This window comes from Hemitrygon akajei, chromosome 26 (assembly GCF_048418815.1).
Source record: "Hemitrygon akajei chromosome 26, sHemAka1.3, whole genome shotgun sequence".
Taxonomy (NCBI): domain Eukaryota; kingdom Metazoa; phylum Chordata; class Chondrichthyes; order Myliobatiformes; family Dasyatidae; genus Hemitrygon; species Hemitrygon akajei.
Window position 1 is genome coordinate 40,203,340 of NC_133149.1, and position 72,089 is coordinate 40,275,428.

At 43.2% G+C, this 72,089-nt stretch overlaps 2 protein-coding genes across 4 annotated transcripts; both read left to right on the forward strand.

Annotated features, from left to right (window-relative positions):
• Positions 1-3,155: 3,155 nt before the first annotated feature.
• On the forward strand, positions 3,156-7,917 carry ttc36 (tetratricopeptide repeat domain 36). Its single transcript, XM_073029960.1, has 3 exons — positions 3,156-3,319; positions 3,756-3,944; positions 5,924-7,917. Exons 1-3 carry the CDS (start codon positions 3,214-3,216, stop codon positions 6,193-6,195), a joined length of 567 nt encoding a protein of 188 aa, XP_072886061.1. The 5' UTR covers positions 3,156-3,213; the 3' UTR covers positions 6,196-7,917.
• Positions 7,918-11,429: 3,512 nt separating this feature from the next.
• LOC140716896 (transmembrane protein 25) lies at positions 11,430-45,185 on the forward strand. Of its 3 annotated transcripts, none has more exons than XM_073029962.1 (9): positions 11,430-11,612; positions 15,295-15,400; positions 16,345-16,656; positions 23,708-23,998; positions 25,431-25,559; positions 28,979-29,012; positions 39,995-40,107; positions 40,837-40,926; positions 43,405-45,185. In XM_073029962.1, exons 1-9 carry the CDS (start codon positions 11,514-11,516, stop codon positions 43,476-43,478), a joined length of 1,248 nt encoding a protein of 415 aa, XP_072886063.1. In that variant the 5' UTR covers positions 11,430-11,513; the 3' UTR covers positions 43,479-45,185. The 3 variants fall into 3 exon arrangements, with proteins under 3 accessions (XP_072886063.1, XP_072886064.1, XP_072886065.1); XM_073029963.1 differs by having other exon boundaries at positions 11,430-11,561; XM_073029964.1 differs by lacking the exons at positions 28,979-29,012; positions 43,405-45,185.
• The last annotated feature ends 26,904 nt before the right edge of the window (positions 45,186-72,089 follow it).

Genomic DNA, 72,089 nt, shown 5'->3' on the forward strand with positions numbered 1-72,089 from the left:
ACCAAAGGAGTCAGCCCCTTCCTTTTACCTCTGCTATTTGCAAAAATGAAGGAGGTACTCGTGGCATGGGAATATCCGGGAACGATTGCAGGTAATGTAGTCTTGGAAGTCATCCTATCACATTTTCCCAATGTGGGGAGATTAGTTAATTTCAGAGAAAACGTCTGCATTGCGAGCATGCCTGCCTGTTGGACTGATATTTTGAGCCTGATGGATTGACTTGTATTGTGGAATCAGTACACTGCTTGTGGGATGAAATAGTCATGATGATCTAGCCTCTCCATTTTCTGCTGGCCATTTGGTGAATGTCATTAACGTGATTAGTAGTGTGTAAATAGCAGAGGCCATCAGTTCATAAATCAGCTAGGTTTTCAGTTTGATCTTGTATCTAAGGGCATAGATGCAATTTTCATTTAAGGGATTATATCTTGCTCTTAAAGTAATTGTGAAATCTTAACTTGCGTTTAGTTTCATTTTGCAGTAGTGGACTGTGGACAATTTACAATGACCAATTAACCTAACCGATACATATTTGGAATGTGGGAGGAAACCAGAGCAACCAGATGAAAGCTATGCACTCGTGGGAAGGTATACAAACTTCTTACAGTGTCACAATTGAACTCCAAACTTCAATGCTTCATGCCCTAAACAGCTATAACAGCGTTGCACTAACCGCTATACTACAATGGTGCCCCAATCTCTTGTCCTTCCTCAGGTGCAAACCTACCCGTCACTTCCAATAATTAGCCACAGTATTCGGCTTTTGAACCTTTTAACGTGATAAAAAAAAGCTGCCTTAACTAACAATAACTTACAGTTGAGTTGCTGACTAAATATTGAGGTGGCTTTATTTATTGTTTGGAGTCTGTTTATCAATGAACTTGCTGCTGATGTGACTATCTACCCTGGCACCCAATTTAAAGCATTACATGGACAAATATATTGTAACATACTTTCACGTTTATAGTGATGAACTTCAAAGTGAGAGTTGCATTGAACACATGTAGGATGCTAATGGTGTGACCGTTTTTTAAAAAACTTGTGTGTTCCACTACCCTGCTCTTTTGCACAAACTTATGATTTTACTGCATGTGGTATTTGTGCAATTTCTTTTTGAAGATATTAAATCCCCTGTGGTTTGGGAGAGAGTCTTTTAAACTTGCTGTGCAGAAAAGAAAGAACATGATCATTCCAAACAGATAGTTATTTCTCATTTTGTGTACAGCAATGTGGCAAAAACCTCCTGCTTTGACAATACCATGTCTTTTAAAAAGACATCAGTTCAGTTATTAAACTATTTGATAATATCAATGATATTAAACTTAAATTTTTGAATAGTGAGAGATTGGTCAGTTATGATGTTCAAAGAGACCTAGGGTGGTTTGTGCACCGGGATGAAATGAAATTAGTCAGAAGCTAAATGGTAAATTAATCTCTATGATGAAAGGAGGAATGTGATTGCAAATGCTGAAATCTAGAGTGAAAAAGAAAATGGTCCTGTCAAGGGTCTTGATTCAAGACATCAACCATCCCCTTGCATTTACATGTTTTGCTTGACGGAGTTCTTCTTCCAGAAGATTGTATTTGCTTTACGATGAAAAGCTTTGACTACAGGAGTAAGCAAGCAATGAATCGTTTCGGGCCTTAGTGAGATGACTTTTTTTTAGCGTGTCGCACCAGACAGTCAACTATTCTTGTCTGGCGCGTGGTGTCAGGATTGGTCTCCTTTCGGATTAACCGGATCACGATATGAACGTTCCTGACTCGACCCTCCCCCCCCCCTTTTTTTTTAGGAGGCCGAGTTGCTAGCTCGACGCTCAACCCGGCACGGATGGAAAGCGTGCTCGGGGGGTGGGGAGGGGGGAGTGGTTCGACTTGTATTCGAGCTCCGGGAACCTTCGCTCCGGAGTCCGGTGCTAATGACTGGTATACAGGCAGTTGTGGTTGTCTTACCTCGGAGAGGATGTAGCAGAAAGTGAGTACAGCAACAATTCTCTAGCCTGGTTCCAGGGCTGAATATGTGGAAGGAGCTTGAGGGGCTAAATGCAAAGACATGATTTTCTCTGACTGAGGAGCCTGAGCATAGCTTGAGAATAACGGACACGTCCTGCAGGACTGAAATGAGAAGTTTCATTCAAGGTGATGAACTTTTGGAATTCTCTGGCCTCTGTGCCAGTACAACCTCTGGCATTGGTCATTCAAAAGAACTGGCTCTGAGATCAATCACCAGCAGTAATATTGACGAAAAAGCAGAGCAAATCCATAAGCCCTGCTTCTACTTGTGTTCTTATGTCAATGTCTAGTTCGTTATGGATTTTGTGTCATTTTAACACAGATTTTCTTTCCTCATAGCCTTGCTGAGGTATGGTGACCTTATTTTGCCATTGCTCATGGTTGCTGAGGCCAGAATGATATCTACTGGTGTGGGATATCTCAGCTTTGTCTCATTCAGGGGTCAATAGACAGTAGGTGCAGGAGTAGGCCTTTTGGCCCTTCGAGCCAGCACCGCCATTCACTGTGATCATGGCTGATCATCCATAATCAGTACCCCGTTCCTGCCTTCTCCCCATATCCCTTGACTCCGCTATCTTTAAGAGCTCTATCTAATTCTTTCTTGAAAGTATCCAGAGAATTGACCTCCACTGCCTTCTGAGGCAGAGCATTCCATAGATCCTCAACTCTCTGGGTGAAAAAGTTTTTCCTCAAATCCGTTCTAAATGGCCTACCCCTTATTCTTAAACTGTGGTCTCTGGTTCTGGACTCCCCCAACATCGGGAACATGTTTCCTGCCTCCAGCGTGTCCAATCCCTTAACAATCTTATATGTTTCAATCAGATCCCCTCTCATCCTTCTAAATTCTGGTGTATACAAGCCAGTCATTCCAACCTTTCAACATATGACAGTCCCGCCATCCCGGGAATCAACCTCGTGACACTTGGGTCACACTTGGATGGGATTACTGGACAATGGTAATGAATGAGACCACTGCTTAAATCTCCCCTGTGTCATGCTTTCAGGCTGACTTGTTTTTCACAAGAACGTGCGTGCGGCTTTGTTTGTGGTTGATTCGCTGAGATTTATCGCAATCCATCGGTCAGTGCCCTGAGTCTGGACTTCCGCTCGCAATTCCATTGGCTGGAATTGAACGTGAAGAAAGCCTCTGCAATCCAAAGTCCATTGCACCAACACTCTCCTTTACGTTAACCACAAGACATGAGCAGCCTCAAAGACCAGGCTGTGCTGCAGACCATCTTCAACACCAACAACCCATTTGGCGATGATCTCCGGCTAGAAACAGAGGTCGAACTGACCGATGACGGTGAGTCTGTCTCAGTCTCAGAAGGTTAGGTACGAGAGAGGGAACATTCTCATTTTATCTTGTGGGCAGCATCAAATTCATCTGGGATAATCTCAAGGGGTTGGCTGAGGCGGCTGGGCTATTGAGAATGGTGTTTGGCAAGGCTATCTCTATAGAACCCCAGCGCTGTACAATCAGTAGTCTATTATAAAGCATGCTGAGTCCGCACCCGGGAATGAATGTGTTTCTAGGGGGTCACATTCCCCATTCTTGTCAGGCCACCCTGAACCTCACTGTCAGTCCTCTGACACAGGAAAATACTGTCCAAACCACTTGTTGAGCACTAGTTGCTCTTTCCCTACCTCCACTTGGATCCCGTGCATGGATTTCAAACTAGTATCATGTTGTAGGTATTTTGCATATTTGCTTTATTGACCCTATCCATTGTTGTGTTTAGATAGCAGGTTTGATTCGGTGCTGGTGGAACAGGCCAAGGACTTAGAACTCCGTGGAGTATCTCTGGCGGAGTCTGGGAATATTGATGCGGCCGTGGATTTATTTGATCAGGCCATCGCAATCATTCCCGAGCGAGCATCTGCTTACAACAATCGCGCACAGGCTCTCCGACTAAAGGGAGATACGACAGGTAACGCAATTATTGTATAAAATAGGAAATAAATACACAGCTTGGAGGCGAGAAATGACCCGAGTTACTTTTGCCTTTTAATCAGCAGAGGGCCTACCAGTTTGTGTATGTGTGTGTATTACAAGATATCTCAGCTAGTGTGTGTGAAGAGTGGATGACTGATGTAAGGATTGGTTGGCTGCCTTGATAGCCTACATTTGACTTCATAGGCAGACGCTTGGATAAACGGGCCAGTGGATGAACAGCTGGGGCAATCGATAAGTAGGATGAAGGTAAGTGGGTTAAGGAAGAAATGGGGTGTTAAGTACAATGATGGATAGATGAGTTATTAGATAGCTGGCATCGCGCAGTGTTTCCATCTGGCAGCTTGCTATAAATTTGCAAATGTCAGTATTTGTCAAATTATTACTGAGATTTACAGTGATAGCAACAGCCCAGTGACTGGATATTGCAACAAATATGGATTCTTTGTTTAAAATCTGTGCAGATATCACTGGATCATGTGTGCAAACTGGAGTGCATGATGGTTTCACCATGCAGAACAATCAACGGGTGCTGTACAGCCAAGACACTTGTCTTGTACTCCTTGTCCATTAGCTCTAAAATTAAAGATTCTAGATTGTTTAATGCCATCCCCAGTACACAAGTGTAAGAAGAAGGAAATAATTGTTATTCCAAATCCGATGCAGCACAAAAAAACACAATAATCATAAATACACAAGATAGCTTTTTGGTTGTATGTCCATAAAGTGACGTCAGGTGACTGATGGGAAATAATAAAGTAATGGTAGTGTTGGTCAGTCTTACTGCTTGTGGAAAGTAACTGTTTTTAGGTTTGGTGGTCCTGGCATAGATGCTATGTAGTCTCCTCTGATGGAAGTGGGACAAACAGACCATGAATAGGGTGGATGGGATACTTCATGGTGTTTCTGGTCACCTCACTACAGGAAGGATGTGGATACTATAGAGAGAGTGCAGAGGAGATTTACAAGGATGTTGCCTGGATTGGGGAGCATACCTTATGAGAATAGGTTGAGTGAACATGGCCTTTTCTCTTTAGAGCAACAGAAGATGAGAGGTGACCTGATAGAGGTGTATAAGATGATGAGAGGCATTGATCATGTGGATAGTCAGAGGCTTTTCCCCAGGACTGAAATGGCTAACATGAGAGGGCACAGTTTTAAGGTGCTTGGAAGTAGGTACTGAGGGGATGTCAAGGGTAAGTTTTTCACACACAGAATGGTGGGTGCATGGAATGTACTGCCAGCGAAAGTGGTAGAGGCGGATACAATAGGGTCTTTTAAGAGACTCTTAACTAGATACATGGAGCTTAGAAAAATAGAGGGCTGTGTGCTAGGGAAATCAGGCAGCTTCTAGAGTAGGTTACATGGTTGGCACAACATTGTGGGCCGAAGGGCCTTTAATGTGCTGTAGGTTTCCATGTTTCTATGTTTTCTGGCACCTTTCTGTAGATATGTCCGTGATGGTGGGTAGGCTGGTGCCAGTGATGCATTGGGCAGTTTTGACTACCCGTTGTAGAACCTTCCTAAACGCTGCAGTGTAATTTCCATACCATGCAGTGATGCAGTTTGTTAGGATGCTCTCTACTAGACATCTGTAGAATGACATGAGGATAGGTGTGTAAAGTCCAGCTCTCTTCAACCTCCTCAGAAAGTGAGCTTTCTTGACTGTGTAGGATATTCTTACAATTAACACAGAGCTTTAAAACTGCCAAGAAAAGTGGTAAAAGAATTGAGTCCTGATGTAGGGTCTTGGCCCGAAAAATTGACTGTTCATTTCCCTCTATAAGATGCTGACTGACCTGCTGAGTTCATCCAGCACTTTATGTGAATGTGTGTGTATGTGTTGCAGAAGCGCCTGGAGAGCGATTATCTGTCCAAATATATCCATTGGCTGATGTTCTGTGTATTGATTCATTATGAAGCGTTTGACTGACCACTGGATAATTTGTGCTCCAGGGGCTCTGAGTAGCTTGAACAAGGCAGTGGAGCTAAGTGGAGGCAAAGGGTGGACAGCCAGCCAGGCTTTGGTCCAGCGTGGACTTCTCCACAGACTCAACCAACGGGATGCAGAGGCTCTGCAGGACTTCCGACAGGCGGCCGAAATGGGTAATAAGTTCGCTAGGAAGCAAGTGACCCTCATGAACCCCTATGCAGCTCTATGCAACCGCATGCTGGCTGAGATGTTGAACCTCAGAAATCCCAAGCCCTCTCCACCACCATCTCTGTGAGGGGTCGTATTCCATTGGTAGCTGAGATGAGTGAGATTGATGCTTCTCCACATCTGTTAATTTTCTTTAAAATTATTTACATTTTTGGCCCTGTTTATTATAAACTCAGAGCACAACAACACAAAACAGGCCATTTGGTCTATCTAGTCTATGCCAAGCTATTAATCTGCCTAGTCCCATTGACCCACATTTGTACCATAGCTTTCCATATCCCTCCCTTCCGTGCATGTATCCAAACTTCCCTTAAATGTTACAATTGAACCCTCACCCACCTCTTCCACTGGCAGCTCGTTTCACACTTGTACTACCCTTTGAGTAATAGAGTTCTGCCTCAGCTTGACCCTTTTACCCTTAACCTATCATCTGTTGTGAAGCAGCCTCCCTCTTTGCTCCTGGGTGGATTCATAGTTGCCATTCCTGGGCCTTGAGACTTGATTCGAGTTGGCTCCAACTCTGGACTTGCCCCCTCCTGCCATCTCCCTCTTTTAAACTATTGGGTAACACCACTGTTTGAGAGGGAGCCATGGTCACCACCAAGCCCAGTTAGGTTCCTTGCCCATCACACTTTACCAAATCCTTTGAGGACTCTGCTGTTGGTTATTAGAGCTTGTGTGATGGAGGCTTGCACTCTTGCTTGCCAAATTATGTAGCAGTTAGCCAAGCCATCTTATTAGTTGTTAATGGACTATAAACAAGGCATGCATTTGCTACTACTAGTTACCCAATTCTTTAGAAAGGCAGTCTCATCCCTTAAACTGGTAACCCCAGACTGTGAGTCTGCAGCTATATGACTAGTTATCAAATTTAGAATGAGGGTCTATCCCTCTACATACACTATTCACCCAAGAAATAGTTACCTTTATTTATAGTTTTAGTATTTGATACCCATCAAGGATGGGGCACCACGGTAGCATACCGGTTAATATGACGTTATTACAGCTCAGGGTGTCAGAGTTCAGAGTTCAATTCTGACATCATCTGTAAGAAAGTTTGGGTGTTCTTCCTGTGTGCGCGTGTGTTTCCTCTGGATGCTCCAGTTTCCTCCCACAGTCCAAAGACGTACCGTTTAGTAGGTTAATTGATCATTGTAAATTGTGATTAGTCTAGTGTTAAATAGGTGGATTGTTGGGCAGCATGACTCGTTGGACTGCGAGGGGCTGTTTCACACAGTATAACTAAATAAATAGAAATAAAATAAATAAAAATATAGCTCCATCTTTTGATTATAAATTCAATATAATTAAGTTCAGCCTTTCTCAACAAAGGGTAGACAAGGAACACCTGGATCGACCTGTTGGGTTTACTCCTGTCAGTGAAAGCTGTGCAGTGGATGTTCCTAATAAAAGGCCTCCTCTGTTTAACATCAGCCTGGAACTGATGAGTGCATTTAGCAAGAGGGTGAGTGGCTCAGTAACTACACTCTCAATGCAAAAGATTAGGAACTGGCAGATGATCAAATGTCAGATCTCCCAACAATTAAGGAAATGAAGTACAAGATCAAATGTGTTTTACTTTGGCCTGACAGCGAAGTGAAATGCAGAGGTATAGGGTGATAAGTTTTGGAGAGTCAGGAGATTGGATTTCAGCTTCTAATGAGGGCAGATTGGACAATTGATTATCTTCCATATTTTCCAAAGACCATTATGCAGAAATGGTGAAGGGTGGATGTGTAATAGATATTTTTCTGACACTATCTGTAAAATAAAGTTTGTTTATTCACAATTTGGTCTCATTTCATTGTTCATATTTGGAGGGACTCTGTGGGGATTCACACAGCAAGAGGTTTCCGTGGTAACCTCTTTCATGGGGCACTCTATTACCAGGAAGGGTATACCACTGATCAATAGGAACAAATAAGTCTGTTTACAGAAGAGAAGCAATGATGATGAAGCCAAGAGAATACTGAGACAGAGTTCAACATTTCTAACATGACTGATATTTTTGGAACCTATTGTAAAGGTCTCTCCATCAATGCCAAAATATCTCATGGTAACACACTTTGGGGTGACAAAACATGCAAACAATGAGATATTGTTAGGGAAATTGAAAGGTCTGAAGGTAGATAAATCACCTAGACCGGATGGTTTTCACACCAGGGTTCTGAAAGAGGTGGCTGAAAAGATTGTGGAGGCATTAGTAATAATCTTTCAAAAATCAATAGATTCTGGCAGGGTTCTGGAGGACTGGAAAATTGCAAATGTCACTCCACCCTTCAAGAAGGGAGAGAGGCAGAAGAAAGGAAATTATAGGCCAGTTAATCTGACCTTGGTAGTAGGGAAGATGTTGGAGTCGATTGTTTAGCATGTGGTTTCGGGGTACTTGCAGACACATGATAACATAGGCTGGACTGAAGGGAGAATCTTGCCCTACAAATCTGTTGGATTTCTTTGAGAAAATAACAAGCAGGATGGACAAAGGAGAGTTGGTTGATGTTGTGTACTTGGATCTTCAGAAGGCCTTTGACAAGGTGTCACACGTGAGGCTGTTTAACAGGTTAAGAGCCCATGGTATTACAGGGAAGATTCTAGCATGGATAAAGCAGTGACTGGTTGGTAGGAGACAAAGAGTGGGAATGAAGGGAGCCTTTTCTGGTTGGCTGCCGGTGACTAGTGGTGTTCCACAGGGGTCTGTGTTGTGACTGATTCTTTTTTATATTATATGTCAATGATTTGGATGGCAGAATTGATGACTTTGTGGCCAAGTTTGTGAACGATACGAAGATAGGTGGAGTGGCAGGTAGTGTTGAGGAAGCAGGGAAGCTGCAGAAAGACTTGGACAGCTTGAGAGAAAGGGCAAAGAAATGGCAGATGGAACACAGTATTGGCAAGTGTATGGTCATGCACTTTAGTAGAAGAAATAAAAGTGTAGACTATTTTCTAAATGGAGAGAAAATTCAAATATCCAAGGTGCAAAGGGACTTGGGAGTTCTCACGCAGGATTCCCTAAATGTTAGCTTGCAGGTTGAGTCTGTGGTGAGGAAGGCAAATGCAATGTTAACATTCATTTCCAGAGGACTAGAATATAAAAACAAGGATGTAATGTTGAGGCTTTATAAGGCACTAGTAAGACTTCACTTGGAGTATCGTGTGCAGTTTTGGGCTTCTTATCTAAGAAAGGATTGGAGAGGGTTCAGAGAAGGTTCATGAGAATGATTCCAGGATTGAAAGGGTTACTATATGTGCAGTGATTGAAGGCGCTGGGCCTGTACTCACTGGAATTTAGAAGAATGAGGAGGGATCTCATGAAACTTATTGAATGTTGAAAGGCCTCAAAAGAGTGAATGTGGAGAGAATGTTTTGTACGGTGGGGAAGTCGAGGAACAAAGGCTACAGCCTTAGAATGGAGGGACATGCACTTTGAATGGAGATGAGGAGGAATTTCTTTAACAAGAGAGTGGTGAAACTGGAATTTATTGCACAGGGAGCTGTGAAGGCAGTCATTTTGTATATTTAAAGCAGAGGTTGATAGGTTCTTGATTAGTCAGGGCATAGAGGGTTATGGGGAAAAGGCAGGAGATGGGGCTGAGAGGGAAAATGGATCAGCCACGATGAAATGGCGGAGCAGACTCAATGTGCCAAATGGCCTAATTTTGCTCCTATATCTTATGATGTTATATTAGTAAAGATTAATATGCATTTAGGGGGAAATTGGTTTCATAAAATATAAATGCAAGAGATTCTGCAGATGCTGGATTTCCAGAGCAACACAAAATGCTGGAGAAACTCAGTAGGTCAGGCAGCATCCATGGAGAGGAATAAACAGTCCTGATGAAGGGTCTTGGCCCAAAACGTTGACTATTTATTCCTTTCCATAGATGCTGTCCGACCTGCAGAGTTCCTCCAGCATTTTGTGTGTGCTGTTCAGAAAATATCATTTCATTTGCCCCATTTAAATACTGATGCAATTTAATATGGGAGTGCAGAATCACAGCCTCCCAGCTATTCACCGCTGAAGATGGATCTGACCTCTGAATTTAAGAAATAAACGCAGGAGTGGACCATTTGGATTATTGCAATTTCTCCACAACCCCAAAAGATCATGGCTAACATAGACTTCCTCTTTAAACTCAAACCTGCTCAAACCCCACATACCTTAATATCTTAAAAATCTTTCAATCTTTATCTTGAGTTTACTGAGCCCTCTTGGCTAGTGAATTCCAAAGATTCACCATTGTCTACATGAAATTTCTTCCCATTCAGTCTCTTATTTGGAGACTGTGGCCATTGGATCTAGCCAATCCAGCCAGGGGATCACCTATTGTGCCAATCCCCTGACATAATATGTTTCTCAAGAATGAGGTCACCTCTCATGTGAATACTGGTTCAATATGCTTGATCCCTCCGCAGAGGACAAAGCCACCTTTCTGGGGTCAGGATGCTGCCTTATTGTTTTTCTCTGTTGCATGTATGTCCCTCTGCAGATAGGGAGATCAGATCTGTAAGCAACATTCTAAATGCAGTCTCACCAAGGCTCTATAAAGACTAAGACATAGGAGCAGAATTTGGCCATTTGGCCCATTAGAGTCTGCTCTACTATTTCATCATGGCTGATTTATTATCCCCCTCAATACCATTCTCCTGCCTTCTCCCCTAAATCTTTGATGCCTTTAATAATCATGAATCTATCAATCTCTGCCTTGAATATACTCAATGACTTGGCCTCCTCAGCCATCTGTGGCAATCAATTCCACAGATTCGCCACCCTCCGGCTAAAAAAAATCCTCCTCATCTCTGATTTAAACTGAGAGCACTATGTTTTCACTCTTCTAATACAGCACAGCTTCCATTTCCCTTTCTAATGTTTGTTGATCCATGTAAAAGGACACACAAGTCCCTCTTCTACCAAAGAGGATGGCTTCACATAATCAATCAACCTACATCCCCTGAAACCTTCCCACATCACGCTATTAGTGCACTTTGATATTTCGCACTTTATCCCCCACCTCCATATTGGCAGGAGCATGGCAAATGGGCTGACATGTTGGTTGAAAAGCGAACCTCAGAGTTGGCAGTCCTTCAGGAGTCGAGTATATGCTCTTTCATTTCATGATACTTTGAGAATTTAAATTGAAGGGATGCATGAGAAGGGCCTAATTTCTTAATTTCTCTAGAGGTAACTGATGGTTTGTCACATTCGTTGTGAACAAGGAATAAAAACAGAATCTGCTAAAACAAAATCATTAAATCAGTGCTTGATTGTGTGTGCCTGTCAGCTCGCCTCAGCCTGCACTGCAGCACATCACTGAGAACCAGCTGCCGTGATACTGAGAGGGCGACACAAGTAACAGTGGAAAGTGGAGGAGGTTGAAATTCCTCCTCATGCTTAAAAGGAGCCAAATTACTGCCGAGTTCCTTGCCCTCATTCAGGTAAATAAAGCTCAAAACCATCTTCCTGTCTCCCTGGAATATTATTCAGAGGTAAGCTTGTGTTGAATTTCCTTTACATTAAATTAAGCTTGCGATGGCTCAGTGTTATAATCAGTAAACAACCCAGTCTGCTCGGCCACTTATAATATGATGCAGGTTGAATCGTGCTGGACCTGCTTCCTGATTCGTTTGTGGGTACAGGGAAAGTGCTTGTAGGTTAGGGCAGTGATGGCTTCTAATCAGCTCAGCCCTAAGGTCTGACAGTAAAGATCCTTGACCATATTTACAGTGTTGTGATTTTTTCTTAACGGCATCATGTACATACCTATCTGTCTCAATGCCCCTTGCTAGGGGTGATGCCAAGATACCACAGGTTGTCTCTTTTGACCTCTGGTTGCAGAGGGCAGGTATTCCCCAGGGAATCCTAGCAGAGATAGTGGTAAGGTAGATGGAATGATGAGTGAACAACTCAGATCCCAGGAAACTGCCCCCCCCCCCCAAAATCCTACTTAGTCTAGTGGCCTAGAATTGTATGGCTTTGGGGGGGCAGGTTGAATTCAATCCCTGTTATGTCTCTTGGACATTCAAGATTTTCACTCATGGGGCAAGACCACTGAACCTCTTCTTGATGAGAAGACAGATTTCCCATTATGGCCTGAGTACTGAAGTGACAGGTGAAAGATTAGGGTGGAGCATGGCACCAAGGAAACATTAAAGAGATTCACAGGAAGATAGCAGCACTGCTGGGCTATGAATATCAGAGCACAATGAGCAGGCTGGCCATCTTTAGGTAAGTAAAGATTAAGGTGACCTAGTAGAAGGCTGAAATTTTATGAGAGCTTTTGTTTCCACGGAAGTGATCCTGTAACTAGTCATAATAAATCCAATTAGAAATTTGGTGAATCTATTTTTAACCAGAGAATGGTTAGAGTGTGGAGCTGTTTCCATGAGGGTTTGGTGAAGTCATTCTAATGGATGCATTAAAGGGGCAGTTGGATAAGGGTGAAAGTTAACAAATTTCACGTCACATGCCGGTGATAATAAACCTGATTCGGATTCTGAAGGCTGTGCTTAGTGGGTTAGGGAAGAAATTTGTACAAGACATAGACTGGTGTATGCCAATTGAGATGAGTGACTCTTCTGATGTTATGGTGTGAATATTTCTGCTGTACTAATATTACTGAATAGCAGAGCATGAATGGTTTTAATGTCTCTGTGGTGAGTCACTGTGTTCAGAGGATGCCATGTTCAAATTGAACACGGCCTTCTAGGTTTGTTCCAGAGTTGAATGATATTAGTCCACACTGCTCCCAAACTGTGTGACAGATGGGGTACGACAATTGGCTTGTACTTTGGAAAAACAAACCATGGTAGGGCACTGAGGAGTGTGGTGGTACAAAGGGATCTGGAAATACACATCCATAATCACTTGAAAGTGGTTGTAAAGAGCTTTTTGCACATTAGCCTTCATAAGTCAGAGTATTGAGTCCAGAAGTTGAGATGTTACGTTGAAGTTTTATATGATCTTGGTGAGGTCAAATTTGGAGTATTGTGTGCAGTTCTGGTCACCTAATGGCAGATAAGATATAAATAAGATTGAAAGAGTATGGATAAAATTACAAGGATGTTGCGGGATTTGAGGACCTGATTTATAGGGAAAGGTTCAATAAATTACAACTTTATTCCCTGGAGTGCAGGAGAATGATAGAGGTATAAAAAATGATGCGGTGTATAGATATGATTAATGCAAGCAGTCTTTTTCCACTGAGTTTAGAACTAGAGATCAAAAGTTGAGGGTGAAAGGTGAAATATTTAAGGGGAACTTCACTCAGAGGGTGATGTGAGAGTGGAATAGCTGCAGTGGAAATGATGGATGCGGGTTCAATTTCAACATTTAAGAGAAGTTTGGATAGGTACAGAGATGGGAGGGGTACGGAGGGCTATGGTTCAGATGCAGCTTAGTGGAACTAGGCAAAATACCAACTCAGAATGGACTAGCTGGGCCAGGGTCTGTTTCTGTGCTGTAGTGTTTTATGGCTCTGCCTCATTTAAGGGGGGAAACAATCAGCCAGAGATCCACTCTCTGAACCATCTCTGGTAAAAAAAAAAGTGAGTCTTTGAAAATCCCTAGTTGAACTTGCAGTATTTACTCAAATCCTTTATATTTCTCCTTCAAACCTACATCCTTGATCAAACTTTTGATCATGTAATTCCTCCTCCTATCATTCAGTAGTGAAATCTGTTTGTCCTGTGATTTGAAATGGTTTACTAATTAAACATGTGATATCAATTCAGTAAACTTAACCATTGAACCATGGAGAGTAACGCAGCAACGTTGGCCTTCTTTCTCAAGAGAGAATGTGCTTGCCGCAGAGGAAGTTCAGTGAAGGTAGTAGAATAGTGATATGAGGAAAGACTGCATTGACTCGGTCCGTAACCAGAGTGTTTAGAAGAATGAGGGGAGATCGCACTGAAACGAACAAAAATCTGACAGGGCACAACAGACTGGATGAAAGGAGAGTGTTTCTCCTGGCTGGAAGGTGCAGAACCAGGGCTCACAGTCTCAGGCTACGGGATAATGCAATTAGAACCAAGATGAGGAAAAGCACCTTTACTCACAGGGTGGTGAACTCATGGAATTTGCCACCACAGCCTTTGAACTTCTGACAATCATGACCTCCCATGTTCTCTGTGTAAAGTTTGTACATTCTTCCCATGACTAGGGCTTTCTATTTACTTATTTATTGAGATACAGTGTGGAGTAGGCTCTTTGAGCCTAGCAAACCACCACCCCCCCGCTGCCCAATTGAACCCTAGCCTAATCACAAGATAATTCACAATGACCAATTAACCTACTAACCAGTACATCTTTGGACTCTGGGAGGAAACTGGAGCACCCGGAGGAAACCCACGTGGTCACAGGGAGAATGTACCAACTTCTTACAGGTAGCGGTGGGAAATGAACATGGCTTGCTGGTACTGTAACCTGTTGTGCTACCACAATGCTATCGTTCATACCAACCAAGATGCTCATCTAAGCCAATCCCATTTAGCCTTGTTGGACCCATATTCCTCTAAACCTCTCCCATCCATGTACCTGACCAAGTATTTTAATGTACCTGGCAGCTCATTCCATATACTAATTCTCTGGATAAAAAACGTTGCCCCTCAAGTTCATATTAAATCTTTCCTCTCTCATCTTAAACCCATATCCCCTAGTCCTTGACACCCTAACCCTGGGGAGAAAGAACTCTGTGCATTCACTCTATCTATGCCCCTTGTGATTTTATTAATTAATTCCCCCTTATTTTCTAGTGCTGCAGGGAATGAAGTCCTAGCCTGCTTAACCTTTCTCTACAATTCAATCCCTCAAGTCCTGGCAGCATCCTCCATAAATCTTTTCTGCACTCTTTCTAGCTTAATAGCATCTATACAATAGCAGGGTGGCCAAAAATGAACACACCCTGCCTCCCACATCTCCCCTGTCCACCCTGTCAGATAGTGTCTGATCGCTGGTGTCTGGGCAGCAAACGTCACTAAAACACATTCCCATATTGTGGTTTCTCCTCTGCATTTCCTCCATTTTACTGGTAGTCACACTTCTAAAAATAATTAAAAGGCTGCAAAGTGTTTGGAGACTTTGAGATCATGAAATTATATGCTGTAAGTACAAACAAATTGCTTCCATTACTGTAGGAAGCGGTAAACTTTTTTTGTTGCATTCCATTTTCAGAGAAGATGTAATCAAAGCACGAGAGTGGCCAACATGGCACTGGCTGGCTATGATCATGTTGTTGGGGCGATCTTTCTTCTACAACTTGAGGCCTATGTTTGCTCAGGTACTTCAAGTAAATCCTTGGATTTTCATTCTTTCCATTTCCCTGTCCTTTGGTTTCAGTGTGTGTGAGGGGAGGGAGGGCTTGTCAAGATAAAGTCAGTACCAATACTAATCTTAGCCCACAGGCAAAAGCTTCAGTGGCAAGCACATCTCCCCTTCTCCTTCCTGTAGGCTGCACTACCTGGGATTTGTCCCACTAAGCAAAGTGAAGACTGAGGAATGACTTGATGAGGTCCTTGATATAGGAGTATAAGAGAGAGTGAAAAAATGTTGACATGTGGAAATTTTTATATAATAAAAGTCTTTGAAAGGTGATAACATAGGGCAAGAATAGGCCCTTCAGCCCGCAATGTCTGCTGATCACGATTCTAAATTAAATTAAAAGATTCTGATCACCTCCTCTGTTGATGCCTCTCATAATCTTATAACCTTCCATCAGGTCTACCCTACCACCCACCTCCCCCGCCTCTGAAGCCTCAAAGAAAACAATATGTTTGTCCAACCTCTCCAATAGCTAATAGTCTCCATTCCAGGCACATCTTCTGAATGAGCCTCTTCTGCAATCCTCTTCAAAGCCTCCCACTCCTCAAGGTAAGGTGAAGCATGAAGGGAGATGGCTTAGGGGAGATGAATGCTAGCATTGATTTGTTGGGCTGAATGGCTTCTGTGCTGTGAGCTGCCTGTGCCAAGTCTGCTGTGCTGGGGGTGGTGCAGTTCGTCAATGCTGAAATACTCAGTCAGGATCCCTAACCCGCACTGAATACAGGATGGAGACTCAGTGGTGATGCCCTGCACATTGAACGGCCTGTTAGGCTCATGGTTGGAGCACGGTCACTTGAGTGAGATTCAGTGGAGAGGAATATTGTCCTGGAATTACAGTCCAAGAGGTTTTTAAGGATCCCGGGGATGAGACTTTTAAACTAGTATTTTATACCTTTATTTCAGAAATCGCTGAGCCTTTTCCTCTAATCAATGGACGGCCGCGGCCTGTAGTCACTCTGGAGGAGAACGCCCCCAGGGAGTTCACCTGCAGGATGGAGGGCTGGAAATCGGTGCCCGTTGTCACCTGGTACCTGAACGGCAAGAAGCAAGAGAGCAACCAGACCATGCTCATTCCCAGCTCCAACGAGAGCAGGAACCAGAGCTACAGCACCTTTGTGATAACCACCCGCAGGAAGGACAAGGAACTCAACTGCTCGGTCACCGACCCTGTCAGCGGGAAGACGCAGAATGCCAGTGTCATCCTCAATGTGCAGTGTGAGTACTGGGAATGACTGGCAAGTCTCATGTTTGGGAGGAGGCACGTGTAATATTCCTGCTCTTGACTGGATTCATTGCAAATTTCCCAGTCTGTTTTCCCTTGTGTTCTGAATTCCCAACGTTGTTTCACGACCTGATTTTACACTCAGTGGCCAATTTATTAGGTATACCAGCTTGTGGCCACTGAATGATGTGGTCCCTTAGTGCAATAATGTTTCATAGAACATAGAACAATACAGCACAGTACAGGCCCTTCAGCCCACAATGTTGTGCCGACCCTTAAACCCTGCCTCCCATATAACCACCCACCTTAAATTCCTCCATATACCTGTCTAGTAGTCTCTTAAACTTCACTAGTGTATCTGCCTCCACCACTGACTCAGGCAGTGCATTCCACGCACCAACCACTCTCTGAGTGAAAAACCTTCCTCTAATATCCCCCTTGAACTTCCCTCCCCTTACCTTAAAGCCATGTCCTCTTGTACTGAGCAGTGGTACTCTGGAGAAGAGGTGCTAGCCCTTTCACAGGTGTGTGATGCACCATCAATAACTCTCTGAGACGTGAGGCGAAATATCGGCTTTTATTGACTGGAAGAAAGAACAAGCAGTAGTTGACCACCATACTACATCCTGGAGACTGAGGGCCGGGCTCAGGCCCCAATCGCCTTTATACCGGGGTCTGTGGGAGGAGCCACAGGAGCAGTCATCAGGAGGCGTGTCCAGACAGGTATATGTAGTTCACCACAGTGTGTCACCTGATACTGACTCCACTTCACTTGGCACAGCTGATCAAACATCGGTTAAAGAATTAAGGAGTCTTGTTCTGCTCTAGTTGTTCTGTTGCTTGTTGTGTTCTGCTGAGTAGTGTGTACATGCTGCGTTGGTGCCGGAATATGTGACAACACTTGCTGGCTGCCTCCAGCGTATTTCTAGGTTGAGTTGGTTGTTCATACAAGTGACACATTTCACTGTATTTTTTTTGATGTACATGTGATAAATCTGAATCTATAGTAGGCCATCATTAGGGAGATACTTCTACTGCTTAGAATTGGTGCAGCTAATAGTCCTGCCACCAAGAGTGAAGTCCTTAAATCATGCATACACCAAACGGCAGAATTGGAGGAGCCTGGGGCAGGTCAGGGGGATTTTTGGGGGTGGGTGCAGAGTAATGAAGCCAACAATTGCCCTGATGGGTTGTTGCAGAATGGATGTGAGAGGAGGCTATGGTGAAGGGAAGAGGAGAGCCTTTTACTTGGAGGTTTAGGGTAACTGGATGGAAGTTTATAAAGTTAATAGAGGCAAAGGGTGGGGTAAGAGGTAGGTAGTCAGTCAGGGCAGAAATATGAAATGCTGAAGGGTATAGGTTGAGTTGACGGGGGAAGGTTTAAAGGAGTTGTGTGGGAAGAGTTCTTTTACACAGGGATTGTCGGGTGTCAGGGGTTCTAGTGGAAGCAGATACAGAAATCCGGTTTAAGATGGATTTAGACAGGTACAAGGATGTGGATGATGTGCAGGCAGATGGGATTGGTTTAATTTGGCATCACAGTCTGCACAGGTATTGTGGGCCGAAGAGCCTGTGCCGTACTGTTCTATGTTCTATTACACTTTATGAGAAGGATTCAGATCAGTTGCTGCATTTCTGACCGTCATCTGGACATTAAAATAAGACAGGAAGTGGGAGTTGGAGCTGCCACAGGGGCCCTGTAGCTTACACTGCCATTTAATAAGATTTTTAACTGAGCTTTTGAATCAGCTGTGTACCCGCATCCTAGTTCCCTTCACTGTTGCTCTCAGCTTCCAGAAACCCAGGCAGTGAGCACCTACAGCCTCCTGGCACAGCGAAGGTCAAAGATTCACAAGTCTGTCAGATTCTCCTCCTCCTCAGTTTTGAACAGCTGCTCCCTTATCCAGTGCCTATCTCAGCATCTCCAGGCTGAGCCAGAATCAAAGCACTGATAGAAAACTACTGGAGAATCTCTATGGTATTGCTGCACCTGGAGAACAGTGCGATGTTTGCCCACTGACCTCACCTTACTTAATGGAACGTCTCCATAGAAATGGCAAATCTATTTGGGTCAACTGGAGGACAGTGCAATAAATGGTAACATTTAGAGGCTAATAGTTCTTAATTCCACCATGGAGGGTCCCAAGCCTAGCTGTGAAAGGAGAAGGGTTGGGCATGGGGCTAACAAACCCCACCTTATAAAGACCTAGAGCTACAGATCCAAAGATCTCATCCCTGGGAGAGGAAGGATCTTCGAAGATGGGGTACAGCTGGTGACAAGTTGAAAGACTGGCCCAGGACAGAGGATTCTGATGAGCTGCTGTTGGTGGCTTATGTCCTAGCAGGGGTGATGGGCTTACCCAACCCAACCAATGGCTCTTGATGTCTGACAACAGGCTTGCAACTGTAAATGAAGTAAGGCACTTGCAATTGGACAGCAGGGAGAATGGAATCATTGGATTAGATGTATGAATGATAAGCTTTTGGCAGAGATAAGATCAAAATCCCACATGATGTAAAATCAAGTACAGGAGGAGTCAATCTATCACTTGTGATCTGCCATTCACTGCAACAGCTTCTATCCTTTACAGTGCTAGTTTATTAGTCCCAGTTCGGAAAATTTCATCTGATTCCCAGCTTTTGTTTGTGCGTCCTGTTGTTACCCAGGAATAGCCTAGTTCACATTTTAGAGTCAGAGAGCACCACAGTACAGTCACAGGCCCTTCAGCCCATCTAGTCCATGCCAAGCTGTTATTCTGCCTAATCCCATCGACCTGCACCTGGACCAGTGCCTTCCATGTCCCCCCATCCATATATCTATCTAAACTTCTTTTAAGTCCACATCCACCAGTTCCACTGGCAGCTCGTTCCACACTTGCATCAACCTCAGGTTCCCCTTAAACATTTCACCTTTTACTCTAAACCTGTGACCTTCAGTTCTAGTCTCACCCAACCTCAGTGAATTAAAAAAAACTGCTTATTTTTACCCTATCTATACCTCTACCACATCTCCTCTCAATCTCCTATGCTGCAGGGTATAAAGTTGTAATCTTTTCCTGTAACTCAGGTCTTAAGTCCAGGCAACGTTCTTGTAAATGTTCTCTGTACTCTTTCAATCTTATATCTTTTCTATCGGTAGGTGGTCAGAACTGCACACAATTTCTACATGAAGGCCTGAGCACATTTTGCTGACTTTCCCACAGTATTCAAATAGAGAATCCTTCCTCATTGAATGACAAGGTCCCGCACAGGAGGCTGGTCAAGAGGGTTCAGTCGCTTGGCATTCAAGATGAGGTAGTAAATTGGATTCAATGTTGGTTTTGTGGGAGAAGCCAGAGAGTGGTAGTATATGGTTGCCTCTCTGACTGGAGGCCTGTGACTTATGGTGTGCTGCAGGGATCAGTGCTGGGTCTGTTGATGTTTGTCAGTTACATCAATGTACTGGATGATAATGTGGTCAACTGGATCAGCAAATTTTGCAAATGACACCAAGATTGGGGATATAGAGGACAGCGAAGAAGGCTACCATGACTTGCAGAGGGGTTTGCTTCAGTTAGAATAATGGGCTGAAAAATGCCAGATGGCATTTAATACAGACTAGTGTGAGGTGTTGCACTTTGGTAGGACCAAGCAGGGTAGGTCTTACACAGTGAGCAGTAGGGCACTGAGGAGTGTGGTAGAACAAAGGGACCCGGGAATACAGGTCCATAATTTGTTGAAAGTGGAGTCACAGGTAGATAGGGTCTGATATTTTGTTATATCTTATTATTCTTCACTATTTCCAGCAGAAGGAATAATTTCTATTTATTTTATTAAATCATTTAATTATCTTGTGCTCTAGAATTAGGCCAACCACCTCGGCCCACCCCCAAATTTCCATATTCGTAATTGATGCAGCCTAATAGATTAACTCTTTCAGCCCCTGTCTGTGTTGAATCTGTACCACAACATATCCATATCTGGTAAGTATATACGTACATGCAGTGGTGCAGAGTACATGCCTACACAAAGTTACTCTGTATTTTGGGGTGGGGGAGTGGTGCTTGTACTCTGAAGCATCGAGCCTTGCTACTGAAGCCTCTTTAGATAAAGACTCTTCATAATTTGGTTTTGTATCCCTCTGCCACTTTCATTAGTTTATTAAATGTTTTGAAATCTCTTTTTATTATTTTTTTTAATTCTACAATACAACTACAAAAAAACCATCAACAAAATGGAGATTTATATAGTGCAAAACAAACATGTCTAATATATAATTCATAACAATAAGGAAAAAGCACCCAAAATAAAATCATACTAAGTTAGTATCCTCCCCTCCCTCCCACTACAAAACTCCAGGCCAACCAATTCAACGTGTAAAAGAAAAATTAATCGGAGTGTTCGACCCCACAGAGCTGTAAATATATATATAAAAAAAGAAAATATAATGCCTACTACCAAAACTATAATGTAATTCACATTAAAAAACCGTAAAACTTACAGAAAAAAAGTTGGAAGTAAGGGATTGTAGTACAAAAAACGGATAAACCTAATCAAAAAGAGGAATTGTGAAAGTATTCAAGAAAAGGACCAAATTGAAATTTTATGTCCAAATTGAAAGGTGAATAATGAATCTTTTCAAGGTCTAAACAGGACATAATATCACTAAGCCATTGAGCATGAGTGGATGAGGCAACATCTCTCCACCCGAGAAGAACCAACCATCTGGCCAAAAGAGAGGCAAAAGATAATGCTCGACGTTTAGTCGGACTCAAATGCGTGTCTAATTCACCCAAGGTGCCAAAACGAGCAATCAGAGGGTTAGGTTCTAAGTGGCAATTGAGAATATGGGATAAAGTTAAAAAAAAAACTTCTCTCCAGAATTTCTCTAGACTAGGACAAGCCCAGTACATATGAATAAGAGAAGCCTCGCCCCCTTTACACTTGTCACAGACGGGACTAATGTCAGGATAAAACCGTGTTAGTTTTGAAATCTTGAAATCTCTTGTTTAAAAAAAAAGGCTTCTCTGTCTTGGGTGGAGCTGAGTAATGTGTGGCAGGAATGTTTAAATATACACAGTCCAATTTACTTGTTGCAGTTAAAAAGGAATAGCATGTGTTGCAGTGTCATCTGATGTAATTTGAACTTTCCACAATATTAGAGCAAACTCTAGCATTTATCAGGGTTAGCGCAGAGTGCTCCAGCATTAGCACTGCTGTCTCACAGCTCCAGCGACTCAGGTTCGATTCTGACCCCGAGTTCTGTCTGTCTGCGCATTCTCCCTGTAATCATTTGGGCTTTCCTCCCACATTCCAGAGGTGAGCTGGTGGATTACTGGACTACTGTAAATTGCTCTGAGTGTTGGGAGAATTAGGGAGGATATGTGAGAATAGGTTCCAGGAAAAAGCAGTGGAATGCGATGGAATTGTTCTGCAATTCAAAGGGTCAATGGGCCAAATGGCCTTTAATATCATAAGAAATGTGAGTATATAAATTATAATTGAGTTGTCTGGTCATTTTAATGATGCTATTGACTAAAATAACATCATCTTTCATTCGAATGAGAGCTTTAGGATTGCCTCCATGTAGGACATGTTACTGCAGCAAGAAACACCTTGGTAGATTCTAATCCAAAAAGACTTTTCTCTTTTCTCACTCTGCACAAACACTATTACAGCTCAGGTGTCGGATTTCAGAGTTCAATTCCAGTGCCCCTTTGTAAACAAGTTTGTATATTCCTTCCTCTGTGTGTGTGAGTTTCCTTCGGGTGCTCCGGTTTCCTCCCACAGTCCAACGACGTTCTGGTTAGTAGGTTGATTAGGCATTGTGAATTGTCCCATGATTAGGCTAGGGTTAAATTGCTGGTTTGCTGGATGGTGTGGTTCGAAGAGCCTGTTCTGCGCTGTATCTCTAAAATTTTAAACAAGCATTCTGATTGCTTTGAAGAGCATTATCTGATGATTCGAGATGGTAGAAAGGGACACTTGGACTGTGAAGTCAGTCCAAATGAGGTGAAGGCCAAGGACACCTTTGAACTGGATGAATCTCGCTGGCTGCAGAGTCCAATCAGCTCACAGTTCGAATCCAAGGGCATGATGATGTGGAGGAAGAAAATGAGTTTGCTGGTAAACTCAGGCATCATTTGAAGGAAAGAAACACTAGGAAGATTAATGGATTTACATTGAATGACGTGAAAAGCAAAATTACAACTAGTACTAGAAATGTGTTTCTTTTCTCAATGAAAAGAATGAATGGTATAAACTAATTTAAAAGGTATTTAGACAGAATCTAACAAACAGGAAATGGAGGGATATTGGCCATAAACAAGCAGATAGGGTTGGTTTAAATTGGCATCATGAGCAGTATAGACATTGTGGGTTAAAGGGACTGTTCCTTTGTAGTGTTCTATTCCCTCTTCTCATTGCTACCATCAGGGAGGAGGTACAGGAGCCTGAAGTTGCACACTCAATTTCAGGAATGGCTTCTTCCCCTCTGCCATCATATTTCGGAGCAAAACACAAATCTATAAACATTACCTCTCTATTTTTCTCTTTTTGCACTATTTTAAATGTTTTAATATTTCTGTTTTTATATTTACTTATTGTAACAGAGTAATTTTTTAATGTCTTGCACTGTACTGCTGCATAGCAACAAATCTCATGACATGCTGTATGTCAGTGTTAACAAACCTGATTCTGATTCTATGTTCTATGTAAATTACCAGGAAAGGTAAAAATACTGTGGTGTCAAAATGCAACTGGGAAGGGATCGACTCTGATAGTGAACTCACTTAATTTCACCCTTGATCCCCACCTTGGAAGCTTTGTACTTTTTATTGCAGGTCTCAGCAAACTCCTGGACAAAATTGTGTTATGCACAGCCATATATTCAACTGCTGAGCCCTGAACTTGGAAACTTCCTTCAAAACCTCTTCCACCAAGCTGTTCATCGCCCCTCTTAATAATTCCACTTTTGGATTCACTTCACATTTCGTTCTGTGAAGTTTTCCAGCATCAAAGGTAGAAATTGTTTTGACTCTTGTCCTCTTCTGTACCTCTTCCTAGTTAAACCAGAAGTTGTTCGGATGGATGCTGAATACAAGGAACACAACGACTCGGGGCTTTTCCTGGTCCTGTTTGTCCTCGTCCGTGCAAACCCTCCTGCCACGATCACCTGGGTCGATGAAAGTGGCAGAGTTATTGTGAACACCTCCAATTTCATGATCTTGGACACCAAGAGTTATCCATGGTTGACCAACCACACCGTTCACGTGCAGCTGACTAGCCTGGCAAAGAACTACTCCTTCAGTGCTGGCAATGAATTTGGAGTGACCAACTCTTCTATTGCTTTACCAGGTAAACAAAAAAAACGAGATAGCCGCCACTGGTTGTCTTTTGGCTCTGTTCTAATGCTCTAGATTTCCAAAGTAATCAGTTTTGTTGGTAGGGTTTGAGAGGGTCAGTGAGAGTTTCCTGCAATGATTAACAGCATGAAGGGATGGGATCATAAAGTCCATCCCACTTATTCCCTGCTGACCACCATGCAGCCATTTTATTCTTCTCAGAGTCTCATCAGTTCCTTCAGATTCTGACACTCATCTACACATGAGATACAATTTACCGTGGCCAATTAACACTATGAGATTAAAAAAAAATTAAGTTAGCATGTGTTTTTTTTGATCCCTCAAAGTGAGAATAGATCTCTCAAAGTTGCTGCACAAGTTGATTGGGTGTTTAAGAAGGAAAATGGTGTATTGAATTCAAGAGCTGTGAGGTAGTATTACAGCTCTATAAAACTCTAGTTGGACCACACTAGGAAAAGTGTGTTCAGTTCTGGTTGCCTCATTATGGGAAGGGTGTGGAAGCTTTAGAGAAGGTTCAGAGGAGGTTTACCAGGATGCTGCCTGGATTAGTGAGCATGTCTTATGAGGAAGGGTTGAGCAAGCTGGGATTTTTCTCTCTGGAGCGAAGGAGGGTGAGAAGTGACTTGATAGAGGTGTACAAGATGATAAAAGGCATAGATTGAGTGGAGAGCGGTGACATTTTCCGCAGGGCGGAAATAGCTAGTATGAGGAAGCATAATGTTAAGGTGATTGGAGGAAAGTAAAGTGGGAGATGTCAGAGGTAAGTTTTTTTACACAGATTGGTGAGTCAGGGGTGCAGGTAGAGGCAGATACATTAAAGGCATTTAAGGCAGGCACATAGATGATAGAAAAATGGAGGGCACTGTAGGAAGGAAGGGTTAGATTGATCTTAGTAGGTTAAAGGGTTGGCACAACAAGGACCTCTAGTATGCTGTACTGTTCTCTGTTCTGTGTTGTTCAGTTGCACAGTAGCTCCAAAGGAAGGAATAGCCTCTTCTTGTGCCAAGTGAGAATGAAATTTGCATAAATCAATCATTTTTAATTCTATGCCTACTTCAGTGTCTAGAACATGTCTCCCTGGTTTACTGTGCATATATCTCTGCAGGAGTGCTGCATGGTTGAAGATGCCTCCTTTGAACTGAGACTTTAAACTGAGCATTCATTTGCCTCTTCAATTAGAAATGGATGGTAATTTGATTTTATTTCAAAGAGCACGGACCTTTTCCCTGCCTTAGCCAACTTTTGTATCTTAATGAACATCGTGAAAAAGATTAATTGGCCTTGTTATCTGTGGCAATGATTATAACTCAATAACACTTCATTGGTTGTAAAGTGCTGAAGTCGGGGTATACAGGCTTTCTTTCTGATGTGTAAGTGACCTCTGTGACTTTTGAGTTGTTTGGCTCTTCACCTCTTCCTTCCAGGATTTCTCCATTCCCGCATTGAGGTTCCTGTGCTGGTGATCCTCCTCGGGGGAATCCTTGGGCTCCTCGCCATCCTGCTCCTGAACGTTATTGTACTGTGTGCTATATACCGGAGAAGGGAAAGTGCAGGTAAGACACTGAGTGGGAGGGTGCTGAATTGGAGCACATTCCTGTAATGACCTATTGCACTGGGACTGGTAGGCAGTAGCAGCTTAGAGTATCATTGGTGCAGACAAATTCGAAGGGATTCTTTTCATGTCTGTCAGTCCTCAAGGATGTCTGACACCTGAGAAGATCTACGAATCATGCGGGGGTTGTTGATCCATCCAATACTGTTTTCAGTTCTTTGCATTGTATTTTATTCTCAAGCCAAGGTTCTCCTTGATTCAGAAATTAATGAACTAACGGCAAATTCATAAAGTGAAAGATCAATACAGCTCAGAACAAGGCCATTTGGCCCATTGACTGTTCTGGCACTTTGAAAGAGAAATTCACTTAGTCCTAGTCTACTGTATATCCTGGAATTACATTTATATTATACACTTCCTTTTGTTTAAAAAAAACCCAGATTATGCTTCCATCATGCAGATGCTTTGATCCCAATTCTAAACACAAAGCATTTGCCTTGTTCTTTTGCCAACCATCTTAAACCTGCATCCTTTGACAATCAAGGTTCAAGGTACATCTATTATCAAAGTATGTATGCAGTATACAACTCTAAATGTTTGTTTTCTCCAGACAGCCATGAAACAACAAAAATCATGGAAGCTGTTCAAGGAAAAATATCAACCCCACCCCCATGCGCTAAAAAAAACAAACTGCGCAAAACGGCAACAAGAACATCAAGCACCCTCATGCGCAAAATCAATCATGCAAACAGCAATCCCCCACGCGCAGAAAAGCAAACAGATCATGCAAACAGCAACAAGAAAGAACATGCAAAAACACAGAATAGGGTCCAAGTGAGCTAGTCCAATCCATGAATACCATCCTCCGACAGCATCGTGGGAGAGAGAGAGAGAGACCATTTGAACGCAGGGACCTTCCTTCAGGAGCAGTGAACAAGAATGAGACCATCACACCCAGACAGCTTCCTCTGGCAGCAGTGAGCGCGAGGCTGGTAGACAGCGTTGAACACTCGCTCACCTTGGCATTTCAATCTTTCTTAACACTTTAAGGAGTGAGATTGGTGAGAAATGGAGTCGATCATGGGCTTCTGCCCCGTCTGTAAGCTTCTAGGCCTCGAGGCCGCTTGCATCCTGGCTCAACCCTGCTGCCATTAGAAACCATTCCTCTTCTCTTTAATTAAATCCTTCAGGATTTTAAAGACATTGCTCAGATTTCTTCAAATTCTTGTCTGTTCTGATGAGAATGACTTCAGTTTCTCAAGTCCTTCCTTCTAGAACCATTTTAATATAACTGAGGCCTGATGAAGGGTCTTAGCCCAAAACGTTGACTGTTTATCCTCTGCATGGATGCTGCCTGATTTGCTGAGATCCCCCAGCTTTTTGTGTGTGTTAATAAAACGGTTTTAGTGCCCACTCCACACCTTCTTATCCACCATAAAGTAGCACTGGATTGGATACAAAATACCAGCTGAGGCCAAGCACATTTTCTCTAGGCGTAATATAACTTAATGACTCTGCCCACCTATTAATAACTCCCAGGGTCCCAAGAGTTTCACTATGTAACAGCCAGCACAGGGATGTCATGCTGAATGGGCTCTTCTGTGCCGAAACCTTCTGTTATGGGTTGTTAAGATGTAACAAAGAGGCCTATTGCCCTTTGAGGTGGGAGCTGGTCAGAATTTGCACTGTGTGATTCAGCCCAAAACTCAAAACAAAAATCAGAAGTCAAATTTATTGTCATCTGCACAAGTCCATGTGTGCACAGGTGCAATTAAAAACTTTCTTGCTGCAGCATCACGGGCACAGAGTATTAGTTAAACGCATTCCCAAGAAAAACGTCAATTAAGGATAAATTATACACAACTTTTGCAAGAAAGAGCACAATACAAATGAAAAAGAAATCATACTCCATTTTAGTGCAAAGTGATCTCAGTGGTATTAGTTTTGTTGTACTATAATGACAAGGGTTGTACAGTCTAGACCATCTCCACAGGAGATCATTCTGAAAGCCCACCTCAGATAGATGTTGTGTGTTTCTGGGCCTTGGAGGATCGACTCACAAACACAATCTCTGCCACTGGCATCCATTTTGCAGCCAATGATATACCTTGTAAAATGCAGTTACTGATACAATATGCAAATGTGGCTCCCAATAACTCATCGATTCTCACAGTCCAAGAGAGACAGCTGCCTGCAAGGAGTTTGTGCGTTCCTCCTGTGTCTGCCTGGGTTTCCTCTGGGTGATCCGGTTTCCTCCCATGGTCCAAAGGCGTACCTGTTAGTAGGTTAATTAGTCACTGTAAATTTTCCAGTGATTAGGCAAGGGTTAAATTAGGGTTTGCTGGGCAACGTGGCTCAAAGGGCCGGAATGGCCTGTTCCTCGCTGTTTCTCAATAAAAATGATAAAACATATAGTTATTGAATTCTCTGAAGCTATGTGGTGAGATTTATTGATTCATGAATTCAGAAAACACAGAAATGCTCTGCAGCCCTCCTCCTCCACACCTCACCTAGACTAATCTGAACTTTTATTTCTCTACATTCCATCAATTCTGCCCAGATTCTTACCAATACACAAGGGGCAATTTACAATGGCCCAATAACCTACCCACCCAGGTATTTTTGTGGGAAACCAGAACAGGCGGTGGGTGGGATCCCACATGGTCATGGGGAGAGAGTGCAAACTCCATACAGAAAGCACCCAAGGCCAGGCTTGAACCTTTTGAGAGGACTAGAATGTAAGAACGAGGTGGTGATGTTGAGGTTTTATAAGGCATTTGTCAGACAGTACTTGGAGTATTGTGGACAGTTTTGGGCACCCTATCGAAAAAAGATGTGCTGAAATTGGAGAGGGTCCAGAAGGAGGTTCACGAGAATGATTCTGGGAACGAAAGGGTTAATGAATGAGGAGCATTTGATGCCTCTGGGCCTGTACCAGTGAATCTGTGGAATTCATTGTTACAGACAGCCGTGGAGGCTGAGGCACTGGGTATATTTAAAGCAAAGTTTTATAGGTTCTTGATCTGTAAGGGTGTCAAAAGTTATGAGGTGAAGGCAGAGAGTAGGGAGAGAGGAATAATAACTCGGCCATGATGGAATGGGAGAGTAGGCTTGACGGTCTGAATGGCATCACTTTGCGCCTACATCTCATGGTTTTCTGAAGCCAGGAGTACTGGAGTTGTGAGGGAGTAGCTGCTGTGCGCCACCCAGGCTGGGCATCAGGTGACACTGGGGTTTATCTGTACCACACAGAGCCAAACCTGACAAAGGGTTTTATGCTTGAAACAGCAAATCTGTTTCTCTTTTCACAGATACTACCTGACCTGCTGAGAAATTGCTGTATCCTCTGTTTTTATTTCAGATTTTCAGCATCTGCAGTTTCATCCACAGTTACTTCCCCTTTTCTTCATTCTATTTCAGATCTAAAACCCAGCAGAGACTCAGCTGTTCTCAGGTAATTAACTGAATATCTCTGAATGTTTTATTTTTGCTTTGCTTCCTCCTCTGCCCTTGTCTGGGTCGTGCCTTCACTTTACAATGATTCATGGAGTTTAACTTAGCTGAGACTGACCTATGTCCCCCACTGCCAGCTGCCTGTATCCTAATGCACACCAAGTCCCCTTCACCCCTCACTCTTGCGTTTGGTGATGTGTATTGCACCAAGTCTGGCAGTGTTTGTAGGTCTCTCCATAGTACGTTTTTATTTTACATATTTTTAACCACCTGAGATCTCTCTGCTTCTTTTAGATATCCCTGATATTAATACTGCACCAACTGCGACCATATACATTCAGTTTCCTAACACTGGGATGCCATGTCAGTCTCTCTTTACTTGTAGAATCGTACCGCGTAGAAATGACCCCTCGTCCATGCCTATTTGTGCTAATCTGGTTTGTCTGTACTAAACCCATATCCCACTCCACCTTTCCTATCCAAGTACCTGTTCAAACACTTTTAAAATGTTGTAATGATATTTGCCTCAACCACCACCTCTGGCAGCTCTTTCTGGGTATTCACCACCCTCCTTCAAGATGCTCTTTAAAACCTACCAAGTTTTGAGCACCTGTCTTGATATCTTCTGATCTGGTTTGCTGTCAAACTTGGACAGTGGACATATACATTTTATTACATAAGAGACCATAATACCATAATAGATAGGAGCAGAATTAGGCTATTTTGGCCCATTGAGTCTGCTCCAGCATTTCATCATGACTGATCCATTTCTCTCTCAACTCCAGCCTCCTGCCTTCTCACCATATCCCTTCATGCCCTGACTAATCAAGAATCTATCAACGTCTGCCTTAAATATATCCAGTGACTTGGCCTCCATAGCCGCCTGTGGCAACAAATTTAATAGATTCACCACTTTCTGGCTAAAGAAATTCCTCCTCATCTCTGTTCTAAATGGATGTCCCTCGATTCTGAGGCTGAGTCTGCTGGACCTGGACTCCCCTCTTCATAGGGAACATACTCTCCACATCCACTCTTTTGAGGCCTTTCAACATTTGGTAGGTTTCAATGAGATCCTCCCTCATTCTTCCAAATTCTAGTGAGTACAAGTCCAGAGCCATCAAACGCTCCTCATATGATAATCCTTTCATTCTTGGAATCATTCTTGTGAACCTCCTCTGAACCCTCTCCTATGTCAGCACATCTTTTCTTAGATAAGAAAACTTAGAAAATTGTTCAAAATACTCCCAAATAAGGCATTGACAGTGCTTTATAAAGCCTCAGCATTACATCCTTGCTTTTATATTCTAGTCCTCTCAAAATGAATGCTGACATTGCATTTGCCTTCTAGAGATTCTGCAGATGCTGGAAATCTTCAAAGTTCAAAGTAAAATTTATTATCAGAGTGCATACATGTCACCACATACAACCATGAGATTCTTTTTCTGTGGGCATACTCAGCAAATCTACAGAACAGTAACTGCAAACAGGGTCAATGGACAACAAACTGTGCAATATAAATAAATAGCAATAAATAACGAGAACATGAAATAACAAAATGAAGAGCCTTAAAGTGAGACCATCAGTTGTGGGAGCACCAGAAGTAGAATGAGTGTAGTTATCCCCCTTTTGTTCAAGAGCCTGATGGTTGAGGGATAGTAACTGTTCTTGAACCTGGTGGTGCGAGTCCTGAGGCACCTGTACCTTCTACCTGAAGACAGCAGTGAGAAAAGAGCATGGCCTGGGTGGTGAGGATCTTTGACAATGGATGCTGCTTTCCTACAACAGCTTTCATGTAGATGTGCTCGATGGTTGGGAGGGTTTTATCCATGATGTACTGGGCTGAATCCACTACCTTTTGTAGGATTTTCAGCGTAAAGGCACTGGTGTTCCCATACCAGGCTGTAATGTGGCCAATCAGCACAATTTCCACCAGACACCTATAGAAGTTTGCCAAGGTTTTTGATGACATGTTGAATCTCCACAGACTCTTGAGGAAGTAGAGGCACTGTCGTGCTTACTCCACAATTATATTTAAATGATGGGTCCAGGACAGGTCCTCTGAGATAGTGACACCCTGGAATTTAAAGTTTCTGACCCTCTCCACCTCTGATCCTCCGATGATTACTGGCTCATGGACCTCTGGTTTCCCTCTCCTGAAGTCTACAATCAGTTTCTTGGTCTTGTTGACATTGAGTGAGAGGTTGTTGTTATTACACCACTCAGCTATGTTTTCAATTTCTCTCCAGTATGTTGATTCATCACCCTCTTTGATAGAGCCCACAACAGTGGTGTCATCAGCAAACTTGTATATGGAGTTGGAGCTGTACTTAGCCACACGGTCATTGGTGTAAAGCGAGTAGACACGGGGGCTCCTGTGCTTATGGAGATGGTGGAGGAGATGGTTTTGCCAATCTGAACTGACTGACTGGGGTCTGCAAGTGAGGAAATCCAGGATCCATTTGCACAAGGGGATATTGAGGCCCAGGTCTTGGGAGTTTACTGGTTTGATGGGTTGATGATGTTAAATGCCAAACTGTAATCGGCAAAGAGCATCCTGATGAATGCATCTTTGCTGTCCAGATGTTCCAGGGTTGTGTGAAAAGCCAACAAGATAGCATCTGCTGTGGACCTTTTGCTTCGGTAGGTGAACTGGAGTGGATCCTAGTCACCACTCAGACAGGAGCTGATATGCTTCAACACCAGCCTCTCAAAACACTTCATCACTGATGATGTAAGTGCCATTGGGCGATAGTCATTGAGACTGGTTACCATGCTCTTCTGGGGCACCGGTACGATTGGGTGCCACACACTGCCAGAGCGAGAGTTTGAAGATATTGGTGAATACACCAGGTCTTCAGCACTCGGCCAGGTACTCGTCTGGACCAGATGCTTTCCTTTGATTCACTCTCTTGAAGGCAGCCTGCACATCATCTTCAGATACTGAGACCAAAGAATCATTGGGAGACATGGGGGTAAGCAATGGTTCCTCCCTGTTCTTGTGTCAAAGTGAGCATAGGAGGCATTGAGCTCATCTGGAAGCCAAGCTCTGCTGTCCCCCATAATCGCAGGTTTTAGCTTTGTAGGACGTTATGGTGTTCAAACCCTGGCACAGCTGTCAAGCATCCTTCATTGATTCCAGTCTAGCCCAGAATCTCCACGTTGCCCAAGAGATGGCCTTCCAGAGATCATACCTGCACCTCTTGTAGTATTCTTGATCTCCAGACTTGGAAGCCTCTGATCTGGCTCTCAACAAACTCCGGATTTCACTATGCATCCAGGGCTTCTGATTGGGGAAAACCCTGAATGACTTTGTGGGGACACGCTCATCCACAGCTGTTTTAATAAAGTCTGAGCAACACACACACAAAATACTGGAAGGACTCTGAAACTCAGACAGTATCTATGGAGGAGAATAAGCATTCGATGTTTATCCATTTCAGATGAAGGGTCTCAGCCCAAAATGTCGACTGTTTATTCCCCTCCATAGCACCTGCCTGACCTGCTCCAGCATTTTGTGCATGATGAATAAATATGGTCATCGTTTACAAGATGACATTCAGCAGTGGTGGTTTCTGTTCAGGCTGTCATGTTTCTCCCAGATAATGACCAAATCAGTATTTTTTTCTAAGAAAAACTAGCCTACTCATTTGGGAATCATAGCTGAGATCCAAGTCGTAGTATAAGGAGAAAGGAGAGGCCTTTCTGCCACTTGAGACTATTCTGGTACTTAATTGGATCACAGATAACATATCCTTCTCTTCCATTTGAATGATATCCAATTGGGTTTCCAATGCCCAGATTCTAATGATTTTTTAAAAATTTCTGCTGACTCACAGTTTCCATGAAATTTTGTACTAGAGGTTCCAGACTTCAAAAAGTTCAAAGATTCAAAGTTCAGTTATTATCAAAGTATGTAAGTAGTACAACCCTGAGATTTGTCTTCCTACAGTCACAAAACAAAGAATAAAACCATGGAACACGTTTAAAGAAAAACAGCAAATTCCCAATGCGCAAAACAAATTGCGCAAACGAATGAAAAACACAGAATATAAAACACCACTCCTTGGAAGAGTCCAGGTATATTCAATTTAGCTCAGTTCCATTCAATCTAGTGACGTGTCGTTTGTTAACTTGCGCCACAGATCCAGACCGCCCCAATCAAAATCGCACAAAAATAGCAACAAAAAAGGACCAACCGGAAAACGGAAATGCATCATAATGTGAACTACAAAGTCCAATCCACAGACTGTGTCAATTACACCTTGTTCAAGACCCAGGACTCTGGCACTTTCTCCCAGAGCGAGAGGGTAGACAGAGGGTATTCAAATGCAGGTAGACAGTGCTTGAACACCTGTCCGTCTTCCGCTCTTGTCCTTGATGATTTTCAATCCTTCTTGATGCTTTTTTCAGTGAGAAATGGGTCTATCTGTCATGGGCTCATGCCTCATCTCCAGGTTTCTTGGCCTGAAGGCCACACACTTCACTCAAAGCCTTCCCGAACTCCCTTGGAGACAGCAAAGCACCAGATCACTCCATTGGCCCAAAAACATACAACCAAAATGTAGATCACAGGCTCTAACAATAACAGAAAGGTGAAGAAAATGTAAAAGGTGAGAGAAGTAGTTTTGTGAACTGTCTAAAGGATATTGCCCTTGGTCACGTTGTTCTCTGGCACCACCATCTTCAGATATCCTGTGGTTTCATATCCAAACAGCCTTGTCTCATTCATAAACTGTGTGCTCTAGAACATAGAACAGTACAGGCCATATGGCCCATGATGTTGTGCTGACCTTTTAACCTTCTCCAAGCTCAATTTAACATTTCCTTCCCTCATATCCCTTCATTTTTCATTCATCTATGTGCCTATCTAAGAGTCTGTTAAATGTCTCTAATGTATCTGTCTCTACCATCACCTGGCCGTGTGTTCCATGCACCCATTACTCAATGTGCAAAATTCCTGCCACTGGCATCCTCTTATACTATATGTTCCTCCAATCACTTTGAAATGATCTTGTCTTAGCCATTGCCCACTGTGAAAAAGGCATTGGCTATCCAGTCTATCTATGCCTCTTATCATATACACCTCTACCAAGTCACCTCTCATCCTCCTTCACTCCAAAGCTCACTTAACCTTTTCTCAGACCCATGTTCTCTAACCCAGGCAGCATCCTGATAAATCTCCTCTGCACCACATTCTTCATATGTAATGAGGCGACCAGAACTGAACTCAATACTCCAATATCTTCTGGATTTCCCACAGCAGCAGATTATTTCCCGGCTTTAGGAAGTCCTTTAATCATTGCAAGTCCCTCAGTCAGCTTATCAGGAGCTACCTAATAAGGTGGCCACTGAGTGTAGTTCTACACGTTCATGGTCTTCTGTTGCCGCAGCCCATCCACTTCAAGGTTCGACGTGTTGTGCATTCAGAGATGTTCTTCTGCACATGACTTTTAAAGCATCTGGTTATTTGAGTTACTGTTATCTTCCTGTCAGCTTGAACCAGTCTGGCCATTCTCCCTTGACCTCTCTCATTAACAAGGTGCTTTCACCCACAGAACTGGATGGTTTTTGTTTTGTAAACTCTAGAGACTGTTCTGTGTGAAAATCCCAGGAGATCAGTTTCTGGGATTCTCAAACGACCCTGTCTGGTACCAACAATCGTTGCACAGTCAAAGTCACTTAAATCACATTTCTTCCCCATTCTGATGTTTGGTCTGAACAACAACTGAACCTCTTGACCATGTTTGTATGCTTTTATGCATTGATTTGCTGCCTCATGATTGGCTATTTAGATATTTTCATTAATGAGCAGGTGTGCCAGTCAAGGACACTGAGTGTATTTATTGTGACACAGGAGTGCATCCAATCCATCGAGTCCAGGCCTACTCCCCGTAGCCTTGCAACCTATTCTCTCCCTCATGTTCACCAACTCCCCTCCAGCTCATTTTCCATTTCCGTGCAAAAAGGGGTCATTTGCAGTAGTCAGTTAGCCCACCAAAATGTCCATGGGATGCATGAGGAAACTGCAGCACCCAGAGGAGCCCACACAGTGACAGGGAGAATGTTCCAACTCCATATGGACAGCACCTGGTACCAGGGATTGAACCTGTGTCCCTGAGATGGAGAGGCAACAGCATTTTACCACTGTGTCATAGGTGCCTCAGTTTTATAATTTTAAGGGAATATAAAGTTGAAGTAGCCAATTCCATATATTGGAGCAACGCAAAAAATCAGAAGAATTCAGTGGGTCAGGTAGCACCTGTGGAGTTTTATGTGTTTTGTTTTGTATTGGGTATACTATATTGGTGCCACACACAGAGAAAATACTGGAGGAACTCAGCAGGTCAAGCAGCATCTGTGGAAATGAATAAACAGTCAACATTTTGGGTGCAACCCTTCTTCAGGACTGGAAAGGAAAGGGGTAGGTGCCAGAATAAAAAGGTGGTGGGAGGGGAAGGAGGTCAGCTGGAAGGTGATAGGTGAAGCCAGGTGGGTGGGAAAGGTCGAGGGCTGGAGAGGAAGGAATCTGATGGGGAAAGGAGAGTGGACCATGGGAAAAAGAGGAGGAGAGGCACCAGAGGGAGGTTATAGGCAGCTGAGGAGAAGAGGTAAGAGGCCAGAGTGGGGAATAGAAGAAGAGGAATTTTTTTTAATCCAGTAGAAGAAATTGATATTCATGGCATTAAGTTGAAGGCTACCCAGATGGAATACAAGGTGTTGCTCCTCCACCCTGAGGGTGGCAACATTGTGGCGATCCCTGTGGAAATTGGAGAATAGGGTGGGAGGTAAAGATGTGTTTGGTGGTAGGATCTGGTTGAAGATGGAAGAAGTTGTGGAGAATAATGTGTTAGATCTGGAGGTTTGTGGGGTGGCAGGTGAGGACAAGAGGAACTCACTGTTAAGGCGGCCATGGACCAACATGTCAGAAAAGGAATGGGGATAGGAATTAAAATGCTTGGCTGCTGGGGAATTCCGCTTTTGGTGGATGGAACAGAGGTGCTTGACAAAGTGATCCCTCAATTTATGTTGGGTCTCACCAATGTAGAGAAGGCTGCATTGGGATCACTGGATACCATAGATGACCCCAACAGATTTGCAGATGAAGTGTGGCCTCACCTGGAGGGACTGCTTGGGGCTCTGAATGGAGGTGAAAGAGGAAGTGAGTGGGCAGGTGTAGCACTTCAGCTGCTTGCAGGGATAAGTGCTGGGAGGGAAGACTAGACAAGATAATCACAAAGGGAGTGATCCCTGCAGAAAGTGGAGAGTGGGAGGGAGGTAAAGATGTGTTTGCTGGTAGGATCCCTTTGGAGATGGTGGAAGTTGTAGAGGATGATGTGTTGGATGCTGAGGCTGATGGGTTAGTAGGTAAGGACGAGAGGAACTCTATCACTCTTAAAGCAACACATATAAAATGCTGGAGGAACTCAGCAGGCTAAGCAGCAATTATGGAAAAGAGTACACGGTCGACGTTTCGGGCCAAGACCCTTCAATGAAGTGTCTTGGCCCAAAACGCCGACTGTTTACTCTTTTGCATAATGTTCTGATGTCTCCAATGTCCCGGAAAGGAAAGCCTCATTCTGGGATCAGATGTGGCGGAGACAAAGGAACTGAGAAAATGGAATAGCAATTTTACAGGAGATGGTGGGAAGAGGTTTAGTCAAGATAGCTTTGGGGATCAGTAGTTTTATAAAAGATATTGGTCAATGGTTTGTCTCCAAAAATGGAGACAGAGAGATCAAGAAAGGGGTAGAGGTGTTAGAAATGGACCAAGTGAATTTAAGGGCAAGGTGGAAGTTGAAGGCAAAGTTGATGACATTGACAAGCTCAACATCAGTGCATGAAGCAGCACCAATGCAGTTGTCATCGTAGCGCAGGAAGAATTGGGGAGCATTACCAGGGAAGGCTTAGAACATGGACTGTTCTACATAACCAATGTAAAGGCAAGCATAGCTGGAGCCATGTGGGTTCCCAGGGCTACCTGCAAGTCTGGAGGAAGTGGGAGGAGCTGAAGGAGAAATTGTTGATGGTGAGGACCAATTCTGCCAGATGGAAGAGGTAGGTGGTGGAGGGGAACTTGTTGGGTGCCTATACCATACAGCTATAATGTAACCATATTAGTGGCGACACTTGTAGGCTGCCCCCAGCAAGCCTTCAGTTGTGCTGGTTGTTAACGTAAATGACATGTTTCACTATATGTTTCAATGTACATGTGATAACTAAATTTTAATCTTAAATCTTAGAAATGAGCAGTTGACATTTCAGCTTGAGGTCTTTCATCTGGGCTGTAAAGAAAGGAGGGAGATAACTGGTTGAACAGGTGGAGGGAAGGGGTAGACCAAGACTTGGCAGGTGATGGGCGGATCCAGGTGGGGGGGGGGGGTGGTGGTGATGGTGGACGGATGACGGATCCTTAAGATTGAGTATAACTTTGTTGATAATCTTTGGGGCTGTTTTAAAGCCATTGGGAATTCAGCAAGTCAGATCGGCTGCTTCTTTTCTCGCCATTATCTCATCAGTACAGTTAATGGTAGAAACAGGCCGTGTAGCACACCCCAGATCTGCTCCCCAATCAATAACAGCTCCTTTTTCAGTTTAATCCAATGTTCCCACCATACTCCTTGAATCATAGAAATAAGCCAAGGGTCAAAGAGCATGAAAACAGCTTTTTAACCCACACTGACCATCAGGGGCACATTTATAGTAATCTTACACTAAACTTGATTTGTTCTCTCCATATTCCCATCCACTCCCCCCAGATTCGACCCTCACCTGCATACTGGGGAATTTACAGTGTCTAATTAACAAATCAACCCACATCTTTGGGATGTGGAAGGAAGCCGGAGTACCTGGAGGAAAGTGATGCACTTGCAGGGAGAACATGCAACCTCCACACAGACAGCATTGGAGGTTAGGATAGAATCCGGGTCTCCAGAGCTGAGTGAGAGCAGTTCCACCAGCCATTTCTCTCCTTAAATCCCAAAATGACTATAGACTTGAATCTTCAATTTTAGTGACTACTGGACACCTATTGCCCATGGAATGGGGAATTCCAAGCATTTACAAATTTTTGTGAAAACAAACTGATGTTCATCTCATTTCTTATTATTTGACACCTTATTTGGAAGCCAAGGACTCTTGTTGCAATAGAAATATTCTTAGTTTTTTCTGCTGTTAAAACTTGCCAAACTTGGGAGGCTATGACAGTGAGAATCTAACCTGGAACTGTGGAGAGTGTCATAGAGTCATACAATATAGCCAGTGCATCATGGGTAAAATCCTTACCACCATTGGGCACGTCTTTGTGAAGCGCTGTAGCAGGAAAGCAGCATCCATCATCAAGGACCCCTACCATCCAGGCCATGCTCTCATATTGCTGCTGCCATCAGGAATAATGTACAGGAGCTTCAGAACTCACACCACCAGGTATTACTCCTCAACTATCAGACTCTTGAACCAGAGGGGATAACTTCACTACATTCCCCCTCCCCTCCATCATTGAACTGTTCCCACAACCTGTGGATTCACTTTCAAGGACACTTCATTTCATGTTCTCGATATTTATTGTTTATTTATTTATTATTATTGTTTTTCTTTTTGTATTTGCACACTTGGTGTCTTTTGCACGTTGGTTGTTTGTCCGTCTTGTTGAGTGCAGTTTTTCATTGTTTCTATTGTATTTTATGCACTTACTGTGAATGCCTGCAAGAAAACGAATCTCAGGGTTGTATATGGTGACATATATGTACTTTGATCAGGAAATTATTTTATTTATTTACCTTGAACTGGTCCATGATGATCAAGATGTCCCATCGAAGTTTGTCCCATTTGTCCATAACCTTCTAAACTTTTCCAATCCATATACTTGTCCAACTGCCTTTTAAAAGTTGTTCTTGTTCTTGTACCTGTCCCAACCACTTCCTCTGGTAGTGATTTCTACATTGATACCACCATTTCTGTTTTTTAAAAAAAAGGAAAAAAAGTTGCCTCTCAAATTCCTCTTAAACCTATGTCCTTTAGTTCTTGATACCCCAACCCTGAGAAAAAAAACTGTGTCCATTCACCCTATCTATGCCCCTCATGATTTTATACACTTCTGTAAAATCTCCTCTTAGTGTCTTACTCTCTAAGGAATAAAGTACTACGTTGACAATCTTCTCCATTTAACACTGTCCCTCAGATCCAGGCAGCATCCTTGTAGATCTTTTCTGCACTACAGTATTTCCAGTTTAATGACATCTTTCTGATAGCAGAGTGACCAAAACTGAACACCCATGTCTTGTATGATCCCATTGTGACCTCCCAATTTTTATACTCAACACCCTGACTTATGGAGGCCAGCATGCTAAAAGCCTGTGTCCCTGTAAATCCACTTTCAGTGACCATGTACTTGTACTCCATAGTTCCTCTTTTCTACAACACTCCCCAGGGTCGCCCTCCCATTCACTGTGAATGTCCTACCTGGCTTTGACTTTGCAAAATGCAACACCTCATAGTTATCCAAATTGAACTTCCTTTGTCCACTTATTCAACTAATCAAAATCCCCCTGTAATTTTTTTGATAACCTTCTTTATTCTTCATCCTTCATATATAACTTCACTCACTAGAACTCTGAATTGATTCTGCAATCTACAGACTCACTTTCAAGGACTCGTGACAAGTTATGTTCTCAGTATTTTTATTTGCACAGTTTGTCTTCTGTTGCACATTGGTTGGTTGTCATTCTTTATGTAGAGTTTTTTCATACATTTTATTACTTTTCTTTATTTTTCCTGCAAATGTCAGCAAAAAAAGTATCCTAAGGTTAGTATACAGTAACATATACTGTACTTTGATAATATATTTAATAAATTTAAACTTTTCATTGTTCACCATACAGCCTATAACAGGCAAACTCAGAGATTCTCTCTCCACCACCAAATAAAATGGCACAGATTCCAATTTTTTCTTCGTCCCATAAAATGCTTGTCTTTTTGTCAATGCAGCGAATCTACCAGTGTTAAATGCGATGAAGTACAGATTCCGAGGGAGAACGTCTCCCTCCAAGCAAACCTGAACCAGTATCAGAATGTTAATGATCTGAACCAACCCCCAGCAGGTAAGCCAGGGTTTGTGGGACCTCCTCTGACATGTGTTTGTCTTTTGGTTTTAAGGAGCAAGTAAAATTGGAGATGCTGCTTGGTTCTGGGCCTTGGAACGTGCTCCACACTGAGGAGCTAGTCTTTCCAGAGCAAGGGTTTAAAGAGAGCCTTGGAGGAGCAAAGAGGCTTGGAAGGAAAAACAAAAAATGCTGGAAGCACTCAGCAGGTCAGGCAGCCTCTGTGGAAAGAAAAACCGAGCTAATGTTTCTGATCAACAACACTTCAACAGAACTGGAAATGTGAGAAAATAAATATAGTTTTAAGCTGGAGAGAGTGTGAGAACATTAAGGGTAGGGCAATGGACTATCTCAGATGGGGTGAGACCAGAATATTCTGAAATACTGTTGAGTTTCAGTTAGATAGCTAAAGGAAAAGTTTCTAATGGCGGCAGAACCAGACACATTCGGACCTCTGGATGTTGTTGTTGGACCAGAGGAGGTTACATAGACAGGGAAATGTGAGAGATGAAAATAAAGACATTGAACTTGAAAGCAAAGGCAGTTTTTGATTGTTAACCAGTGTGTAGGTCAGCAAAAACTGGGAAAGGGGTGAACTGGGTTGGAAGATTTTAATATGTCGGTTTTCTCTCTTGACATATTACTGAATGAGAAACAGTGTAAATACAATTCTTAATTGGACTTCTCTGGATGGTTGCTAATTGCACTATGCTTTCAATTGTAAACTAGAGGCTGATGAAGCATCAAAGCATCTGTCTGAAAACAAGGTGGCGTGCGGTGATTTGTCCGATCAGGAAAATGCAGCCATGGACCCTAAAGGTGACTTAATGATAAATGCTAACTTTATTTGTCATAGATAGATAGATAGATAGATACTTTATTCATCCCCATGGGGAAATTCAACATTTTTTCCAATGTCCCATACACTTGTTGTAGCAAAAACTCATTACATACAATACTTAACTCAGTAATAATATGATATGCATCTAAATCACTAACTCAAAAAGCATTAATAATATCTTTAAAAAAAGTTCTTAAGTCCTGGCAGTTGAATTGTAAAGCCTAATGGCATTGGGGAGTATTGACCTCTTCATCCTGTCTGAGGAGCATTGCATCGACAGTAACCTGTCGCTGAAACTGCTTCTCTGTCTCTGGATGGTGCTATGTAGAGGATGTTCAGGGTTTTCCATAATTGACCGTAGCCTACTCAGCGCCCTTCGCTCAGCTACCGATGTTAAACTCTCCAGTACTTTGCCCACGACAGAGCCCGCCTTCCTTATCAGCTTATTAAGACGTGAGGCATCCTTCTTCTTAATGCTTCCTCCCCAACACGCCACCACAAAGAAGAGGGCGCTCTCAACAACTGACCTATAGAACATCTTCAGCATCTCACTGCAGACATTGAATGACGCCAACCTTCTAAGGAAGTACAGTCGACTCTGTGCCTTCCTGCACAAGGCATCTGTGTTGGCAGTCCAGTCTAGCTTCTCGTCTAACTGTACTCCCAGATACTTGTAGGTCTTAACCTGCTCCACACATTCTCATTCATATGTACATGCAATCATCGAAGCGTACTGTGAAATGCGTCGTTTGCATCAACGACCGACACAGTCCGAGAATGTGCTAAGGGCAGCCTGTGAGTGTCACTGTGCTTCCGGTGCCAACATAGCATGCCCACAATCTACTAACCATAACCCATGTATCTTTGCAATGTGAGATGGAACCGGAGGACCCAGGGAAACCAACGGGGTTACGGGGAGAGCGTACAAATTCCTTTCAGACGGTGGCAGAAATTGAACCACGATTGCTGATTGCTGGCGCTGCAAAGTGTTGCGCTAGCCTCTGCACTACGGTGCCGCCCCCATCCATAAGGCATGAGCCCCCTACGCCCCATGCTTCTCAGCTAATGATTAGTCTGCCAGAGATCACGCTGTCAAGAGAGCTGAGTGATCTTGATCTGTCTGTAAGAGTGTTCAGTATGGGCACCGGCCTCTCACTGCACGTTCACTGTGCAGTCAGTGTGTCAACTGAAGCTCGGTTCCAGGGATGATCCAAAGGCAGATAAACTTGTCCATAAGCCGGAATGTTTGCAGATCAGTCTCTGGGAGTGTGTTAACATTTACATAGGTTCTCTGCAGTGGTTAATATTTAAGAGGTTTCTCCAAGGGAGTATTAATATTAACAGGAGGTCACCAGGAGTGTGCTAATATTTATACACATTGCTACGTGCATTAAAAGCGGACCTTTGGTAGTACATTAATATCTGTAGAATATCTCCCTGAGTAAGTTAAAGTTACTAGGGGAAAAATTCTTGGGAATAATTACAGAGCATGAGTATAGAAGAATGAGTGGGATCTCATTCAAACTTGTCGAATATTAAAAGGTCTAGATGAGGGATTCCCAACCCTACCATTAACCGATAGGTCCGTGCACCCCAGGTTGGGAATGGATGTGGAAAGGATGTTTCCAATAGTGGGTGAATCTAGGACCAGAGGGCACAACCTCAGAATAGAGGGACATTCATTTAGACCAGAGGTGAGGAATTTCTGTAGCCAAAGGTTGAATCTGTGGAAAATGTCACTGATTGCTGTGGAAGCCAGGTCATAGAGTATATTTAAGTGGAGGTTGACAGGTTCATGGTGTGGCGTGTGGCCAAGTGGTTAAGGCGTTGGATTAGTGATCTGAAGGTTGTGAGTTTGAGCCCCAGCCGAGGCAGCGTGTTGTGTCCTTGAGCAAGGCGCTTAACCACACATTGCTCCAGTTCACCCAGCTGAAAATGGGTAACGGCAAAATGCTGGGTTTAACCTCGCGATAGACTAGCGTCCTACCCGGCGGGCGGGGGGGGGGGGGGGAGTCTCGTACTCTCAGTCGCCACGGAGACAGGCATAAGCACCAGCCTGATGAGCCTATGAGGCTCGGGACAGACTTTAACTTTTAACTGATAGGTTCATGATTAATCAGGGTGTCACATGGAGAAGGCTGGAGAATGAGGCAGAGAGGGATAATAAATCAGCCATGATGGAATAGTGGAGCAGACTCAATGGGCAAGCGGCCTAATTCTGCTGCTATGTCTAATGGTCTTATAGCATGTTTGGTAGTTTGGTGCTGTTAGCAGACTCGCTGGGATGTATTGCGGATGACTGGGAATATGTTAATATTTAAAGGGGTCAGTAGGAATGTATGTATTTATAAGGGTTTCGAGTGTTCACTTAGCACTAAAACAGATTCAGATAAAATGCAAAACATGGTGACTTGTGGTACTTGGTCACCCAGCTCTTTTCTCTTTTTTTGCTGCAGGATTCCTTCATTTCCCGATGTCTGGATATATCTACAAAGTCTCCAGTATGAGCAGTGATGAGATCTGGCTTTAAGCCCAGTTTTAATTTGATTGCGTTTTGATGGATATGAATGTGGGGGATCCAAATTACCGGCCCCAGCCAACCAGTACTCAAGAACTCGGACCGGGTGACAATGCCCAATTTTAAACACAAACTCCACCCCTCCAAATTCCTCATGGTGCCTTTGAATGACTGGAACAGTAAAAAGGTGGTTTATTAAAGCACAAGAACTCCCGGGCACAATTGAGCCAATCCAGTTATTCACTGAAGCAGCAGTAGGCAATTTGGGGTAGACTTTTCTTCTACCTGTTTTGAACAGGCATTTGGAGTTGCATAATTATGCCATTCCAATGGCCTGTGATCCTGAGATATCTCCTAGGGAGTGCTTCTCAATTAATCTCATTCACTCCTATTTTCTCTCAAAGTCTCGCTAATGTCTCTTGAACGCACCCAGCTGCCTTTTTTAAAGTTACTATTGAATCTGTCTCCACACCTCCTTTCAGGAAGTATCTCGTTGTTCACAGCTGACTGCAAAGTCAATTCCATCTCTGCCAGTCATCAATCATCCTACATCAACATGCATTGGTCACTGGTCCCTGTGTGAGTGGATGTAATTTCCTCTTATCAGCTGCACCATCCACCATCCCTGCTACCGTTTGAGTAAATCCCTTCTGTGTGTTTCCAAGGTCTAGACCAATATTGCTTTCATTTGCAGCCATTTTCAAGTTTATGTTTGAATGCACTGGTACTCTACATGAATTGGACACGGTACAAGCTGAGTTAATTGTCATATGCACAATTACGTTGAGGTACAGGTACAATGAAAAATTGCCTTAGAGCAGCGTCACAAGCACACAGGTGCAGAAAGCATACATAATATAAATTATAGATAAATTATACCATACAGTGAAAAGAAAAGTACACAGTGAACATGCAATCACTTAATGCAACAAAAAAAAATCAAGGACAGGTCTGTGGTAGTGTGAAGAAAAAGCATGGTGACTCGTGGTACTTGGTCATCTAGCTCTTTTTCAAAGCCACAATCAAGGACAGGTCTGTGATAGTGCAAAGAAGTGGTCTGTAGTGTTCCATTGCTGAGGTGGATTGGAGCAGAATTAGGCCATTCAGCCCATCCAGTCTGCTCCACCAGTTGATCGTGGCTGATTAATTTTCCCTCTCAACCCCAATCTCTTGCCTTCTCCCCATAACCTTTGATGCCCTGACTAATCAAGAACCGATCAACCTCTGCTTTAAATATAGTGACTTGGCCTCTACAGCTACCTGTGGCAATGAATTCCACAGATTCACTACCCTCTGGCTAAGGAAATTCCTCCTCATCTCTGTTCTAAAGGGATGCCCCTCTATTCTAAGTCCAATTCCTCCTCATCTCTGTTCTAAAGGGATGCCCCTCTATTCTAAGTCTGTGTTCTTTTGTCCAAAACTCTCCCACCATTGGAAACATCAGGGGTAGGGCTTAATAATGAGAGGTGATTATGCAGTGATGTTTGGGTTTCTTTCAGATCTCTGTGTGGCAAAGTGCAGTGTCCACACAGGAGCTGATTGTACTGCAAGGGCCACCTTCAAACTGCTCAGAGTTCAGACGTTAGACTGCTTCTAAATACAAGGGCATTCTCAGCAACTCGTTCATATCCCCAGTACAGGATCTAGTTTATGCTCTAAGGCTGTGTGTGAGATAAATGTCTCCCCTCTCATTAAATGTGCAAAGGAAATCAAAAGTGACATGCTGTTAAGTTCTACAACATTTATTTCCCGTCTGGTTGTTTCATTGTGGATCCTCCCCGATCTCACTCATTACAACTACTCAAGGAAAAAGAGATCACCTACCTCCCTGAAAAAGAGATCATTTTCAGTCATGTGATTTCTATATTTAGGTCCTTTGGATGGATATCAATTTGAATCTTGTTTGAAGGTACTCTTTAAAGCTGAATCATGGTCCAATACCCCAAGAATTCAGAATCTTGAAAATTCCATGTCTTCATTGCTTTCTTTAATCACCCTTGATAACAATAATTTGCATTTGTATGATGACTTTAATGAAGTAAATTATCTCAAGTTCACAAATTGTTTGAATGAAAAGCAGGTTGGTCAAAGAGGTAGGTTTTACGAAGCATCTCTGGTGAATTGGCTCTGTGGCTAGGGCACAAAGATTTGAGGCGAATAGTACCCTGCTTCACTTACTGTCTCCTGCTCAGGACCTTTCTTGCCCCAGCTCCCCACCAACTCCACCTCTTCCCCCCAAAAACTTAGTGCAAATCATGAACATCTTGTGCAGAAATACGTTTGCTTGCTGTGTAGAGTAGTAGACAGGACAGCAATATACAACACTCTAGGCCGGGGTGGCAAACCGATGCCATGCATGCCCAAGGTGACACATGCAAAAAGTTTATTGGCATTCGGCATGCAGTGCCACCCCTCGATTCTTTAAACCCCAACCATAATAAAAAGGTATATAATGATTATCTCTACTGCAAGATGAAGCAGAGATATTTTTTCTTACAACCCAGAGCAATGAGATGTTTTGATAGGAAACATCTCGTGCCAGCTTGGCGCTGGTTGCGAGAGCATGTGATGCTGGATAACGTATTTTGAAATCTTTGCAGACCTGGTGTACACGTCAGTATTTGGATAGTAAATAGTTACAATAACTACTATATAGAAATGATGTTATTTTTCAATAGTCTTTTTAAAAGATTAATATTAATAATTTTAATAGGTTTTCTAAAATGCTTCATTTATTTAAAACTGTTTTTGTTATTATTTTTGTTAATAGCAAGACAATTAATGCACATGAATAAGCAACCTTTTCCTTGAAAAAAGTCCATAATTATTGTTACTAATTAATTAATCTATGATGACCTCTACTCAAAATTATCATGGCAGGTGAAAGAATTTTTTTAGAAGATTATCACCTCTTTTGGCACATGCTCTCAAAAAGGTTCGCTACCACTGCTCTAGGCTCTCTCCTTTCTATCCTGAGTGAGAGATAAGATCTTTCTAAATCAGCCTTTCAACATTCACTGTTTTTCTTTACATTCTGTCATTGAGAAGAATGTTTTCAGTAGAGGGAAGGGAACATTTACATTTTTCTTTTATATGTTCATTCTAAAACTGAGGGTGTTTATTGTCTATCCTTAATTGCTCCAAGAAAGTGATAGGCCGGCTTCTTAGTTCACAACACTCCACGTTTAAAGCGATGAGACATGCTAAACCATTCAGGTAAGCAGTGGGAGACCCAGCACTTATTAAGCACCTCTCATAACACCATGATCTCCAAGGTGTTTGGTTGCATTTTGTTGAAAGGTGGGCATTTTCGTTGACACCTCCATGACTTTTGGAGTTGCCATGGAACTCATCATCTTTCTTCTACTTCAAGAGCTATCTGAAGTTTTGAGGAATGATGAGTGCTCTATTTGAGGGGAATTCAGGGTCCATTGGCTGAGGACACCTTGTTTATAGGCCTGTGGAAGATGGGAAACCTCACATTTGGAAGATCCTGGGAAACAGAAGACTTGATTTGGAAGCTGAGATGATGGTGTAGGAGATGCAAGACTGTGCAACTGGCTAAACCAGGGAGGTTGTGATGGTGATACTGAAGATGAGAAAGGCAGATGACTTATTCAGTCTTGGAATTGTTTAATGGATGTGTTCCAGAAGAAATCAACAATTTGCCCCTCAGGATATTGGTTACATGCCAGCAAAACACAGCCCAAGTGAAAGCACAAGGGGAAAAACATGGAGAGCTCTCGGACTTGTCTCCACTATCTGAGATGGAGCACAGAGAAGCAGACTCAGAAGAAGACAGAGAAACAGGAAAAAGAACTGAGGGACAAGAAAGGAAAATTGGAAGTCTGAGGTGGAAGGCTTTTGGGTAACAGAACAGTTGAGAGATGGGAATATTTAGGGGAGCAGTAAGAGAGCTTAGGGGACTGGAAAGGTCTTGTTTTGGGTATGGGTCGGGTAGATAGAAAGGGGAAAATTGTATTCCCTAGAATTTGTCCTCCATAACCATTTTTGCACTTTGTTCTACAGCTGGTAACGGATTTGCCAGATTTACAATGAATTTGCTGGGAATGTATGCTGCTGAACTGCATGCAATATTACAACAGGTCTGATAATGACAATGCTATTGATTGATAGATCTGCTTTAGGAGCTGCTAATTACTGTATTCATATTGTTTAACAATGCAATACTATATCTCTTTGTTTTATATATATATATCTATATATATATTGAAATAAAAATGTCATTAATCTGGTAATATTTCTTCAGTTACAATGAGATGAGTTGATGCTGAGTTCAGAGTAAGTTATTTGTATGTTTCAAATCCCTCCCATTTTTAATGGTTCAGCATCATAGGGATGGGCAAGGGCTGTAACGTTGACATCCTCCATGTGATGGGGACTGAATCAAATGCTACATCACTTAAATCTGACCTGACGTATATTTCTTACAATGTATGCCAGCAGCATATGAAGTTCTAATGTTGTCAACTTCAATGTTGACAAAAGCTTCAATCTGTACAATAGGTACGTTGTCAAGCCAAAACTGGACACCAAGACATCTAACAAGGTACTAGGGTAGATAAACAAAAGTTTATTCATAGAAGTAGGCTTTTAGAGACATTTTAAATGAGGAAATTGGGGGCAGCATGGTAGTGTAGCAGTTAGCGCGTCGCTTTACAGTGATTACGGGTTGGGTTTAATCCCTGCTGCTGTCTGTGTAAAGAGTTTGTCCATTCTCCCCATGACTGCGTGGGTTTTCTCTGGGTGCTCTGGTTTTCTCCCACATTCCAAAGATGTATGGTTAGGGTTAATGAGTTGTGGACATGCTATGTTGGTTTTGGAAGCGGACTACCCAGCACAATCCTCGCTGATTTGCATTTCACTGTATGTTTCAATGCACATGTCACAAGGGAAGCTAATCTTTCTCTTTGAAGGAGGGTAGAAAGGTTTAGGAAATCAGTTCCAGTGATTTGTATCCTGAGAACTCAAGGAATGGTTGTTAAGGAGTGGTGAAATACATGATGATGTACCACAACAGGAGGAGGATGGAAAAGGCTGGTCTGAAGAGGATTTTGAAAATTAAACAGAATTTTGTAAAATGGACACTTGTTTTACTAGGACTTGATGTATCACTGAGAACAGGGCTAATGGTGAATGGCAGTACTGTATAGAGACAGCAGAGAGTTTACCAGAGCTAGAACAAACAAATGTAATCGGTAATAAAGCAATATCAGAAATACTCGGGACAATTGGAAATCAGTTCTCTTTAACCAATCAGTTGAAAGCAAACCACGGGTTCTGGTGTAAGTTTGACCTCTTGTGTTGTTTTGACTTTGAAGCCCGTGTTCTCACAACAGCTCTACCCTTTGAACTGAAATCCACCGTGCGGTTCTTCGATGATGAACCTGTTGTACCAAATAGCACCATTAGATGACACTCTCGGCCCAAACCAACTCCAGTTGCGGAGCTTGTTTCGTAGAATATATTTACCCGGAAAACAGGACTAATTTATGTTTGTTTTGAGTTTGCAAAGCTGTTTTGCACAAGCTAGATTGTGTCAGTGATAATTTCTGGGTCGCTTATTGTCCATTTGGGATAGTGGGCATTTCTATGCACAATTGATGTCAGTCACGTTGCTATTAAAATGCTACAGGTTCACGTCACACGCGGTCCGTCGGCAGCAGCGGAAACAGGATATTTGAAATAAATTCACGGCCTTCATAACTTTTCAACAGTAAAATTAAAAGCAGATCGCTCAGGATTTGGAAATGAGACATTCATGGCAATCCAGCGCGCATGTCTCGCCGGTCAGTAACCGCTGTGTGTTTAGGTGACCGCAGCGATCACTGACCCATTGAACAGCCACCGCCCGTGTCTCGCCAGGTCACCGTGTGGTGGGCGGACACACAATAATCACTTTGTTTCCTTCACTTTCTCTGCTCCTGTGTGTCTGTGGCGACCACGGGGAAAGGGCTTTGAGCTTTGACCCTGCAGTAATCATGGCGCTAACCGGGCTGGTCCAGCTATTAATGGCCGCGATGTGCCTTCAAGCACGAATCCTTATAGTAAGCACAGGAGCGATGCTTTTCATTAATTTTGCTAATATTTCATATTATTGGAGTGGGCTTGATTTCTAATCACACTACATAAATCGATGTATAATTTGTGTTTCGTGTGCTGCCTGTGATGCTGCGGCTAGCAAGTTTTTCCTTTGTACCTATACCTCACTGTACATGACAATAAATTCGACTTGACTGTCGTTTATTTATGTGTTTATTGAGATACAGTACGGAATAGGCCCAGAAGGATTAAGCTCACCCAAAGGGAATAAAATCCAATCCTGAGTCTGAGTCCACCGGAATTGTCACTTCAGGGAAGCGCCTGTGGCTCCAGCCGCCTCCTTGTTTATCCTGCATCTCATTTCAAATGTTGATTCTGATTTTGTCTGTATCGCCCTTTCCCCCGCTGTGTTTATACCATGACAAATCCAACAGCAAATCTGCTTCTCCGAGGCAATATACGCAAAGGCACAAGAGGAACTCAGCAGGTCACGCAGTGTCTATGGGGGGGGGAATCAGAATCAGGTTTATTATCACTGGCATTTGTCCTGAGATTTTTTTATACGGCAGCAGTACATTGTAATACATAATAAAACAACTATAAATTACGGTACAACAAGAAATACATCTATAAAATTAAAACAAGTAGTACAAAAAAGAGGGGAAAAGTAGTGAAGTAGTGCACGGGAGTTAATTATCCATTCAGAAATAGGATGGCAAAGAGGAAGAAGTTTGCCCGAAAATGTTGAGTCTGTGTCTTCAGGCTCCTGTACCACCCCCTTGATGGTAGCAATGAAAAGAGGGCATATCCTCGGTAATGGTGGACCATAACGACGGATGCTGCCTTTTTGAGGAATCGCCTTTTGAATGTGTCACTGATGCTGGGGAGGCTCGTGCCCATGATGGAGCTTTGCAGCTTTTTCCGATCCTGTGCAATGGCCCCTTCACGCCAGACAGTGATGCAACCAGTTAGAATGCTCTCCACGGTACATCTGTAGAAATTTGTGAGAAATCTCCTCAAACTCCTTATGAGTTGCTGTTGTAATTGCATGAATATGTTGGGCCCAGGATAGATCATCAGAGATGTTGACACCAGGAACTTGAAAATGTTCACCCATAGACCTATTGTGGCAATAGGCAAATCACACTGGGTCCAGGTCCTTGTTGAGACAGGAGTTAATTCTAGTCATAACCAACCTCTCAAAGCATTTCAGCATCAACCTTTCATTTACCATCCATAAGCCCAAAGAAAACTGATTGTGGACATCAGGAAGGGTAAGACGACACTAGTCTTCATAGAGGGATCAGAAGTAGAAAGAATCTGGGCCCACCATAATGATGCAGTTACAAAGAAGGAGCGACAGCAGCTATTGTATTTTTCATTAGGAGTTTGAAGAGATTTAGTATGTCACCAAAAGTACTCACAAATTTCTGCAGATGTACTGTAGAGATCATTCTAACTGGATGCATCGTTTGGTATGGAGTGGGGGAGGGGGCTACTGCACAGGATTGAAATAAGCCGCAGAGAGCTTCCACCCTTTTCCCCTTCCCCTTTCCCCTCCCCCCTTTTCCCCTCCCCATCTCCCCTCCCCTTTCTCCTTCTCCCCTCTTCCCTCCCCTTTCCCCTTCTCCCCTTTTCCCCTTCCCCTTTCCCCTTTCCCCTCCCCTTCCCCTCCCCTTCCCCTCCCCTTCCCCTCCCCTTTCCCCTCCCCTTTCCCCTCCCCTTTCCCCTCCCCTTTCCCCTCCCCTTCCCCCTCCCTTCCCCTCCCCTTCCCCTTCCCCTCTCCCTTGTCCCCCTCCCCCTTGTCCCCCTCCCCCTTGTCCCCTTCCCCCTTTTCCCTTCCCCTTTTCCCTTCCCCTTTTCCCTTTCCCTTCCCCTTTTCCCTTTTCCCTTTCCCCCTTTCCCTTCCCCTTTCCCCTCCCCTCTTCCCTCTCCTTTCTTCCTCCTTCCCCTCCCCTCTTCCCTCTCCTTTCTTCCTCCTTCCCCTCCTTTCTTCCTCCTCCCCCTCCATTCCTCCTTCCCCTCCTTCCCCCTTCCCCCCTCTCCACCCCTTCTCCCCCCCCCCCCCCCCCCAACAAATATTGTCCAGGGCACTGAAGCGAATCTGTGACTTCACTCCAGTTCATCCACCAGAGGGAGCAGATGAACTTCAAGTTTGATGTCTCACCTGTAAAGCAGGACTTCAGCGCTGGATAATGTGCTCAATAGTCTGAGCCCACACCCTTCCCATTCAGAGTGAACGTGCTGCCTGTCAAGAGATTACAGCTATATGTGGCAGGACTTTGGTAGATTATTCTGGTCTGGCACCTTGTGGAGGTCTAGGGATATGAGCGAGAGCAGAGACATAAGAACTCTGAATATTGGCTGGTTTCTCTATTGCCAGAGAGTGATAGGCCTTGAGAAGGTTGTTGTTGACAGATGGATTGTACTGAATCCTTGCATCACTTTCCAGGAGGGGAGACAGATGTGTTCTTATGGAGACCAGGACTGCACAGTCGAGAATAGACAGTCCATTTTGCTTGATGTTATCTCTTGGGCTGTTTTCAATCACTTAAGGGGTGGGGGGGGGGATCAGATAGCAATTTTCCAGACTGTATTTTCCTTATTATTTCCTCTTTCTTTGTTTTTCTGACAGAAAATGGCATAGCATGGAATGGGTTAAGATGTGTCACATCACAAAATTCTGTTGGTTAAACGAATGGGGCTGTCTGGAGGAACTAGTGGTCACCCCTTCTATAAGCACCAGCGGCTGAGGAAAAACTGGCATTATCTCCGCAGCTATTAGAAACAAGGTATCGAAAACCAGAGGCCATAGAGGCCAGAGGTTTGAGACAAGAAGGTTTGGAGGGGATCTGAGGAAGAATTTTATCTTGTAGAGGGGAATTCAAACCAAGAACACAGTTTTTTTCACACATTGGATGTTTGTTGGTCTTTGTTGTATGGATTCTGTTGTGTTTCTTTGTTTCATGGCTGGCTGGATGAAGGTGAATCTCAAGGTTGTTTGTGGTATACATACTTCAGTAATAAATGAACTTTGAAGTACCTAGACCATTTGAGTCACCACTGCATTGGAGGCTATGGACTAAGTGCTGGTCAATGGGATTTTGATGGTCGCCATAGACACGCTGCGTTATATAACTCTCCCTATAAGAAGGGCCAGTCCATGAAACTGCAAGGGTAAAAAGACCCTGATGGGAGTTATATACAGGCCTCCAAGTAGTACTAGCAGTGTGCCAGAAGTGCGAGAGTGTCAGGGGGCAGAAGTGAGTGTTGATGCTATTACTAAGGAGGAAGTGCTTGGGAAGCTGAAAGGTCTGAAGGTAGATAAGTCACCTGGACCAGATGGATTCTGAAAGAGGTAACTGAAGAGACTGTGGAGGCATTAGTAATGATCTTTCAAGAATCACTAGATTCTGGCATGGTTTTGGAAAACTGGAAAATTGTAAAGGTCACCCCGTTCTTTAAGAAGGCAGAAGAAAGGAAAGTATAGGCCAGTTAGCCTGGACTCAGTGGTTGGGAAGATGTTGAAATCCATTAATAAGGATGTGGTTTTGAGGTACTTAATAAAATAGACCAAAGTCCGCATGGTTTCCTTCAAGGGAAATCTTGCCTGACAAACCTGTTGGAATTCTTTGAGGCAGAATAGACAAAGGAGGGTCAGTGGATGTTGCTTACTGGGATTTTCAGAAGGCCTTTGACAAGGTGCCACACAACAGGCCGTTTAACAAGACAAGAGCCCATGGTATTGTAGGAAAGGTACTAGCATGGATAGAGGATTGCCTGACTTGCAGGAAGCAAAAAGTGGTGAAAAAAGGGGGCCTTTTCTGGTTGGCTGCCAGTGACTAGTGGTGTTCTGCAGTGGTCGGTGTTGGAACCGCTTCTTTTTATGTTATATGTGAATGATTTAGATAACAGAATTGATAGCTTTGTGGCCATGTTTGTGGACTATACAAAGATAGGTGGAGGGGCAGGTAGTGCTGAGGAAGCAGTGAGTCTGCAGAAGGACTTAGACAGATTAGGGGAATGAGTAAAGAAGTGGCAGATGGAACATAATATAGGGAAGTGCATGCTCAGGCACTTTCCTGAATAAATGAAAGGATTGACTATTTTCTAAATGGAGAGAAAATACAAAAAACTGAGGTGCAAAGGGACTTGGGAGTCCTTGTGCAAGATTCCCTAAAGATTAACTTACAGGGTGAGTCGGTGGTAAGGAAGACAAATGCAATGTTAACATTCATTTTGAGATGACTAGAATATAAAAGCAAAGATGTGATACTAAAGCTTTATTAGGCATTTGTCAAACTGCGCTTGGAGTATTGTGAGCAGTTTTGGGCCCCTTATCTAAGAATAGACATGCTGGGATTGGTGAAGGTGCAGAGGAGGTTTACAATGATTCCAGGAATGAAAGGGTTAAGTTGCATTTGATGGCTCTGTGCCTGTATTTGCTGGGGGGGGGGGGTGGGGGGAGGGTTGGTGTGATTCATTGAAACGTATTGAATATTGAAAGGTCTGTATAGAGTGGATGTGAAAGAATGTTTCCTATAGTGGATGAGTCTCGGACCAGAGGGCCCAGCCTCATACTCTAGTTCAGGGGTTCCCAACCTGGGTTCCACAGACCCTTTGCTTAATGGTATTGGTCCATGGCATAAAAAAGGTTGGGGACCCCTGCTCTGGAGGGATGTCCATTTAGAATGGAGATGAAGAAGAATCTCTTTAGCCAGAGAGTGGTGAATCTATGGAATTCTTTGCTATAGGCGGCTGTGGAGGCCAAGTCATTGGGTAAATTTAAAGTGGCAGTTGATAGGTCTTGGTTAGTAAAGGTGTCAAAGGTCACAGGGAGCAGGCAGGAGAATGGGGTTGAGAGGGATAATAAATCAGCCGTGATATAATGGTGGAGCAGACTCTATGGGCCAAGTGGCATAATTCTGCTCTTATGGACAAGTCTAATGGACATATCTGGTCTATGTTGTACTTGGTAAGGAGTAACCTATGGTATAGTACTCATCGATCTTTACTCTGTATCTAGCCTATGCTTTAAACTCTTGAGTTTGTTTGGTATAACAGTGCAGAAATCTTTGCACGGACTATGTGAGCCTTGATGAAGGGTCTCGGCCTGAAATGTTGACTGTTTATTCCTCTCTATCGATGCTGTTTTGAGTGTTTTCCTCAATATTTCCAGCAGAATCTCTTGTGTTTATGTGTTACGTACAGAATGTCCTGTGAGTGATTAATGGGACAATATCCAGGGATTGTTTCTGTCGGATACAGCCATGTTGGGAATATTTAATGTTGGCTCCATTGCTCATTTCCACATAAAATTTGCCAAGAAGTTTTAATAATGAGTATTATAATCTTAGATACCCAAAATTTTCGTTTCAGCTTTTCCAGCCTCTGCTGGCTTGGTAGAGTGAACAAAATGCAGATTTAAAGTTGAACCGTGTTACAGTGTATTATATTCTATAACAAGGATAGGTCTTGTACATTAATTTTAGGTTATCATTTATTGCCCTTCCCACATATTAATGGAAGATTTTTTAACACCTTGATACAGGAAAGTACTGGCTGGTTCTCACATCTAATAACCATAGAATGGGTGCAGATAAGGGTTTTCTTTACAATTTGACCATCACAAACCATCCTTACAATAACATTTACTACAGATGTTTTGCAAGTGCGTTAAGGATCGATTGTCTTGCACAATGAACGTATCTGGAAAAAAAAAGAATAATTTTACATTAATTGAATCTGGAAGACAGTGAGTCCCCAGACTTTGCACTGGTGTCTCAGTTTAAAGCTCGAAAGCATGCAGTGCCCTCTGTAATTTTAACACTTTCAGCTATTACTGAAGCTGATCTTACATAATTCCAAAAGGAAATGAAAGGCATTTTTTACATAAATGTATAGTTTGATTATAATTTGTAATTGTGACAAATGAACTTCTAGATGATCAGCAAATGAAATGACTTGGTGGTTGACTGATTGTTAATTGATGAGAATTGATGTTGATTGATGTCTTCAAATTCATTTTTGGGATCTGGATGTCACCGTCAAGGCCAACAATTATTGTCTACCCCTAGCCTTTGGGAAGTTGGCAGTGAGGAACCTCTTGAAGATTGTGAATATGTTTCTGAGCACCATATTGGGAAACACTCCCACCCATTGGAAAGAGAGCAATGGGGGGTAACCAAAGTGTGAACTGGGATGATTCAATTGAATTAAAACAGAACGTAGAAGCAAAGATGGTCTTATAGAACAATATTTTTTAAAAGGTGTCTATATTGAGCTTTGCATATAGAGTAATGAACTGAATAGAGCTGAGCCTATCAGCAGTACCACACACACAAAATGCTGGAGGAACTCAGTAGGTCAGGAAGCATCTATGGGGAGAAATGAACAGTTGATGTTTCAAGCTATGACTCTTCATCAGGACTGCCTGAAATGTCGACTCTTTATTCCTTTGCATAGATGCTTCCTGATCTGAGGAGTTCCTCCAGCATTTTGTGGATTTCCAGCATCTGCAGAATTCTTTGGGCTTCCGAGCCTATCATCAGTCTTGAGGGAGTTTGAAGAGATATTCCGTGTTGATGTATGAAAGACACTAACGATATGGGGTTTCCACGATACTGACAAACAAATGTTACTTTTTCTGGCCCTGTTCATTTCTAGGTTCCTGTGTATTAAGAACATCTATTAGTGCTCAGTTTCATTGTCTGTGAGAGGCTATTGCTCAGGAGAGCTGGAGGGCTTCCATCTTTTGTTGAATACTGTTCATCGTATAACACTTGCCATCATGTTTCTGGTCAGGTGCAGGTTAAGTACAAAGTTTCTGGGTGTAATTTGCAAGGAAGTTTTTCAGGAAGTGCACATACCAACTTCTAGATTTCATCTTCCTTCTGGGGCCTGAAAAGAATCATCACAAAGACATTGTCAGCAGTTGTTAACACAAGCAATTAGTAACCATTTTTAAGAACTGGGAGCAAGATAATCTTTCAGTATTACCTCTGGTGAGCTTTGCCTCCACAACGAAATTTTCTGCCTACAGGAAAGAGAGAAAAGTGTTTGTGGAGATTGGGTACCTGTTCATTCAAACCTGAATTACCCGTTCATTCAAACCCTCTCTGCCTGAGTTACCTCAGGCATTCAGCTCCAAATTTAGCAATGTGTCTCTCAAAAATGCTCACATGTCATAGAAAATGAAAGCACTGTAATTTATTGACAATTTTCTTCTGTTAAGGGATCAATGTGAATGTTGTTAACATTCCTGGGCATGTGAGTATTGCATTTACGTGTAATGCTGCATTGTAGTGTTTAGTGTGTTGTATGAAGGACCTTTGAGAGATTTGTAGAAATGGTCTGTGTTCAAGGAAGTGTGCAAGAGCTAAACACAACGATCTATGTAAGTAACTTGGAAATATCTTTTAATCTCAACTAACATATCCTGGATTCAAACCTGTTGCAACAACAAGCTGTCAGTGATTTCACTGACTCTCTCGGACAGCCACTTGCACTTCCGATCTCAGAGCAGGGCTGGAGCTAGGGGTGTCAGGGTTCTGAACTCACTCAGGATGATGGCTATCCCCACAAGAAATGCAGCCACAGCAAAGATCAGGCCCCCATTCCGAACCGTTTCATAATCTGCATGGAAAGGGAGAGAGAAAAAAAGTGTGAATTCATTTTAAAGGAATTGGTCGGGATGACCGGCTTCAGGTTTCACCAGGATGAATTTAATAAGAAGCTTTATGCGGAGTTAATGATGTGTGCTTTGATTAGAAGTTATGGGAAGTTTGAGGAGACTCCACCGAAGACCCTAGCAAATTTCTACAGATGTACCGTGGAGAGCATTCTGACCGGTTGCGTTAACATCTATTGTGGAGGCTCCAACGTACAAGATGAATAAAAGCTGTGGAGGGTTACAGACTCAGCCAGCTCCATCGTGGGCACAACTCTCCCCACCGTCGAGGACATCTTCAAAAGGTGATGCTTTTTGAGGTATCCACATTCAGGAATGTGGTATCCATCATGAAGGGTCCTTACCATTTGGGACATGTCCTCTTCTGAGAACTATCATCGGGGGGAGATACAGGAGCCTAAAGACACAAACTCAACGTTTTAGGAACAACTTCTTCCTGACTCAGATTTCTCAACAGTCCATAAACCCATGAACATTGCCTCATTATTTTGCTCTTATTTTGCACTTATTATTTGTCTTTTTATATATTATTATTGTAACATAGTCATTTTCTATGTATTACACTGTACTGCTGCCTCGTAGCAACAAATTTAACGACATACATATGTCAGTGATGATAAACCTGGGTGTGTTGGGCCAGCCTGCAAGTGTCACCACATATTCTGGTGCCAACATAGTATGCCCACAATGCTCGGCAGAACAATAGAGGAGACAACAACTGCAGAACAAGCTCTTCCCTCTCCCCCATGCACATACATAATCCTCTAACCCCACTCCATATTCATCAGCATCCAGCCGTTCCGGATTCCGAAGCAGACAGGCAGACAGTAGGCCTTCAACTACCCCAACAGATTCGCAGAGATTTACAGACCCGGGACTCAGCCAACGGGTCTCGACTTCTAGACTTCCAATTTGACCCTCGGGCATTGAGAGGCAAGTTGAAGTTCAAGTTTATTGTATATATGTATACCACGAAATGAATCAACATTCCTCCAGACCAGGGTGTGCAACACGTACATAGAACTCACACATATAACACAAATTTACTACTACAAATACATTGCCAAATAATAAAATTAACACTTGGCATAAAGTGCATTTACAACATGTTTAAAAAGTAAACAGTGTAACACTGGCACTTCATACATGATGAGATCCAGGTGGTGGCCTGGGGGAAGAAGCTGTTTCCCATCCTAACAGTTCTTGTCCTAATGCTATGGTATCTCCTGCCTGATGGTAGGGTGTCAAAGAGATTGTTGGACAGATGGGAGGGATCACTGACAATGCTAAGGGCCCTGTGTACACAGCGCTCCTGATAAATATCTCAGATGGGTGGAAGAGAGACCTTGATGATCCTCTCAGCAGTCCTCATAATCCTCTGTAGGGACTTGCGGTCAGACCCCTTGCAATTCCAGTAGAAGATGGTGATGCAGATAGACATGGAGACAGGCCCTTTGGACCAATCAGGTCATCAAACACCCATTGTTATACAAATCATTGCTACCCCTCTCCTGCACACGAGGGGCAATTCACAGTGGCCCATGAACCTACCAATCCGCTCAGTTTTGGGATTTTGAGGGAACCCGCATGGTTCCAGGGAGAAGGTGTAAATTAGCTACAGGCAGCATCAGAGGCCAGGATTGAACCCAGCTGTTCGCCACTGTGCACCTTTAAGTCATCCCCTGGGCGAGGCATTGCCATGAGTTGAGGAGGATATTATTACTTTTGTCTTTGTGAATGTCCTTCCTTCTGAAAACCTGGTGCTATGATGGAGCACCGAGTCAAGAGCTTGCTTCTGGAGCCAGGCATGGGAACAATGTGAGAATCCGAATCAGGTTTATTATCACTGACATATGTTGTGAAATGTGTTGATTTGTAACAGCAGTACAGTGCAATACATAAAAATTACCAGTTACAATAAGAAATATAAAAAAATGAAAGCCTGAAGTGAGCTGGGTTCAGGGACCATACAGAAATCTGATGGTGGAGGGGGAAGAAGCTATTCCTGAAATGTTGGGTGTATTTTCAGTGACCTCTTTCTTCATGGTAGTAATGAGAAGAGGGCATGTCCTGGATGTTGAAGGTTTTTAATGATGGATGCTGCCTTTTTGAGACATCGCCTTTTGAAGATGTCCTCGATGCTGGGGAGGCTCATGAGCATGATGGAGCTGGTTGAGTTTGCAACTTTCTGCAGCTTTTTCCAATCTGTGCACTGAACCCTCCATATCAGACAGTGATGCAACCAGTCAGAATGCTCTCCACGGTATTATTACTAGAGTCTTTGGTGACGTAGCGATTTGGTCCACCCACTGGCCCTGATGTGTCCTGATGCATTGTTTGTTGTACAGTTGGGTTTTGCACAGGCAGCATCTGTGTTACTGTCCTCAGGCTCTTCCAGGTCCTCTGAGGGGATCTCTGCTGCTCTGTAGACTCTGAGCTCAGTGCCCTGCATAAGATTGGCCTTCAACCATTCTTTTTATTGGCTTGAGATGGTGCAGCCTCCAGGTGCAGATATCAATGTCTGTAATGGCAGGGAGGTGGATCTCAAGATATGGAAGGTGATTCACTTTCTCCAGAGACACAGTATGAACTTCATTGAGCTGTTGTGGGATGGGGGACAGGTTTGTAGAGGACCTTTGTACAATGTTTAGTATAAGGTCCCGTGCCTCAGGATCAACAATAACTTGGAGCTTAACCCCAGATTTTGCTGTTGTTTTGTTGTGTTCCATGAAACATTCTACAAACGTTTGTAGGTATGCTATGTTGCCATTGGAATGTGTGGTGACACTTGTGGGCTGCCCCCAGCACATCATCAGGTTGTGTCACTTGTTAACACAAACAACGCATTTCACTGTATGTTCCAAAGTACTTGTAATAAATAAACTTGAACCTGAATCTGAACCTGTGTACTGCAGCCCATGACCAGGATTATGCTGGTCTTTGTTTTGGAGTGGAGGTGACGTAGCTTGAGCAGTTTCCTATCTGGCCCGTGAACTACCTCCATTCCAGCAGGGGTGTTTTTGGAGCTGAACACACTATTGTGGCGAAGAAGATGCAGAGAAAGGTTGGAGCCATGACCTCATTCTGCACTGACACTGGATCTGTGGTGGGTTTATTGATTAGAAACAGTTTTCTTGTCATCGTGTAGTAGAGAATGGATTCAAATTTCTGAACAAGTTTTGATGCATTCAGATGCTAGTTTTCTATAGGCTGGGATGTTCAAAGGATTTCAAAGCCGAAGGCTACTCCTCATCTTGATGCAATGATGACTTTAAGTCATTATCATCTGCTCAAGTCTGTGTGTACATTAGAGACCCAACATTCAGAAAAACATAAAATAAACAAAATTATGCAAGAAAGAAGCAATTAGAACAGAAATGTCCATTATAGCCAAAGTGGTCAAAGTGGTCTTGTCGTTGTTGTACTTTGATTAAATTAGATTAGATTGGCTTTATTTGTCACGTGTACATCCAAACAAACAGTGAAATGCATCGTTTGCGTCAACGACCAACACAGTCCAAGGATGCGTTGGGGGCAGCCCGCAAGTGTCACTGTGCTTCTGGCAGCTACATCGCATGCCCACTATGTACCAACCCTGACCCATACGTCTTTGGAATGATGGAGGAAACTGGAGCACCTGGAGAAAATCAATGTGATCATGGGGAGAATATGCAAACTCTTTTATAGACAGTGGTGGGAATTAACGTAATCTCTGAATGAATTTGCTACACTATGCTCCACCTTTAAATATCATGCATGATAATGGAAATTATGGAAGATGGAAGTTGGACTATACAGTAGATCCAGCAGAAGGTGATTGAAGTACAAATGCATTGGGTGTATCAAGCACAGAGCTGACTAAAGTCAGTGTTCTTGCAACAGGCACCGGTGCATTGCTGATGAAGTTGGGTGTACTGCTCCCAGTGAGCTGGTGCACATATCCCCCAGAACTCATAATCACTTAACTACTCTATCACCTCGTACAGCAACTTTGAGGGATTCCTGTACGTGGACCCCAAGATTGTTCTGTTCCTGCACACTGCTAAGAATCTTGCCTTCAACCCTCTCTCTGCTCTGCCTTCAAGTTTGACCTTTCAAAGTATGTCACTTCACCCTAACGCAGACACTCAGGAGGGAGATGTTAGAATCGGTCTGGTCCACCAGAGTGCTGGTCCCCCCACCCCACCCCACCCCGCCCAGTGTTTGCTCGGCAGAAGACGATGTATTGTGTTCAACTGCAAACTGCTGCAACATTCATGGACTCAGGGAGTTGGTCTATTTCTTTGTGTGGCTGTACTTTACTGCTGTCTTATGTGCTGTGTGTGACTGTTACTATGGTTTGCACCTTGACCCGGAAGTAATGCTGTTTCGTTTGGCTGTATTCAAGGGTATTCGTGTATGGTTGAATGACAATTTAACTTCAACTTGAACTTTTTTGGATTAAACTCCATCTACCTCTTTTTTTATCCTGTCAATGTCCTGTTGTAACCCATGACAACCTTCAACACTATATACAATATCACTAAACTTCGTGTCATCTGCAAACATACTAACTCACCCTTCCACTTCCTCATCCAAGTCATTTATAAAATATCACAAAGAGCAGGGGTCCCAGAACAGATCCCTGTGGAACACCACTGGTCATGGATGTCCAGAATATGCTCCATCTACTACCACCCTCTGTCTTCTGAGGGTCAACCAGGTTTCCTTAGATCCCATGCCTTCTGACTTCCTGAATGAGCTTACCATGGACAAGCTTGTCAACTGCCTTACTAAAATTCATATACACCACACCCACCACTCCACCTTCATCAATTTGTTTTGTTCCCTCCTCAAAGAATTCAATCAGGCTTGTAAGGCACAACCTGCCTCTCACAAAGCAATGTTGACTATTCCTATTCGCATAAATCCTGACTCTAAGAATTCTCTCCAATACTTTGCCCACCAATGATGTAAGACTCACTGGTCTATGATTCCCAGGACTATCCCTCTTACCTTTCTTGAACAAAGGAAGAGCATTTGTCATTCTCCAATCTTCTGTTACTTCTGTGCCAGATTAGGATACAGAGATCATGGTCAAAGGTGCAGCAATTTCTTCCCTCTCTCCCACGGTAACCTGGGTATACCTCATCCATTCCCAGGGACTTAACCATCCTAATGATTTTCAAAAGTTCCAGCACATCCTCTTTCTGAACATTGACATGTTCAAGTATATCAGCCAGTTTAATGTGGTCCTCACATCCATCAAGATCCCTGTCACTGGTGAAAACTGGAGCAAAGTATTCATTAAGGACCTCTCCTACCTCCTCCAACTCCAGGTGCATATTTCCTCTTCTATCCCTGATCGGTCCTACCTTCACTCTAGTGATCCTTTTGTTCTTCACGTATCTTAACTGATGATTTTTGTTTACCAAGGGAGAATGGCTTCTCTGTTGGACTAGATATTTATGTAACTGATTTTTGTACTTTAGCTCATGTCTTTAAAATTATATTAGAACTACACTCCTCTTAAGTGCTGGTTCTTGCTAACCTGAAGGCATTGACTCATGGTTGCTTGGTAACAGCAAGCAATAAAGGGGTGGTAGCCACCTTGTTTTCAAGGTCATGAATCCCTGTCAGTGATGTGAGCACATTTTTCATCAGTCCGGAGGGGATATGAAACCTTTCAGCACTGCCTTGCTGTGTGTCTGGGAAGGAAGTCACTGAGAAAGTCGCTCTGTGGAATGCTTCCATGTGACAAGGTTTACCCTGGAGCTGCTCAGCAACTCGTGGCGCCAGGCCATGGCTGAGTGGGCAGAAGGGGTTGGGGTTTGTTTGGTAGGTTTCGGGTGGGGGAGGCGGGGAGTTGACCGTGAAGGGATTTACTTCAGATTCCCAGTCTTTTCCTCCTGTTGAAAGACCATTGCTTTACTCCGTAGTAGAAGTGTTTGAGAATGGGGCCACATCCTGAACTCTAAGAATACTGAACCACACGGCCACACGTTGCCCTGTTGTGCAAATAAAACGGATGACCTCTAATCCTACATGTAGGTCTGTAAGCTGTTCTTGAGACATTACAATACATGCTGGGTTTTTAATCAGCTTATGGTTGCCTTGGTTACAATTCTACATGGCTCTCAGCTCCTGATTAGACCTAGTTTTCCTTCTTTCCCTTGGGGCTCATGGCGACTGTGCTCACCACCACCCTGAATTAAGAGGACAGCCTTGCAAATATTGTCGGAGATGGTATCTTTCCAAATGTTGACCCACTGGTCACCGGATGTCCAGGACCCAGCTTATTTCTCTCACGTGGTTGAAGCACTTTTAGAAAAGCATTAAATAAAAACTGAAAAAGGTTGAAACACTGCAGGAAAGCACAAATCAAACAATCGGGAAATTTTGTTGGTTTGGTAATTTTCTTTTCCAATTCTCAATGATTGTCAATCTTCAAGAGTTGTTTAGCAGTCTCTGGGAATTAATGACTAATCTTCACATACAGTTATGGGTAAAAGCTGGCAGAAGATCAGCCGGAGTTAAAAATGTACTCTTTATTTTCTTTGAAGATTACAAAAGGCCACTGTAACCAGGCAGGATATTTGAGTGAGAAAATTGTGTTACTGAACCACCAGGAATTAGATCAACTAGAGCTGGCAACCTGGTTTCAGGCACTGGATTCTGAAGTAGTATTCCAAGGGAAGGTTATCCACTGAAACATTCACTCTTATTTCCTTCCCCATAAATGCTGACTGACCTGTGGAGAATCTCCTGCATTTCTTTTACCATATCAGGAATTACTCCTTCTCCACTAATGCATTCTTGACCCCACCTAATCTATTAATTACTGGGTGAAACTCTGAGGAATTGCTTTGTGTGAAAAAGCAACAACTATTTGTAATTTTTGTGATGGGTGGAACTGGAGTGGCTTGTGTAATGTTTTACCTTGGCAGCAATCGCGGTTGGGGTTCAATCCCCACTGCTACCTGTAAGGATTTTGTACGTTCTTCCTGTGTGACCGCTTGGTTTCCTCCGGGTGCTCCGGTTTCCTCCCACTGTCCAGACATGTACAAGTTAGTGGGCATGCTATGTTGGCGCCAGATGCATGTCAACACTTTTGGGCTGCCCCCAGCACATCCTCGGATTGTGTTAGTTGTTAACGTAGATAACACATTTCACTGAACGTGTCAATATTTTGATGTACATGTGATAAATAAAGCTAACCTTTCTCTTCTGACATTCCAGCCAGTACAGGACAAATCCATTGAAATTTATGCAAAGCAAGACTGATTCCTAGAATGTGTGGATTTTACTGCTGGCAAAAGAATGGACAGGCTTGCGTTCTACCTTTGGAGGTTCTGTCCTCTTTGAGTGGTGATTTGATTGAAACATAGAAGATTTTGAGAGGTCTTGACAGGAGGAATGAGGAGAAGATATTTCTTCTTCTCAGAGAGTCTAGGAGTAGGGGGTCAACGTTCAGAAACAGAGGTGAAATATTTTCCTCTCAGGTGGTTGTAAATTTGGAACTCCCTTCCTCAAAGTGCAGTAGGAGTTGAATCTTTGAATATCTTTAGGTTAGAGATTCGCAGAGGGGTGAAACTGGGAATGTAATGCTGAGGTTCCACAATCTTAGTGGACAGTGGAGAGAGTGGTCTACTATAAGACATAGGAGCAGAATTAGGTCAATAGTTCCATTGAGTTTACCCCGCCATTCCATCGTGGCTGATTTATTAATCCTCTCAACTCCATTTTACTGCCTTCTCCCCATGACCTTTGACACCCTGACTAACTAAGAATCTATCACTCTCCACTTTAAATATACCCAATGACTTGTCTGCCACAGTTGTCTGTGTCAATGAATTCCCCAGATTCACCACCCTCCGGCTAAAGAAATTGCTCCTCATCACTGTTTGAAATGGATGTCCTTGTATAAAAGCAAGGATGTGATGTTGAGACACTGGTGAGGCCTCACTTGGAGTACTGTGAGCAGTTTGGGCCCCTTATCTTAGAAAAGATGTGCTGAAACTGGAGAGGGTTCAAATGAGATTGACAAAAATAATTTCAGGATTGAATAGCTTGTCATATGAAGAGCTCTTTCCCTGTATTTGCTGGAATTTAGAGGAATGAGTGGTGGCCTCATGAAACATATGGAATGGTGAAAGGCCTTGAAAGAGTGGATGTGGAGAGGATGTTTCCAGTGGTGGGATGATCTAAGACCAGAGGACACAGCCTCAGAATAGAGGGATTTAAGTTAGAATGGAGATGAGGAATTTCTTTAGCCAGAGAGCGGTGAATCTGTGGAATTCTTTGCCACAGGCTGCTGTGGAGGCCAAGTCTTTATGTATAGTTAAGGCAGAGGTTGATAGATTTTTGATTGGTCAGGGCATGAAGGGATACGGGGAGAAAGCAGGAGATTGGGGCCGAGAGGAAAACGGGATCAGCCATGATGAAATGGCAAAGCAGACTCGATGGGCCAAATGGCCTAATACTGCTCCTATATCTCATGGTCTTATGGCCTTATTCTGAGGTTGTGCCCTCTGGTCTTAGACTCTCCCAATATTGGAATCATCCTCTCTATGTCCACCTTTTCCATGCCTTTCAATATTTGGTAAGGTTCAATGAGATCCCCCCCCTCATTCTTCAAAACTCCAGTGAGTACAGGCACAGAGCCAATAAAAGTTCTTCATACATTAAACCTTTTATTTCTGGGAGTTCTGGTATTACATACAGTTCTGATATTGGATCTGTCAAAATCGGTGATGAAATTGCAATTCTTTCTCTGGCTCACAAGCTGAGAGCTTGTTATTATAACTAATACTGACACACATAAGGATCAGTTGGATCAGCAGGTGAGGGAGGAAGGACACAAGGATGCCAGAATGGGTGAGGTGAAGGAGGGTGGAAGGAGTATGAACAGCTGTGTAGACAAGTTGGGTCAATGGCCCATTCCCCTAATTGTTAGATCAACGTAACTCACCATATGTAAAGCGAGCTTCGGATAAATCAGCTGCAAAAGAGAAGAAAGGGATGTCTGTGAGACCATGCCCTGATAAAGGAGAGCGCCCCCACCATGTTCCAAGCCGTTTCCTTCTCACTCATCCTTTCCTATGAGTTCACACTATGCATTCCTGTCCGTTTAATATATTTTCCTTTCCAGTGAACACATCCTCACTGAGAGGATGTAACAGGTGGGCGACTGGGTAAACTACTAACCTTGCACCCTACACATTTCCTCAGAGTCACAAGCCTAGATATTTCAAACAACAAATCTAACCCCTTTGTCCTCATTGTCTGCTCAGTCTGACTTTGGAACTCATCCAGATCTCCTCCTGGCCGCTATTTAATTTACTTAATTAGCTTTTAAGTAACTCATTCATCTTTGGTTTGCTGGTATACCTCTGTGGTTAATGGTGGGTGTGAAATAGGGCATCACGTATGCAAATTTAAAATGTTACTCGGTCCAAGTGTGTCTGGATTTTTTATCAGCTCATTCAGGAAAGCATTCTGTGCTTTGAACAGCAGAACTCAACTGACAATCCCATCATTCAGAAGACCCAATGGCTCGGCATCTGTCTCATCAGGGGATGTTTGCTGTGCACACTGGGCCTCTGGTTATTCAGTCACACCACAAACCCAGTTCATTCACCAGGGGTTCCTTCTCCTGTGCTGACCAGGGTCCTCACTCCCATACTTCCTTTAAACTTTCCAGGCTCAGCAGGGAATTTATTATACTACTTTGTGACATCTAAAAAAGTGAATTAAAGGTATGTTAAGGTATTAATATTATATGAATTGTAATGTATATTTATAATAATTAATATAGTATCTATTTTAAGGAGAGTGTAAGGCAAGAGAGAGTGGTTGGGAGGTTTAGGCTGGGATTGAGGGGTATAGATAGGGTAAATGCAAACAGGCTTTTTCCACTGAGGGTGGGTGAGAATAAAACTAGAGGTCATGGGTTAAGGGTGAAAGGTGAAATAAGGTGAACCTGAGGGGGTGGTGAGAGTGTGGAATGAGCTGCCAATGGAAGTGAGGGATATGGGTTCAATTTCAACATTTAAGAGAAATTTGAACAAATACATGGATGGGAGGGGTAAGGAAGGGCTATGGTCCAGTTGCAAGTTGATGGGACTAGGCAGAATAAGAGCTTAGTACAGATGAGATGGGCAGAAGGGCCTCTTTCAGTGCTGTAGTGCTCTATGACTCAATGGTGTAATGAAGACATTCAGGGATGAGTGAGAGGCCAGAACTAGTCAGAGGGTTGTTTCACAGATTTGGAGCTAGTTCATTGCTTCTGTCCTCACCAGCCATCCATGGTTATAGTTAAGAGCCTCACCTTACCAAGGACTTAAAAATATCCAATTTTATTCCAGCTAGACTTTCTACTGTCATTGATTGGCCAATTTTAAGCTGCCTTACTTTTTACAGCGATTGTTTATTTTGGAGGCTTTTTGATGCATGGAGTATATTGCAGCTCCCATCTGTCCTATTCTGTTGCACTTCCCCATTACCCTTCAGATTATTGTCTCTCCACTGTCTGACCAGTTTCTTTTTCAAAGTACTGATTGATTTTGTTGCTGGCATTAAATTCCAGATCAAAACTGTCTGAGTATAAAAAGATGTTCTTCACATCCCCTTGGTATCTTCCGACCAGAATTGTAAATGTGTCCTCACTTGATGAGGGAGCTGCTTCCTACCTTTCCTATCTGTTCTGCAACCTCTGTTGGATCTTCGTGTCCTTTCTACGGTGTGTTGATCAGATTTGGAAGCAACATGCACTTTGTGATCTAAGTGTTTTGCGCAGAAACAAATGCCTCCTAGTTTTTGAATTCCATGCCTATGTTTATAAAGCCGAAGATCCCACTTGCTTTGCCAACCACTTTGTTACCAAGTCATGCCAGTTTCTTCACACATATAAGCCGAGATCCTTAAGTTCCTGTGCTCCCCATGAAATAGTAACAGTCCCTGTCTTTTGGATGTACAATATCTACTTTAATCTTTCTTTTTGTTGCCATCTGTAGCCCAGATGTTGAGGCTTGTCTTGCCTCCCACCTTTGTGAGGAACAGTTCTCACCCCTCCTTGCCTGAGTGCTGGAAAACAATCTGCATTTTATTCAATTAAATCCAGATTTCTAACTGATTTATCTACCAACAAATAAAGATGTGTGTACTCACCGTGAGTCATGGTTCTGGAGAGGTGTGTGAGCGAGGGAGAAAGCCAGCAAGTAACTGTGGCAGTGGGTGCTCTGACTATAACCGGGCCGGCGTAAGACGACAATAAATTAAACATTAATGGGCTGGGTAATGTTCATCCCAGTCACACGGCAGCTGTTAGAGCGATGTACGTGTTGGAGAATCCAGTCACATGAAAAATCTGCCCAAGTTGCTATGTTGCTACAGGGACAGAAATCGCAGCAGTCGAATAATTAAACTCCTGCCTGTAGTTTCCAGCAAGTATCCAGTCTAGTGTTATTGTTCAGAAATCCTTGCTGTTGTTTTACTGTCCCACTCCCCATCACCTGTGACACACACCCCACCTCAACACTTTTTATTATTTCTGGTTTCTTAAAATGTAGAGGCCAGGCACAATTTATCCTATCCATTAGGGTCGGGTGGGCTGGGCAATCAACGTGCTTTAGGTCTAAGCCAAGGCAGTAAGCGTGATTGTGGGAGCCATCGAAACTGAATCTAATATTATCTTCACTCAATACCCACCCAGGTAAACATGGCGACACAAGAAACTGCAGCTGCTGGAGTCTGGAGCAACAGGTGATGTTGGGGGGTGGGGGGGGGGGAAGGACCTTTTGGTGGAAGCCCTGCATCGGTGACTGATGCTACTTGACCCGCTGAGTTCCTCCAGCAGACTGTAACTCCAGATCTGTGGTCCCTTGTGTCTCGGTCAGTAATGAGTGTAGTATTGTCTTCATCCGGCAACCATCCAGTCAAACTCGCAGGTGGAATACAATGCAGGGAAGTGTATGGTCATGCACATTGGTACCAGGAGTAAAGGTGCAGACTATTTTCAAGAGTCAGGTACATTTATTATCAAAGAATGCATAAATTATACAGCCTTGAGATTTGCTTGCTCACAGCTAGCCACAAAACAAGAAACCAAAAGAAACCAATTAAAGCAAAATCAACAGCTGAGAAAGAAAGAACGCAAGAGAAAGAAAAAAACACAAAACATGCAAACAATTGAAGCAATCGACAGCATTCTGAGCCAAAATTTTTAAATGGGGAGAGAATTCAAAACTTGCACATTGAGTTAGTGGTGAGGAAGGCAAATGCAATGTTAGCATTCATTCTGAAAGAACTAGAATATAAGAGCAAGGATGTGATGCTGAGGCTTTATAAGGCACTGGTCTGGCTGCACTTGGAGTGTTGTGAGCAGTTTTGGGCTCCTTATCTAAGAAAAGGATGTGCTGGCATTGGAGAGAGTCCAGAGGAGGTTCACGAGAATGATCCCAGGAATGAAAGGGTTAGGATATGAGGAGTGTTTGATAGCTCTGGGCCTCTACTCACTGGAGTTTAGAAGAATGAGGGGGGATTTCATTGTATCCTATTGAATATTGGAAGGTCTGGATAAAGTGGATGTAGAGAGGATATTTCTTATAGTGGAGGAGTCTCGGACCAGAGGGCACAGCCTCAGAATTGAAAGGCGTCCATTTAGAACCTAAATGAGGAAAAATTTCTTTAATTAGATTGTGGTGAATCTGTGGAATTCATTGGTACAGACAGCTGTGGAGGCCAAGTCAGTGGTTGTATTGGAGGCGGAGTTTAATATGTTCTTGATTGATCAGGGTGTCAAAGGTTATGGGGAGAAGGCGGGCCAATGGGGTTGAGAGGCATAATAAATCAACCATGATAGAATGGCAGTGGGCCAAATGGCCTAACTCTGCTCTTTATGGTGTTACGGAGAGGGGTATGGAGGGCTATGGTCCAGGGTGCGGGTCAGACGGGATGTGCCGAATGGCCTGTTTCTATGCTGTAATTTCCTATGTCTCTATATCCACATGAAATGAGATAAAGCAGAAAGCGAGGACGATCTTGTAGAGCGAATGGTCTGTTTCTGTGCTTTAGAGTTCTTTGACATAATTCAGTCTTTGACTTTTGTTATCACTGTATTTTCCTGTACCTCCGCAAGTATGTTACTGAGCTCAGGAAACGTTGAGGTTCAGGCACATACTTCACACACAGAATGGGAAGCCCGAATCTCTGTCGTGCTTGCGGACCAGCAACACCACAGATTTAAGGGCAGAGAGTAGAGGCAGTACCTCACAGCTCCAGAAACCCTGGGTTCTGTCCGTGCGGAGTTTGCACACTCTCCTTGTGTCAGCGTGAGATTCCCCGGGTGCTCTGGTTTCATAGATATGTGGGTTGGTAGGATAATTACCCCTCTACGTGTATGGTTGAATGTTAGACTGTGGGGAGAGTTGAAGGGAATCTGGGATTATAAATCAGGATTAGTATAGAATTCGTGTAACTGGCTAGAGGATAGCAGATGTGAACTCTGTGGGCTGAAAGGCCTGATTCTATGCTGTATTTATATCTTTTACCATGGTTGCTTTTGAAGCCCTTTGTGGTCCGTAACCTCCTCATAAACTCTATTGCGTTTCTTTATTTTTCTACAAACACCTGCAAGAAAATAAATCTCAAGGTAGTATATGGTGATGTATACATAGTGTACTTTGAACTTTGAGTTGAGAATACAAGGGGAGAACAGCACCTCTGGAAAAGGGTGTGAGAAAGGTGATTAGTTCAGGAGTTACCCCAGAAACTCTTCTTGAGAGGGTATAACTTTCAGGTAGCTGACGTGAAGGTGGGATGTCAGAGTCAGGTATTTTACACAGAGAATGGTGGGTACTTTGACCACTCTGCCAGGGGTTGTGGTAGGGACATGAGGGCTCTAGAGATGAAAGAAAAATCGAGGGCTATGTGGGATTGATCTTGCTGTAGGTTAAAAGATTGGTACAACATTGTTGGGTAAATTTTGTGGGTCTTGTGATTTGTTGTTCCTGTGGTGGATAAATTGTCAAGTGTCAACCCCTAACTGTTGTTGTTGGTGATGTGAGTTACTCGGGAGGTCACCACAACAGAGTTAATGTTACATGGCACTTGGTTTTCACGGTGCACATGTATTAAGGTAGCAGAGTGCCAACGCTCTTAAAGCTGCTGAGCACCAGCACCAGAGAGCTAGGCACCAGCACCAGAGAGCTAGGCTCAATCTTGAGTTCTGATGCTGTCCATGTGGAGTTTGCATGCTCTTCCTGTGACCTCGACGGTTTCTTCTGGGTGCTCCAGTTTCCTCCCACATCCTAAAGGTGAGCAGGTTGGTAAGTTAATTGAAAAGTTGCCCCTGGTGTTTTCGTGAGTGGTAGAAACTGGAAGTGAGGAGAATAAAATGGGTTAAATTGTGTTTGAATGTTGGCATGATGTCACTGGGCCAAAGGGCCTATGGCAATGGCCTGTGATGCTCTGATTCCATGGCACAGCACTAAAAAGTGGGTCCAATGGATGGGAAAAAATCATGATTCCTTGATAAGAGTGCATTCTCCATATTCTCCAGATCCTGTCTAATTGAATGCTGAAGATCTAAATGACTAATTAGTTATGCTTGGTGCACAGTCCATTTCAATCTGCTCCGTGATTGTGACTTAACTTTGCTTAATTGAGATGTCTGAACTTCATTGATTGCCTGTTCCCTACCGTGGTGATCCTCATCTCTGCACACAGTCTCCTTCAGTCCAGGCATCCCTTGTGCACAGTACACTCACCCCCCTTCCCCACAAACTTCACCTCTTTGCAAAGTTCTGTTTCTTTTACTTCATTTGCATCTTACGTGAAGCATCTGACAAGTTTCAATTATCTGCTGATTCCAGGGATAACATCAACAAGGA

What these genes read in the sequence shown, in the direction of transcription:
- ttc36 (XM_073029960.1), top strand. Translation starts at nt 3,214, where the DNA reads ATGAGCAGCCTCAAAGACCAGGCTGTGCTGCAGACCATCTTCAACACC. An exon ending in GGTCGAACTGACCGATGACG is followed by an intron (nt 3,320 to 3,755) that starts GTGAGTCTGTCT and finishes TGTTGTGTTTAG; the next exon opens with ATAGCAGGTTTGATTCGGTG. An exon ending in ACTAAAGGGAGATACGACAG is followed by an intron (nt 3,945 to 5,923) that starts GTAACGCAATTA and finishes TTTGTGCTCCAG; the next exon opens with GGGCTCTGAGTAGCTTGAAC.
- LOC140716896 (XM_073029962.1), top strand. Translation starts at nt 11,514, where the DNA reads ATGCTTAAAAGGAGCCAAATTACTGCCGAGTTCCTTGCCCTCATTCAG. An exon ending in CCGGAGAAGGGAAAGTGCAG is followed by an intron (nt 25,560 to 28,978) that starts GTAAGACACTGA and finishes ATTCTATTTCAG; the next exon opens with ATCTAAAACCCAGCAGAGAC. An exon ending in AGAGACTCAGCTGTTCTCAG is followed by an intron (nt 29,013 to 39,994) that starts GTAATTAACTGA and finishes TTGTCAATGCAG; the next exon opens with CGAATCTACCAGTGTTAAAT.